Consider the following 72,089-nt stretch of genomic DNA (forward strand, 5'->3'; position numbering starts at 1 on the left):
TTTTCATCGGCTACCCACAGAGATCATTTGGTTACCTCTTCTACAGACCCATTGATAATGTGGTCTTCGTAGCAAGAAGAGGAGTCTTTCGTGAGAGAGAATTCATAAGCCAAGGAGACAGTGGGAGGCAAATTGACCTTGAAGAGCTTCAAGAGTCAAGTGGTGAAGGAACCTCAAATACTGTCAGCCAACCCGAGGAGGAAACTCCTGTTGAGCCGATAGACGAGTCTGTACCTCCAAGACGTTCCACTAGGGTGAGGAACATACCTGAATTTTATTATGGTTATCACATCACCACTGAAGGTGATACATTTATGAGTGATAGTACACTGATAGATTTGGATGAACCTAATAATTATAAGGAAGCCATGGCAGGCCCTGAGTTTGCGAAATGGAAAGAGGCTATGGACAGCGAGATTCAGTCCATCTATGACAATCAAGTTTGGAACTTGGTCGACAATGTACCAGGTCGTAAGATAGTTGGGTGCAAATGGATCTTCAAGAAGAAGACCAACATGGATGGGAAAGTACACACTTATAAAGCGCGACTGGTTGCGAAGGGCTTTACTCAAACTCCAGGAGTTGACTATGATGAGACCTTCTCACCAGTAGCTAAGATTAAGTCTATTAGAGTGTTGTTAGCCATAACTGCATTTCATGACTATGAAATATGACAAATGGATGTCAAAACCGCTTTCCTTAATGGGAAGCTAGCTGAGGATGTTTACATAGATTAGCCAGAGGGTTTTGTCAATCCAAAATACCCTAATAGAGTGTGTAAGCTTGAAAAATCCATTTATGGATTGAAACAAGCATCTCGCAGGTGGAATCTTTGCTTTGATGAGAAAGTCAAAGAGTTTGGCTTTTCTAGGAGTGAGGATGAGTCTTGTGTATATGTCAGGGCTAGTGGGAGCATAGTTAGCTTCTTGGTGTTGTATGTGGATGACATACTTCTCATAGGAAACGAAATCCCAACTTTGCAGGAGGTTAAGGCCTAGCTTGGGAAGTGTTTTGCTATGAAGGACCTTGGGGAAGCTGCCTATATCCTAGGGATAAGGATATTGAGAGATAGTAGTAAGAGACTAATTAGACTTAGTCAAAGTACTTATGTGGATAAGGTACCGAAGAGGTTCAGTATGCAAGATTCCAAGAAAGGAGAGTTACCAATCCAGAGTAATGCCAAGCTAAGTAAGACTCAGAATCCGAGCACAGAGGTTGAGATAGCTGAAATGAGTCAGATACCATATGCTTCTGCTGTAGGCTCGATCATGTATGCTATGACTTGTACTTGCCCTGATGTGGCCTTTGCTTTGATCATGGTCAGTAGATATCAAGGGAACCCTGGCAAGGCACACTGGACAGCGGTAAAGAACATTCTCAAGTATTTGCGGAGGACTAAAGACTGGGTCCTTACCCTCGGAGGCAGTGATGACTTGAGAGTGGAAGGATATAGTGATGCTAGCTTTCAAACTGATAGGGATAATTTTCGCTCTCAGTCAGGCTAGGTCTTTATCCTAAATGGAGGAGCCATTACTTGGAAAAGTTCCAAGCAGGAGACAGTAGCTGATTCGACTTATGAATCAGAGTACATAGCAGCAAGCGAGACAGCAAAAGAGGCGATATGGCTAAAGAACTTCATCGGAGACCTTGGAGTTGTACCAGCTATAAAGGAGCCAATGGAAATTTTCCGTGACAGTGAAAGTGCGGTTGCTTTGGCGAAGGAACCAAGAGATCACAGGAGATCTAGGCACATTGACAGAAAATACCATTTCATCAGACATAGAATAGAAGAAGGACTCCTCGTGGAAAAGAGGGTATCATCAGATGAGAACCCGGCAGATCCCTTCACAAAGGGACTGAGCAGGGTTAAGCATTTAAAGCTTGCAAGGCGCATTAGGCAGAAAGATGATATTAGTTTCAATAATTAGAATCCCGAAACATATAAAATGTAATTGACATTTGTTGATAAATAAAGTTGTTATTTATTTATGAGTAAGGTGTTACTATCTTGTGTTAATTGGTTACTATGTTTCAATTTTGCATGTTTTTACTTCCAGAATAATTATGTTATGGTATATATCATATTATTCAAACCATCCACAGTCAGTCAAACTTTGGAAGCAAGTATTGATTTAAGACTGTCATGAATTTGGCTTGTACGATTTGTCTAAAGTGCTTTGGACAATGCAATGGTTGCTACAACATTCATGAGTACTCATAAGGGCTGAGTATTGGATTCAACCCACGCTCACTTGTATCACTTCATGGAATTTATCTTGAGTGATCGTGAGACGGTAATATCATATAAATCTTCAAACCTAGATATATGAGTTGTTGACTATGAGTTGGTTATTCATTTATTGTATGAAAACGCATTGGTAACTCGATGTTATAAAACGTGCCTTTGTGAGTAATTCAACAAGTAGTTAGTACAAGCATATCAGTTGAAGTTTATCTGTTCCTTCTAGAAATAGAAGCGATATATGGGCCCCTCAATGATTTGGTTTTGACCTATGTACCGGGTCCGATCAGAACCTAATTGATGTGTTCAATTCAGTTCTATGTCGAAACAAATCGGAGATCGAGAAACAAGTGCTGGACAATAAGCAAAACCATGTTCCATGTGTTTCACCGGCTGATATCATGAGAGCAGAGGATTATATGATCACTTATCTTAAATAGCCTATCATCATCATCTAAGTTCCGAGAGACTTTGAAAGAGCTATGATTGCTAGTCGGATTTTGAAGTCATATTTGCAAATATAGTTATTAGACTTATCCAAGTGGGAAACTGTTGGATATAGTGTCTAAGTCCATAACTTTTTTTGGTATGTATTTGATCCGACCCGGCATGGTCCATTTGGGTTGCATGACATTGCAATACTTGGATAGACTAAATGAGAGAATAAGGCACTTATGATTATTAATATATTATACGTTCTAATATATTAATAATAGTATTATTTAATTAGTATTTGATCAAGTATTAATCTAGTATTAATTTGGTGATCAAAGTGAGACTAATTAAATATATAAGGGTTGATTATGACAATCATCAATTCTTTTATGGTGGATTAATGATCCATGGTTTATGGGTTATGGATGTAACCATTTGGAGCTCCATGGATAGTCCATGGGAGTTACAAACCCATGGGTCATGAGAAATGAAGAGTCATGACAATTATGGGTCTTCTTAATGAAACTCTAATTGTGACACCACTATAAAAGGAACCCTTTGGCTAGTAAAATCGGACCTAGGAAGGTTACTAGAGAGGGCGTAACCGATTTTGAGTGCAGAAGTATGCTCTTAACTTATTCCAAGTTTTTGGTGTTGTGTGAAGCATTTGAGGCACAACATTTGGGGTGCTAGTCTCACAAAGTCTTGAAGGAATCCAAGCAACAACAAGGTATGTATTTCTACTAGTTTTTGTGTTTCATATATTCCCCATGCCATGCTAGTTAGGAAATAACCTTGAAAAAGAAATTTGAATGTATATGGAGAAAACATAGATATGTTATTAGGGTTGCATGTACAATTAGGAAGTGTTAGAATGCTCAAAACCCATCAAGGATATCATATGTAATTAGATCGTTTAGGTCTAGAGAAAATAAGAACCGAGAGACATGATGTGATAATAGATGAGAGTAGAATTGAGATGGGAAGAAGATAAATTAGAAGGTAGGAGATGTAATAAGATGAGATTATGATGTGAAAGAGAAGAATATGAGAAAAGGTGAAGATAGAGTATGAAAAGTGTAAGAACATGAAATTTAGAGAAAGTTAACTACTAGTAAAACATTGACCAAAATTGCAAAATGGTTAATATTGTGAAAAATATTTTTTTTTTGTGACTTCATCACAATGGCCAAGACAACTTTAATTGACGTAGAATAGTTTAGATGAGTTGGTTTAAGAGAAAGAATGCTAGAGAGGATTCATTTCGGCCAAAAGAGTAAAATCAGAAAATTTATGTTTTTAGGCCAGCTTTGTGACATAATAGATTAAGACTTGTATTAAGTGAGTGAGATATGACTCAACAAAGATATAAAGTATGTTCCCACCTTCGTATGAGATATAAAGAACAAAGAAAATAGGGAAAAAAACATATAAGTTATGAAGGTTAGAAGTTGGGAAATAAATGTCCTAAAGTTGGAATGGAATCCGCACAAGGTGTTGTTGTCAAACTGGAAACGAAGCATGGTGGTTAGGTGATCATGATGCAGTTATTGTTCGTCGTAAGAAGGATAGGCAATGTACTTTGCCCCGCAGCATGGTGTATGTGCACCACAACACATTAGCTAAAGTAGAATGCCCTTGAGAAAGAATACCATGGTGTGGCAAGTAAATGATTGTCCTGGGCCTTAAATCAAATATTTATCATGGCATGGTGAAAATGTAACTGCGGCATGAATATGCATCAGAATTAAAGGTTTCTTCATTTCATTCTTGTCATAAGCAGCCACAAACAACCCTATAGAGGAGCTACATTGATTTAAAGGATTAAGAAGGGTCAAGTGGTTGTTATGGGTACTTATGGCTAGGATTAGAAATCAAAAGGTTGAGATAATCATCTCCTTCATCTTTAAGATTTTACATCTTTAATGTTGATTTTGGGAATTGATTTAGATATGAATGATTACCCTTAAAAAGCTTGTTAGTTGATGTCATTGGTTGCATTTAGAAGCTTTGAACAAGCTTAATTTGTAATTTCAATAGTAAAATCACTATATATGAATTTAAGGTTTGAAACCCTAACCTAGAAATTAATTCAATTGATGTATTAGATGTTAGTGAAATCACTATATTACAACTTCATTTTAATACCACCACATCAAAACCTCGCATGCCAACATTACACAGTACAATTCGAGTTGAATCCACTAATTATGCCTCACCTCAATGTACATATTTGTGTCTAATTCTTAAATATTTCCCACATCCTAAATACTCACAATCCTCATAAATGTTCCCTACTTACTTTGAACAACATTCATTTATGCATCCCTCTAAATACATCCTAAAAATTTATTTATCTCAAGGTATTTTTGTTAAGTTCCAAAGCATACATACAATAAAATAACCTAGAAAGAAAAACTTCAAGATGACTATGAAGCCCTTGGCTTTTGGCAATTTGATGTATTTCTTCACTTCTTCAAGCTATTTATACTTTGATAGCTTTTATTCACTCAACAACTTTTAAAACCTTTCTTTTTTATATTTTTTCTTTTTTCAGGATTTTTTTCAATGACTCACATTTTTCTCTCAAAGTAAAACTTAAATGAAAACATATGCTTAAGCAAGGGAATTTAATCAGAACCTTTATTGGTTAAAATGTATTAGAATAAAGTGCATTGACTTCACAAATTTTTCATGTATATATGTCTAATACAATACAATAACATATTGGTTCAACTAAATCTTAGATTTCTCTTCAAGTTATCAAAACAAAAAGTTTAAAATTTCTGAGATTTTCTATTTTAGAACATTTTTCAAGACTATATTTTTTATTTTAAATCTATCGTATATATTTTTTAAATTCTAGCATGCTTGTTGTCATTTTTTTCAATCCCTATACCCTACACTTAATTATACAATGTCTTCATTGTATATTATAAAAATTTAAGCATATAAAATAAAAGAGAGAGAAAAAGAATGAACTCATATTGCGTATGTAGTCGTGATAAAAAAAATTGATTGTAGTGGGTTGTTTTCAAATGTACACTAGAATGACGACTCTTCGGATTTTACTAGAGATTAACACTGGAACTTATTAACTTTTTTGCTCATGTCGAGGCTTGGTGTGTGAAACCATTGGCAAAAACATCATATAAACGATCAATGTGTGAAATTTGGGAACTTGCGAGGCCACAAAGCACTTTATGGTAGACTATGGCACAGTTTCATATTTCCAGGAAATCTTGTTGCAAAAAAAGTTGTCGCATCGCGGTGGTGAACAGACCATGGGATAGAAACATCAAAGTAAAAATTATTGCGACCAAAAATGAACTCGAGTTGTGTCGGCCAAACACTCGGCTCATCTCTCGTAAATAGTCTTCCCACTAGTAAAGGCATTTAATAAATCATCGATCTCACTCTTAAGTATTTCATTGACCTCACACTTATATCATGAAAAGACTTTCGTAAAGTATCTCTCATGACAAAACTGCAATCAATCCTAATTCTTGAAATTATTGAAAGCATCAGAAGGGAAATATAATTTTGCAAAGATCTAAAGCATTAAGGGCATCAACAAGGAGAACAAATTAAACAAAATAATAATAATAAATAAAATAAAAACACTCTAAAATAACTCAAATATAAAATTAGCAAACCAAAATAACTAAATAGGATATCCCGGTAATTAGTCTTCGTCGAAATGGTATTACAATTTTTATTAGATCTCTTACATGCAAAAAGTGTTTTTGAAAAAAAAAACTTTTGGGACCCGTTAGGCTATTTCATTTGCTTTTTTTGTATCGTTAGCTAATAAGTAGGACAAGAGTGACCCAACTAGTCAAAAATAACATGAGTTCGGTCTTCTGCTTTACCACCTTAATACGACTTGCTATACTACACCTCGAAGATTGAGTTGGATAAATCACCAAAGTAATAGATTAAAGAAGTCAAGAATTTACTAATTGCTTGCAATTTAGAAACCCATGCAAAATGAAAAACCAAGCAATTCATATCATCACAAATTCCTGCACATAAATCAAAGAAATCTTCCAAACAAGTGATAAATTATCCATGAAAAATAAAAATAAAGCTAAAAATGAGAAAACAAATAACGAATAATGAAATAAACTAAAAACTACAAATTGTTCCCGCACAACAACGTCAAGAACTTGATGTGTTTATTATGTACTAATTTTTCATTTATAATTCCTAGGCTCACATCTAAACTAACACACTACAGACACTAAACTTAATCGAGTGTAGTATAATTTTGATAAACAAGGGTGTCAAACTCAAAAGAACAGTAGTAAACTAACATTAGAATATTTGATTATAGGTTATAATAAATAAAGAAAGAAGTAAAAGGGGGTTTTAATATTAAATCTCAAATAATTAATAACTAAATTAACTAGATAAACTTAATTGAAACTAATCACTGCAGCTACTTTGCTTCAAATTGGATTACTTCTCAAAATCATGGTTAAACTCATTACTAGTGTAATGTACTTGTTATTTGGTTTCCGAACTCTAAGGGCAATAGTTATCTTGATCAAATTTCCTAATATTAATAATTAATAAGGAACTAACAAAATTATCATTTAATTAGGTAACACATAAATAATTTAATGTATATTTGGAGTATGAAATATATGATCTAGTGATGTCTCATCAATGGTCATGACAATCAATCTAACACAATCAAAGTTAATGATTAATATCATCTAACCATAAATTTTCATAAATCTGTAGTCCTAACAGTTTATAATTTTAAAACAATTAAGATTCAAGTCAATGTAATTAGACCGGTCATCCAAACTACACATAAGTCAGCTATAGGTAATGCAAATCATAAATTTTACATTATAGGTGATGGATCAATTAAACACAATTAAAAACCAAACTCACAAAATCCAAAATATTGTACTCAATGCATAATATAGAGGTCCATTTACGCTAAACGAAATAATTTTTTTAACACTAATTAAGAAAGTAAAAATACGAATAGAAACAAATGAAATGATAAACATAGTCAGAACAAAAAATCGAATGAGTCATGTCATGATCTAACTCTCAACTTCTTTAGATGTTTGATAGGTATCAGCTTAATGGCCCCCTGGCCACATTCTAAACTGTTAAAAACATAGCTTGGGGGTTACATTTTCAAAAACCAAATTACATTTGAATATATGCCATTTAGGTTATTTTTCTGCTTAATTTATAGGTTGCGATATCGCCACACCAAGGAAAAAGACATGCCATATCATGGGAACTGGAATCCTTAACATACATCAATTTTTGATTCACCATGTTGTGTTAATGGATTTTCTTTGGTATGGGAACTAACAATCTAAATTTGGAACAAACACAAAAGTCGTCGGATATGTTGTCTAGTTTTTAGAACAACTTGAATCTCTTCATTCAGATTTATGAGTCGTTACATATGGCTAAAACACTGAAGAGAAGTGAATCTGTTCAACAACATCCTTTTTGCATCTTTTGAGCTTCGTTCTCCTCATTTTGCAACACAACTCTGATATTAACTGTAATTGAACATTTCAAAGCTTATTAAGTATCATATATCTTAAAATATAACATTTTTACTCAAATGTATTAGGTTAAAGTAAATAGTTCAATAAGATCATATCAATGCCTAAGAGAGTTCACATAATGATATAGAATAATTATATGTAGTATAATTACATTGTAGGTATCGATTTCTTGACATCATGGTATTGTGTAGAATTCCTATATGCTACTTGACATAGCTAAAGGCTAAGTACTTAATGAGTTAAGTACTAGAAGTGTAATAGAATATCTCTTGTTGACATAAAGAGGTAAATTGTATGTGGGACAAAAATTACATAACGAGTCACACAATAGCGATAAATATGTTTAGAAAGATGATTCCACCAGGAGAGAGGTAGATGTTCTTTTGGGGACAAGATTGTTATTCCTTTAGGAATGAGATAAAGGTTCCTTCGTGGAGAAGAGTATGATTCCTTCGGGAATGAGATGATTGTTCCTGAGGGAACATAGATAGATGATCCCATTGGAAATATAGATAAATGATTTCTACATAAATTCAAGATTATATACTATTTGAAAGGATAGAGAAAAGGTTCCATGAGTGGAACAAGATAATGGATTTCTATTAAGAACTTAGAAGTAATCCATAAGGGATTAAGAGTAAGACATCCCTGAGGGATTCAAGAGAAGAAATATAGTATCAAGGAATCCGTAAGGTGTCGAGATAAGAAGTTTGAGATGAAGGAAGAAGAAAAACACAAGAGTATGCATGGAGCATAGAAAATAGTACATGAAAGATGAGATGATACAAAGTATAAAAGGATATATAAATATCAAGAAAAGAGTAGCGAAGAGCTAGAGGAAGTGGAGGAGATAGAAAATATGTGTTATTAAAGAAGAATAATAAAGGATATAGTACGAGTACAAGAGGTTAGTATGTTGAGGCATGATGATAGATAGAAAAATAAAGATAGATCTGATGAGATAACGAAATACTGACAATCTATTCCACAAGACAAAGAATCTAAGATGTAGAACATGAGATAGAAGAGTATAAGAAAGATTAAACTATGAAAGACATAAAGACCATATTAACATGAAAATATTACGTATATAACTCAAAGTGGATTTCTCCATGAAATACTCCCCCTCGATAAATGACAAAAATTAGAACCTTTAAAACTGGAAAACACAAAAAATATGTCAATTCTTCAAAAACATGACTTTCCAAACTGCCTTTGACTTCAAAATGAACAAAATATGTTCATATTATAGGAAAATGTTTTGTAGAAATTACAACTTTGATATAGCGAGAAAAAATCTCGAAAATTTGCACAAGATTTTAGTTTATGGGGTATAAACTGTCATTAAGTAGATAGTTGGAAGATTGAATTGGTAAAATCTGTTTGCTTCTTCCGTAAATCTGTTCAGTTGCAAAATAGTGAAGCATCAGATGAAAATTTAGCGTTGTTACAGAAAACTCTGACAAATCCCTATTAAATCCCCAAAGTATTTAGATGGAAAATCCAATTCGATACAGAACTTCAGCATACTGATAAACCTAAGATGGTGGTGTTTTCTCTGTGGTGTTAAAGTGCTCATCAACAGGATGAAACATATAAACTAGGTCCCTTTCGTCTCCTTTATTAATCTTGCATGTAGAATTTAATCGATGACTATTTATCAGGATTGGTAGTAAACTATCTAATGAGAGTGAATAGAAACCTAATCAGTGGGATGTGAAGAACCTCTTTGGAAATTTTCATAACAAATTTTCATAATTACATGGTAGACAAGGGATGCCGAATGTCACTGAAGACTATAGTAGGATATTTGATGTTTATATTGCACATAATATTGAAAATATTGAAAAGAAGCTTGCATTTATTTATATTTTTTTTGAATGTTATTGATGAGAAATATTTGAAAAATAGCCTTGCGTCAACTTGGTTGGGGAGTTACCACATATTTTTTTCCACCACAAGGTTTAAAATAGACCAACATGTTAATACTCAACATGGGGGTAGGGTGAACAAGAATGTAAGTGATCGATGGGAAGTTCTTTTCATAGATAGAACAAATACATGCATGGAATTAAACATTAAAACATGATGAAAGGTACTAATAAGGAAGAGATAAAGGTGAACATGAGAAAAGGTAAGAAGATAGTGCTTGGTGCTGGTGATTTCCATACAATTAGGAACCAAACAAGGTTATACTTGGAAAAGTGAATATGCCAAAAACAAATCCAGACTTGTATCTATTGTGTCAATATAAGGGATTTTCTGAAGCAGAGATCAAGTATGTTTGAGAGAGGTGGATGTGGTTTGACTTCATGTCGACAAAAGCGTCTATCCCATTCGAATAAAGTGATCAAGGCATATTTTCAAGGAGCTTTTTTTGGTTATCAATAATGTTCTTGTAAAGGAGCGAGTAACATGAATTGATATACATAGATTATCATTATATAAGTGGTCGTAAGAAGCAAATAGGTTGTTGGTTTGTGTAAAAGTGTCATATTTTTCGATGATGATTTGTATGAAAAACTATGTAATGGTAAGATTTGTGTAAGTTCTTCCAGTACTGGATTCATTAGCGATAATATAGTGCTTTCCATTAAAGGGAAGGACTACATGGTCCATTTGCACCAGATTGATTCTTGATGTCAAGATTAAAGATAGTGTGGAATATGTGATGGGTTTTCTAGGTTACAAGATCAAGCAAATCTACATAGCAAAAAGCATAACACAATTTATGGATACATGCAACCTAGAGATCTATGGCATATCTCATTGTAGCAACACAGTATGAAACTTTGAATCTAATCTACTTGTTGCAATAAAAAAATCATATTAGTAATATACCTAACACTATAATAGAATATAATGATCTTGGATCTTCAATTCTTCCTTGGAAAAGAAACACCAATACTGTGGATTCCTCTAATGTATCACACCTTATACACTCAAACAATAGGAATGAAATAGGAGAGAGAGGAAGGAAGCGAGAATCCAAATTATTGCATTGACAAAGTAGGGATCAGATTTTGCTAGGCCAATGGTGTAGCATCCTAAAAATCATAGTACAAAAATTTCCTTTTTAAAACCCTTTAATAATAAACAAACATATAAAAATTGTTTTCATGAACATAGTTAAAATCAGAATATCCTAAAATCATTAATAAAGAAAATATCCAAGGATAATGTGCACAATCACACATTCTCCTTTCCCAAATTATCTTGTAATATCCCATGTTTTGTCATTTGTAGTCCATGGGGATGGAAGGTTAAATCCATTAAGAGCCTAAGTGATAGATTTTTTAGGACCAGGAAGATTACGATGCGCATACATGAGGGTACACTGTGCGTACTAGGACGTGTGACATCCCCAAAATCACGGCCAGAAAAGACCGGTTTTGTTTATACTTTATTTCAAAATCAGAGTAACCTTTTAATAAAAGAGTTGCGGAATTTGTCCCAAAATAATAATATGATAAAGAGTTATCAAAAGGATTTCCTTAGAAATGTATTTCATTAAAAGACTCGGGATGTTATGTTCGATACAGTACAAAAGTATAAACAATACAATATAAGCCTTACTACATTATTGCATATCTACAGGTGTATATCCGTAATCCCTCATCCCAACACATCCTAACTATGCTCGAGCGCCACTACTTGTAATACATAAAACTGAGTGACTCAGGTTTGGGAGCCTGGTGAGCACATAGGGGTTTCAACCCACAATAAATAAGTTTGTTAATTTCATCGACCAACAATAACCCGATTACCCGTTCCTGTTATCCTCACATTACGTCCCTGAAAACCTATCATAAGGGACCTATCCTAAGGATCATCATCGGGATGGACACTACTGCTATGGGGTACCTCAACAATAAATGTCCTAAAGGCAACCATGAGGGGGATGGAGTACACCGGTGAACACATCGTTCACAAACACCTACAGGTTGCGAGCCTTCCAGCGTTCCACTGGACTACCTAGAAAAGTCTGTGGCATCATCTATACTCCGCTAGATGACTAGATCAACAACAACAACATCGAGGCCTCTCATCATTTTATCACACATCATCTTATTAAATCTACCCATGTTTTACCCCAACATTTTTGTAGATATAAAATACATATACAATTTAAATCATTTAGAACATGTATAAAAACACTCATCCAGCATAGATAGGAAGTATATAGATAATATGCATACATAGCACGTAATATATAAAATACTTCATACCTATGTGTAAGATGAAAGTAACTATGCACTCACTTGAAAAGGTGGTGATTCGGTACTCGGACAACGCTTCATTTACTTTAAAATAATTTCCTTCGACGAAACCTAGTATTATTAACACTAGATTTTAGTCTAATATTTACCGTGACTGACTATTAGTCTTATTGTTATTATTATTATATAAGCGTTTAAACAATACTTTCCAACCACTATGTACATATAGTGGCCAGACATAAAACATCGGAGGGCAGGACCATTTTGGCGTATAGCACTTCTGAAATCCAACAACCCTATGCAGCCCTTTAAACCAGATTCCCCATACCGCGAGTAGTTAAAAAAATATTATAACGACACTTATATAAATCATAATAATAGCTCAAATATTTATTATAAGTTCATAATAACAATATTAATTTTAAATATAAGCTATATTAAAATAGGGTAAGCATAACATACTTACAAGGGGATTTTGGCTATGAGTCGGGCTCTGTAGGGGCAGAACTTTGTCGCTGAATCTTTCTAAGAAAGATTCGTGCAGCGCTTCAGCGCTCACCTTACTCTACTAAAAACTACAGAAAAGGAAGTCGAATCACAAGGGACCAAAATGCTCGGGGATAAGGAGAGAAAGACTTTTGAATCAAGAGAATGGTGCAAGAAATATAAACAACTAAACACCCCTCTATAATATTATTTTAAATGGATTTAATGATATTTGTACTAAACTAATGTCGAAAGAACTCAACATTAGTCTTATAATGACCGCATCGTCGATACCTTTCTAATGATATATGCATATGTATATATATGTGTACGTATATATGATTTATATTTTATTTTAATACGTAAATATGCTATTTTAATTTGTAACTCGTTCATACGAACTCCATTTTTGATGTTCATTATATCCACGCGTAGGTGGAGACGTACTCTACAACTTTCGTTTAGACTCCGTTGGCTAATTTTGACTTTATTTTTAAAGTTATATTTTTAACAGGCCGGGACAGGATTGGTCCGTTAAAATCTCATAACTTCTTTATATGAAGTCAGATTTGGGCGTTCTTTTTATGGACACTCGCAGTTTAACGTATTCTACGACTTTGTTTAGATTTCTAAGGCTAAAAGTCGCTTTATCATAAGTTCACTATTTATGCTTCCCGGTTCCATCGTGAAACTTCGACGGGTCATAACTTCTTTTTTATAACTCGGATTTCGGTGTTCTTTATATATCTCTGGAATCCTTGTTTCGACCACTACAACTTTATGTAGAGATATCGGGCTTATTTCACACTTTAATTTTGACACTAATTTTTATTCTTTATTAATTATACATTTATAATTAAATAATAAGCACATAAATACACATAATTTACATAATACTCAAATATTTCATCTTTATTACTTCAAAAAGAGTTACAATAGTTGAACTAGACTATTACATTATCAAAAATGCTTAGCCTCGAAACCCGAGCATTACAATTCTCTCCCCCTTAGGATGATTCCATCCCAGAATCATGCATCAGCAAACAGATGTGGATAGCGACTCATCATGTCATCCTATGTTTCCGAAGTGAGATTCGGCCCATTGGAATATTTCCATCGGACTAGCACTAAGTCGACCATCTTGCATCGCAACTTCTTAGTCTTACGGTCAACAATTGCCTCAGGCTCTTCGATCAGCCTCTTATTCTCATTCATCTTTAATTCTGAGATTGGAATTATGTTGGGAACTTCTCCAGTGAATTTCCTCAGATAACACACGTGGAAGGTGTTATGAATACCATCGAGTTCTTCAGGCAATTCTAGCTTGTAAGCTTGGTTCCCAATCTTCTGAAGAACTTTGAATGGTCAAATAAACTTGGGACTCAGCTTCCCTCGTTTCTCGAACCTTATAAGTCCCTTCCACGGTGAGACTTTAAGCAAAACTGAATCCCAAACTTTGAAGGTCATCGGTCTCCTTTTCTTATCAGCGTAGCTCTTTTGACGATCCTGAGCTACTAACATTCTTTCTCTGATCACCTTTAACTTTTCAGCAGTCTCATGGACTATCTTGGGGCCCATAAACTGCCTTTCTCCAGCTTCAAGCCAACAAGATGGCATACGATACTTATGTCCGTACAATGCTTGATAAGGGGCCATCTTGATGCTCGAGTGGAAACTGTTGTTGTAGGAAAATTCTACCAAAGGTAAGTGCTCATCCCAGCTACCTTGGAAATCAAGGGTACACGCTCTCATCATATCCTCAAGTGTTTGAATCGTTCTTTCGCTCTGACCATCAGTATGCGAATGGTAAGCTGCACTTAAACACAATTTTGTACCTAATTCCTCCTATACACTTCTCCAGAATCTTGACATGAAACGACTGTCACGATTTGAAAATTGTTAGAGGAACACCATGAAGTCTTACAATTTCCTTCAAGTAAGCATTTGCGAGCTTATCCATAGACCACTTCTTGTTAGCTGCTATGAAGTGTGCATTCTTGGTGAAATGATCCGTGACCACCCAAATCATGTCGTGACCATTCTTCATCCTGGGTAGTTTAGACACAAAATCCATCGTGATGTCTTCCCATTTACCCATGGGTACATGTAAAAGGTTCTAAACTCCCATACGGTTTCTGATTTTGTGCCTTAACTCTCGCACAAGTAAAACACTCGGCCACATACTTCGCAACATCGATTTTCATCATCGGCCACCAGTAGTAGGGTTTTAGGTCCCTATACATTTTAGTGCTACCGGGATGAATCGAGTACATGGTATTGTGTGCTTCTTCCATCAGAAGATTTCTTATTCCTCCCGTCTTAGGTACCCAAATTCAATCTTGGAATACCTTCAACCCTTGGTTATTTGTACCGAACTCCAACGTTTTCCCCAAACGTTCCTCCCTTCGGTCATTCTTCTTAAAAGCTTCCTCTTGAGCTTTCTTTATACTTTCCACAATGGTCAAGACAACTTCAATTCTCAACGCTCTTGGCCTTTTCCTTTCAAGATTAACTTTCCGACTGAGAGCATCAGGAACAACATTGGCTTTTACTAGGGTGGTAAAGTATCTCACAGTCGTAATCCTTGAGTAACTCCAGCTAACATCGTTGTATCATGTTCCACTCCTTCTGATTAAAGAGATACTAGAGACTCTTATGATCAGTGAACAGCTTGCACTTCGTGCCGTAGAGGTAATGCCTCCATATCTTTAGAGCAAATACTACCACTGCCAACTCCAAATCATGAGTGGGGTAGTTCTTTTCGTGCTCTTTCAATTGTCGAGATGCATATGCTATCACCTTTTCTCTTTGCATAAGAACACAACCCAACCCGACTCCAGATGCGTCACTATAGACCGCGAAGTATTCAACTCTATCAGGTAGAGAAAGTATCGGTGCTTCACGTAGCTTCTTCTTCGGCTTCTCGAATGCTTCTTCATGCTTCTCATTCCACGTATATGTAGCTCCTTTATGGGTCAAAGCTGTCCATGGAGATGATATCGAAGAAAAGCCTTGGATAAATCATCGGTAATATCCAGCTAATCCTAGAAAAGCTCCGAATCTCTGTGGGACTTTTTGGTCATTCCCACTTCATTACAGCTTCGATCTTTGCTCGGTCAACCATTATTCCTTCTTGGTTAACCACATGACCCAATAATTGGACTTCTCGAATCCAAAAATCACACTTGGAAAACTTAGCATAAAGCTTCTCCTTGTTTAACACTTCCAACACTTCCCGTAGATGCTTGACATGCTCCTCTTGGCTCTTCGATTAGATTAGAATGTTGTCGATGAACACTATCACTAATTTATCGAGGAATGGTTTACAAAACCTGTTCATCAAATCCATGAATGCTGCAGGAGTATTGGTTAGTCCAAATGACATAACCAAGAACTTGTAGTGTCCATATTGAGTTCTGAATGCAGTCTTCTCAATATCATGCTCTCTCACCTTCAGCTGATGATATCCTGATCTAAGATCGATCTTTGAAAAGTAGCTCGAACCTTGCAGCTGATCAAATAGGTTGTCAATCCTCGGCAATGGATACTTGTTCTTCATCGTTTCCTTATTCAGCTCTCGGTAGTCTATACACATTCTCATGCTTCTGTCCTTTTTCTTCACGAATAACACTGGAGCTCCCCAGGGTGATGAATTAGGTCGAATGAAACCATTGTCCAACAACTCTTGAAGTTGCATCATAAGCTCCTTCATCTCCGTCGGTGCTAATCGATATGGTGCTTTTGCTATTGGTGTCTCCCCTGGTAACAAGTCTATTCGGAACTCTACTTGTCTATCAGGTGGTAATCCGGGAAGATCTTTAGGAAAAACGTCTGGAAAATCACACACGACTGGTATATTCTGCACCTCCTTCTTTTCCTTCTTAGCATCAATTACGAATACCAAGTATGATGCACATCCCTTGGATAAACATTTTCTATCTTTCATCAGGGAGATGATTCCAGAATTTACTCAGCATTTGTCCCCGTATACCATAAAAGAATCTTTTACGGGTGGGTTTACCCTTACTATCTTCTTCCTGCAAAGAATCCCAGCATCGTTGGTGCTAATCCAATCCATACCAAAAAACGATATCGAAACCGTTTAACTCTATGGGTAACAACTCCTCGTGGAATTCGTTTTTGTTCAGGTCGATGATGATGTTCCTAATACGGTTACTAACAGATATGAACTTTCCACTGGCAACTTCCACAATTAGGGCATCATCAAGTTTTTTCTATAGGCAATGCTAATATTCCACCAAATTTATGCGACACAAAGGAGTAGTTGGCTCCGGAATCAAATAGTATATTTGCAGGCAAACCATTTACAAGAAAGGTACCTAAAGTGACATCTGCTACCTCCTTCGCAGCCTTGAGCATCATTTGGAATGCTCTCGCCTTCGGCTTCAGTGGTTTGTTGGGTCTCCCTTCCTCCTTCTTCTTCGAGCAGTCCTTCAAAATGTGCCCCTCCTCATTACGACCGTAACATGCCTTCTGGTTGAGGGTACATTCGTTGGCATAGTGCCTTGGTTTTCCACACTTGTAACAAGTGACTCCTTCATCACATTTCCCAGTGTGCTTCTTCTTGCACTTGTCACACCACTTCGATCCTGATCCTCCTCTCGAACCAGACTTTGACAATCTACTCTTCTTATTCGACTTTGAGGATCCATCAAACTTTCGTTTTTCACCAACCTAACCCTTTCCAGACCCCTTTCTTTTTGTTGCGTCTCCACATTTTTAGCTGCTCGAACAGCTGAGTTTAGTGTAGTTGCCATCTTGACTGTTGGGCCAAAGTCAGCGGGCAATCTGTTCACGAATCTCTGAATTTTGGAGAGTTCGGTTAGCACTAGGTACGAAAACAGCTTCATCTTCTCCAAGAATGCAGTAGCGTAGTCATCAACGCTCAATCTTCCCTTCCTAAAGTTTTGGAACTCATTGTTCAGGTCGATCAGATCTATCTCTGAACAATATTACATCTTAATCTTTTCCAAGAACTCATCCCATGACATTTTCAGAGTTTCTCCTCGTAGCATTGTATCCGCCAATAGTTTCCACCAGCTCAAGACTCCAGTTTTCAGTTGTCTTACAGCGAAGACGGTTTTCTGCTTCTGGCTGCAGTCGCAGCTTTCAAACACCATCTCCATCTCTGAGATCCAATCCATTATCTCCACTGGCTTAGGGCTTCCTGAGAGACTTGGTGGTTTTGCGCCCATGAAATTCTTGTACATCCACCCATCCTTGTTGTTTCTCCTCTCCGGGCCATCCCTTTGCTCACCTTGAGTCCATACTTGACTCCCTTGGCGGCTGTAGTTCCCTTCCTCAGATTGCTCCGGAATTGGCTCGGTCGGCTCAACGTTTATGGTAGGTTCGTCCCTATTTTTGTGGAACATCTGTCTTATTTCTTCCATTTGTTCAGCTAGCATAGCCCGAATCATGGCTAGAACTCCAGCCATGGTGACTGGCTCAGGTGCAGCTCCTACTACAACGGTTATTTGCTGAATCACTGGGGGTTGATTCCTATTCCCATTCGTATTCCCAGCTCCACTGCAGGTTCTTGTCATTTTGATCTATACACCGAATAAGGTGAATTTAGATCTTTATTTAGGATAGACGTTTAAATCATCGTTATCACTCCAAAACGTTTATATGCTAGTTCTAATATCGTAGTCATATGTTTCGAATCCTAAACACATAAGGTTTCCAAATCCAGTCGGCAACAGACCATAGATCTGAAAAAATAACAGCATATCAAGCACAAAGCATTTAGCACATGAAAGCATTTTAGGCACAACTCCTAAGTTTAAGTCTACAGGCCTATATCCGTAATCCCTCATCCCAACACATCACAACTATGCTCGAGCGCCACTACCTGTAATACATAAAACTGAGTGGGTTAGGCTTGGGAGCATGGTGAGCACATAGGGTTTTCAACCCAAAATAAATAAGTTTATTAATTTCATTGATCAACAAAACCCGATTACCCGTTCCCGTTATCCTCACATTACGTCCCTAAACACCTATTAGAAGGGACCTATCCTAACGATCATCATCAGGATGGACATTACTGCTAAGGGGTTCCTCAGCAATAAATGCCCTAAAGGCAACCATAAGGGGGATGGAGTATACCGGTGAACACATCATTCACAAACACCTACAGGTTGCGAGCCTGCCAGCGTTCCACTGGACTGTCTAGAAGAGTCCGTGGTCGTCATCTATACTCCGCTAGATGACTGGATCAACAACAACATCGAGGCCTCTCATCAATTTTATCACACATCGTCTTATTACATCTACCCATGTTTTACCCCAACATTTTTGTAGATATAAAATACAAATACATTTTAAATCATTTAAAACTTGTATAAAAACATTCATCCAGCATAGATAACAAGTATACATATAATATGCACACATAGAACGTAATATATAAAATACTTCATATTTATGTGTAAGATGAAAGTAACTATGCACTCACTTGAAAAAGGTAGTGACTCGGTACTCGGATAACGCTTCGTTTACTTTAAAATAATTTCCTTCGACGAAACCTAGTATTATTAATACTAGATTTTAGTCTAATATTTACCGTGAGTAAGTATTAGTCTTATTGTTATTATTATTATATAAGAGTTTAAACAATACTTTCCAACACTATGTACAGACAGGGGCCAGACATAAAACACCGGAGGGCAGGACCATTTTGGCGTATAGCACTTCTGAAATCCAACAACCCTATGCGGACCTTTAAACCAGATTCTCCATACTGCGAGTAGTTAAAAATATATTATAACTACACTTATATAAGTCATAATAATAGCTCAAATATTTATTATAAGTTTATAATAACAATATTAATTTTAAATATAAGTTATATTAAAATAGGGTAAGCATAACATACTTACAAGGGGATTTTGGCTATGAGTCGGGCTCTGTAGGGGCAGAACTTCATCGCTGAATCTTTCTAAGAAAGATTTGTGCAGCGCTTCAACGCTCACCTTACTATACTAAAAACTACAGAAAGAGAAGTCGAATCACGAGGGACCAAAATGCTCGGGGGATAAGGAGAGAAAGACTCTTGGATCAAGAGAATGGTGCAAGAAATATGAGATGTTTTGAAAACCTTTTTGGTAGGAAAAAGATTTAGGATATGGGTGGTAGTCTCTAAGGCATAACCCCATAATGATATAGGAAGCGAAGCATGAATCATCATGGAATGTACCATGTCTAGAAAGATTGATTGCTCCTCTCAGCCACAATATTCAGTTGTTGTGTCGTAAAAGTGGTCAAATGTGAAACTATTCCACATTTTTGAGATAGTCTTTAACACGATACTAACTTATTCTCCACCCCTATCAGATCATAACATCTTTATCTTCTTGCCCAATTGATTCTTGCCTTCGTGCTTAAAGTATTTGATCTTTTCAAAAGTTTTTTTTATTTATGTTTAATCAAGTATACATGACCATATCTACTGAAATCATATGTAAATTTCATATAGTAGTAGTTAGCATCCCTTGTGGTGGATCTGAAGGATCCACACACATCAATGTGAATAAGTTCAAACAATCCATCACCTCTTTCACAAGTCACTATGAAATGAAACTTAGTTATCTTCCTTAATAAACAAGATTTGCATTCATTATCTGAACTTAAGTCAAATGATTCTAACACTCCATCCTTTTTTTATTTAGGCGATGTGTTTCTTGTTTATATGCCCAAGAAGACATTGACATAAGCATGATTTGTCTAAAACATTAGAAGAATCAATATTAAATAAAACATTTCTCATATCATTCAAATACACACAATTGTTTCATACTCGCCATCATAAGTATAAAATTTGAAAATAAAGACACGATTCTTATAAACCAAAATTGCACCATTATCATTATCAAATGCATAACAAAATCCTAGTCTAAATAAACCATGAAATGAAATTATGTTTATTTCCATATCATACAAATAATAATAGTTAATCAAATCTATCCTAGCACCTTGTGACAGGCACAATATGTTTATTTCCCATGAACATGTTCACATCTCCATGCTCGAGTTTCATACTTTTCCTTAGTCCATGCATACAAGAACAAATGTGAAAACCATATCCTGTATCAACGGGCTAAGAATTATAAATTTATGTGTTATTGATTTTGATCATGTATATACATGATGAAGAACAATACACTTTTCGTTTTTGTTCTTTCACTTCTTGGAGTTAATTCATTCAGCTTCTCTCACAATGTCCGTTTTGGCTATAGTGAAAGCAAACGTCCTCATTTGGATCATTGACATGTGGAACTTCATAGGTTGATTTCCAATTTTAACCACTTCTTGCTTTCTTTTGAAAGATTTCACCATGTTCCAAGTTCATTTAATATCACCAAAAGTCTTCATAAGACTTTTGTAGTTCTAGCGACATAGTGGCTATCATGATACAAGCAACCTGTGTAACATCATGAACATGTTTAGCATTAGCATTAATTTTAGCAGACACAATAGTTTCCATGTCAATTTTAGGAATTGGGTAATCGATAACATACTCTTTGCTTGCATAGTGCTTCAGATTCTGCATCTAGTCCATGTAGTTTGGATAAATAATGTTTCCTTTTACATAAGTGGCAGAAGAATGAAGTTTTACCTTTAAGGCGTGGGAAGATGAGGGGGAAGATCACCACTTCCATATATATATATATATATATATATATATATATATATATATATATATATATATATATATATATATATATATATATTGATGTGTGTAAAATGCACTTGTTTTATCCCTACTTTTTATTAATAAATTTAGCACACAAAGGCAGTGAACTTGTCTTTTAGTGGTATAGTTTAGTAAGTAAGGTGTCAAACTCAGAGAATGGAAAATTAAACTAATAACTAATTTTAACTAAAACAATTAACAAAAGTAAAAGGGTTTTCTTCTAGTTTTGCAAGACTAGAAACTTAAGCACACTTAATTAACTAAATAACTAAAGCAAACAACTAATTCACCAAATTTGATAAAGATGTTTCTATTTAGGTTCAACCAATTCACTCCTGGTTATTTGTATTTATGATAGATTAATTGTTATTGGTTACCAATTATAGTGGTTAGGTTTATGTTCATTACTCCTAACCCTTAGACAATTAACTAATTTAAGCGGTGATCAACTGTTTAAACTAATTAATTCCCTAGATTAATAATTTGGATTAAATAAGATTTGTAGTAGTCAATTAAGTTACTAATTCAATTAACTTATTGTTTGATGGTTTCTCAAACAAGCTCACACATTAATCTTCCTATTGTCTTATTAATCTTAGTTTCATAATCATTACTCCTAAGCATATGGTTAGGTGTTCACATAGACATATGAGGTTAACAACTAAGAGATGTTCATGCAGTCTAATTGCCTTCCAATTAACAGAAAATAGTAGTGATTAATGCATAAGGTTATTTAACAAACTTAATTTAATAGATCAACAATAAACAATCAAACAAAAAACTAAGAATTAAATCATAGGAGTTCCTTGGTATTCCCCAAACAGAAACAAAAACGTATTTAGCTCATAGTTGCAGTAAAAACGAACACAAAAACAAGTTTAACTAGATTAAACATATTCAATTCCTAAATCTAACTTGTAGGATTAACCTAGTTACTTAAATTCTTTAAGAGATTGAAGATTAGAATTCCTCAGCATCTTCTAGGGTTCTTAATCGCAACTTGACCTTCAAAAATCGCCAGGAAAGTTGTCCCATTGGATAAAGACTCGGTTTTTATAGATATCTCAAAACAGGGTGTAATCGGCGAGTAGCAGACCCAACTCGCCGAGTAGGTGCATAGTTATCCGTCTTAAATCAGGAGTCTTGGCTATCTTCTGGAATATTCTGATGAACTCTCCGTGTAGGCTCGTGTACTCACCGAGTAGATGGGCTTTTGTCCCTCAATCTTCATTCTTTGGTCTTCAATTTCTTTCCCTTGTTCCTTTTCGTTCCCAAGCATGTCTTCTGGACTGCAAACAAAATTCAAACAGTTTTAAGTACCTTTTGTCCACATTATTCACATAATTAGTTAAAAATGATTAAAAATATATACTAAATAACTAACTAATTATGCACATATCAAAATACCCCACACTTGACTTTTGCTTGCCCCCAAGCAAAACTAAATTTTAAGCATATTAGAATCACATATGAAAACTCCAATCTAACCCAGCCATTATGTCAAGACCGCAACGCATGCATTTGTGTCTAAATTTTTTCCTAAGGACCCCCCATACTCCAAATACTCACAATCCTCATAAACATTCGTCCACTCACCCCGAACTATGCTCATTTTATGCAACCCTCCAAATCCATCCTCAGAAACCTCTTACCCTCAAGGTATTTTTAGTTGAGCAACCCAAGCATACATAATCTAGAATTACAACTTATGATACCACATTGGAGCTCTTTTGAATTCTTCACTTCCCTTATAATTTGATCTTTGATTTCTTTGAATTCACCACCTTTATTGTTTGATTTTTGGTATCTTCAACTTTTTGACTTTCTTGGAATTTTGATCTTTAGATCTTCACTTTATTTGCTCCAAGGTTCTTACAACTTTTCTTGTAATTCTCTCTCTTTTTTTTAACATATATTCCTCACTTTTTTCACTCATAACCCTACATGCTTAAGCAGGGGCACTCAACCTCAACCTTTATTGGCTAACGATAACAATTTTCCTGGATACATTTCAGGTTTAGGCTGCTAAACGTATTGCATCCCTCAAGCCAAGCGAGGTTGTGTTTTTGTCTCATGAGTTCACTGGAATAAGGAAGCCACAAATGCACTAGAACGTTTATAGGCTCAACTAAACATTTGGGTTTTCATGCAATTATCAACACAATTCTAACATGGAATCCTAATTTGCTTTTACAAAAATTTTCTAAATTAAATCCCTAAGTAATATTTTTTTAAAATTAGTCTAAATTAAGATTCTAAATTGTCTAATATGTAACCAACCCCCTACCCCACACTTATTTTAAGCAATGCCCTCATTGCATATTATGCAAATAAAAATGCAAATATAGAGAGAGAATTGGCACAAACTCCCCTAGGGTAGCAGTCGATATGTTGATACTCTCTTCTTCAGCTCCCTCTTTTCTTGACTTTAGCCATGGGAACAGCTCATCCATGGATCGGGTGTCATGCATCTCGTGTGGTGGACAGCTCGAAAATTTCACGGAACAAGTTCGTTAGAAAAGCTCCAGTGGCAATTTCTCACAAAAAGTAGATAAATGTTGTAGTGAAAGTGCTCAAAGCAGTTCTGGAAATCGAAAATTGACAGTCTACTCGATGAGTAGTAGCGTGGACTCGGCGAGTAGCTCTTGAATTAGAACGATATCGTGTGACATCTCAGGTACTCGCCAGGTAGAGTTTGTGCACTCGGCGAGTAAGTGTTGTTTTTCAAAAACTGATCTAACTGATGCTTCTTTTGACTCTGGTTTTGAAATCGGAAATGCAAACTGACCCTCACTCTAATTCCTTCAGCAGCAACCCTCCCTATTACTCTCGACTCTCACGGACTCAATCCTAAGGACAAAACTCCATTTTTATTGAAAATCTCTCATTCCTTTCTTGACCCTCACAAATTAATATGCTTCCTTATCTTCTACCCTTGATAAATAAACAACTAAAAGTGACAATAATAACCAACCTGAAATAAAAATCATCCAAGTGTTTGACAATTGTTCAAAACATAACAAAACATCATAAACATAAAAACATTAAAAAACAAATTCTTCATTCTTCATCCTCCATGTCAGCTCCTCCCGCACCACTTCCTCCTTCTCCATCTCTTCTCCTCATTCTCTCTTCCCAATTCATGATATATGGATAGCCGGGTCCGGGTCTCAGGGCAATGTGCATCTGTTGAAAGAGGTATTTAAAAGATTGATTAGTGTAATTCACCCCTTGACCAATGTCATCCAAGTAGTATCGGTACTCCAATTGGTTCCATCCATCATTCTCCTCCTCCACCGGAATAACCGGTGGGTCTTCCCGCACCAACTTACTACGTTGTCAGACCCGCCTTCCCGGCTCCTCGGGAACTGTCGGCTCATCATCATGTGGAATAGTGAATGAGTCGCCAAACTTCTCGACTATCCGAGCCCTCCGATATAGTGCAGTGTTGAATGGTGGATGGTGGATAACCGTGAGTGCCCGAGCTTGTGGCAAATCTAGGACCCCAAATGACTTGGCTAACCGAGTGATAAACATGCCTCCATTTATTTTTGAATTTTTTTTTTGACTGCCCCTTCAGCAAGGAATTTCGCAATGCAGTAGGGAAGGTTGCAAAAAGCGTTGGGAGTAATGATACTCCATAGGTAGAAGAAGTCAAGGGTTGAGACCTTGTCCCAAACCTTCCGCATGTTTATAGTACTAGCCACAAATCGGTGAATGAGTCGGTGGATTGGTGAGCAAATGTGGCCCTCTTGAGCGGTGGAAGGGATATAAACTCGGTTAGCGATTGTGTTCCACCATGTAGAAGCTACCACTTCCCCGGGAAGTTCCTTATGACAGTTTTCCAAGAAAGCTTCAAAGTAGTCTGTCATCATCATGTCTTGATCATAAATTCCTAACCTCCAAGAGAACTCAACCATGCTGCATTATCGCAGCTCCCCACCCAAAGAAAAAGAGATTATGTTGGGATTATAATACTCACTACCACCTCGAAATGAGATGGTAGCGAAAAATTCCCAGCACAACTCGGCATATACAGGCTCTTGAATCTTGAATAATTGTAACCACCCATCACATGTGATGGTGGCATACCCCAGATTGCAGTCCTTCACCAAGTAAGGTGTAAGTTCCTCTTCCAATCCCACATTTCCCAACCACCCCCAGTCAACTGCGTTTGGTAGATGAATTTCCTTTTGTTTGAGTGCCTCCAGTCTGTTTATGGCCCTTGTTTTTGATGAATTAGAAGTGATTTGTTGAAAAGAAATCCATGGAATATCAATTTGGCTTCCCCCACGAGAAGGCTGTCCTCTTCTGGCCGTGATACCTGCATACAAATATCAAAAAAACACACAAACAAACTATACCTAGTAATTAAAAACAAATAAATTGGGTCTGTATAGTCATCTACTCGCCGAGTACACGACCTACTCGGCGAGTAGGATGAACATCGGGACTGTTTGGATGCCGGATCTATATAGATTGTCCAATTATCCAAATTTTTCACAGGGTTTTGTTGCAATGACGTATCTAACCATAAATCCTGAAGAAATTCCTCCTAATATTACCTAATTCATGACTAAATCAAAACCCTAGAATTTGAGGAAACCCCAAATCCGAAATCAAACAAAATCGAGGCAAATCCATGATAAAGATCGAACCTTTCATTAGTTTATAGTGTAAGATGTTACCTTTTTCCTTGAATGATGAAGATTGAGTGGAATATTTGAAGAAAATCGCACAAAATCACTGGATGCTTGAGAAGTTGCTGTGTACGGCGAGTATGGAGTTGAAATGGTGAAAAACGTCTTTTTTATAGATTTATATTTCACCCTTGTAAATTGGCTACTCGCCGAGTAGAAATGCCATTTTGCGTTATATCAGACTAAACGGGCAGGTATTCGCCGAGTATACGTGCCTACTCGGCGAGTAAACCTTACAGATTGAAAAAATTGTGTAAATTTTGAAAAATTAATGTATTCTCTCATGTTTCTCATGTTTTTAAGCCATCCACCCCACACTCTAGGCATTGCTTGTCCTCAAGCAGTTATGTTCTTAAAAGTAGATGAAGAAAAAGGAAAAATAATGAAAATAAAGAAAAGGAAAGAAAATGCAAACTTGAGACTCGGGTTGCCTCCCGAGAAGCGCTTCTTTTTAGGGAGTCATTATTTGGACTCCTCCCCTTCTACGTGGTTGCAATCCCTTCCAGCAGCAGCAACTCTTCCATTCCTTCATTTCGGGGGACTCCTTCTTCATACTTTTTGACCCTATGACCATTGACCTTGAAAGGCGTGCGATCTCTTGATAATAGATCTATAGAACCATGTGGAAACACCGTCTTCACCAAAAAAGGACCATCCCACCTTGACTTGAGTTTCCCCGAGAAAAGCTTTAGCCGTGAATTGAAGAGCAAAACTTTTTGGCCTTCATGAATTTCTTTATCTTTAATCCTTTTGTCATGCCACATCTTGGTCTTCTCTTTATATAGCCATGAACTAGAGTATGCATCATTCCTTAGCTCTTCAAGAGCGTTCATTTGCATCAACCGGTTGCTCTTTAGTTCCTCCATGTTGAGGTTACACCTATTTAAAGCCCAAAACGCCTTATGCTCTAGCTCTACCGGTAAATGGCATTGCTTTCCATAAACTAACCTATATGGTGTAGTACCAATAGGTGTTTTGAAAGCTGTACGAAAATCCCATAGTGCATCATCTATCTTATCCGACCATTACTTGCGGTTGCTCCCCACCGATTTCTCCAAAATTCGCTTTAAAGCTCGATTTGTCACCTCGGTTTGTCCACTAGTTTGTGGATGGTATGATGTGGAAAACTTATGGGTGACCCCATATTTCTTTAACACCTTTTCCAATTGGTCATTGGCAAAATGTGTGCCTCGGTCACTTATAAGGGCTTTCGGGACTCCAAAACGTGAAAATAATTTCTTCAAAAACCGCACCACTACCCGACCATCATTTGTTGGTAACGCTTGTGCCCCCGCCGATTTGGATACATAATCAACCGCCACTAATATATATTTGTTTCCTTTGGACATGGGAAATGGTCCCATGAAGTCAATTCCCCACACATCAAACACCTCGCACACTTGGATACTATGTTGTGGCATTTCATTTCTAGATGAAATGTTTCCCACTCTTTGACAAGCATCACATTCTTTGACAAATTGGGCTGCATCTTTAAAAATTGTGGGCCAATAGAACCCAATGTCAAATATCTTCTTTGCAATGTAGTGTGCTCCATGATGTCCACCCGTGGGCCCGCTATGACAATGCTCTAATATTTTCCAGCTTTCCTTCCCGAATATGCTTCTTCGTATGATTCCATCCGCACAGCTCCGGAAGAGGTATGAGTCGTCCCAAAAGCAATATTTTAATTCAACAAAGAATTTCTTCTTTTGTTGACTGTTAAAATCTTCTGGGATGTATTTTGTAGCTAAATAATTAGTTATGTCTGCGAACCATGGCTCTTCTCCCACTATCACCATAATGTATTCGTCCGGGAAGTCGTCTCCAACTTTATCTTCTTGCAATTGCGGGTTCTCAAGCCTTGACAAGTGGTCAACTACTACATTCTCCATTCCCTTCTTGTCTCTTATCTCTACGTCGAATTCTTGAAGAAGTAGCACCCATCGTATCAGTCTTGGCTTAGCATCCTGTTTAAAAAACAAATACTTGATAACCAAGTGGTCAATAAAAACAGTAGTTTTAGATAAAACCAAGTAAGGGCGGAATTTGTCAAAGGCATACACCGCAACTAATAACTCTTTTGTCAGTGGTGGTGTAATTTTCTTGGGCTGGGTTTAGAGTCTTGCTAGCATAATGTATGGGTTGAAAGTGCTTATCAACCCTTTGACCAAGGACAGCTCCTAATGCATAGTCACTAGCATCACACATAATCTCAAAGGGTAAGTTCCAATTTGGTGCAATAATGATTGGGGCATTAGTTAATTTTTCCTTTAAAAATTCAAATGCCTCTAAACACTCTTTAGTGAAATTAAATGGTGCATATTTTAGTAGTAATTGTGTTTGAGGTCTAGTTATTTTAGAAAAATCTTTTATGAAACGCCGATAAAAACCCGCGTGTCCTAGAAAACTTCTAATGCCCTTCACATTAGTTGGTGGGGGTAATTTAGCAATGGTATCAATCTTTGCCCGATCCACTTCAATTCCCTTTTTGGAAACCTTGTGGCCCAAAACTATACCCTCCTTGACCATAAAGTGACATTTTTACCAATTGAGGACCAAGTCGGTTTTTTCACACCTAGCAAGCATTAAGTCAAGATTTGTGAGACAATCATGGAAAGAAGATCCAAAAATGGAAAAGTCATCCATAAAAACTTCCATAAAATTTTCCACCATATCGTGGAATATGGCTGTCATACACCTTTGAAAAGTCGCAGGTGCATTGCATTACCCAAAAGGCATGCGTCTATAGGCAAAAGTCCCACTTGGAAAAGTGAATGTGGTCTCTTCTTGGTCCATTGGGTCTATGGGTATTTGAAAATAACCTAAGAATCTATCTAGAAAGCAATAATAGCTATGGCCCGATAGTCTTTCTAACATTTGATCAATAAAAGGTCAGGGAAAATGGTCTTTGTGAGTGGCATCATTTAGCTTTTGATAATCGATGCACACTCTCCAACCAGTTACCGTTCGTGTCAGAATTAGCTCGTTCTTTTTCGTTGGTTATGACCGTCATCCCTCCTTTCTTGGGCACCACTTGGACCGGACTCACCCATGGACTCTCGGAAATGGAATAAATAATTCCTGCATCTAAGAGTTTGACCACTTCCTTCTTGACTACTTCTTGCATGTTCGGGTTTAACCTTCTTTGGTGTTGTACAACTGGCTTTGCTCCTTCTTCCCGATTGATCTTGTGGGAGCAATAGGATGGGATTATTCCCTTGATGTCGGTGATGCTCCATGCTATGGCCCGTCTCCGCTTCTTTAACACTTGCACGAGCTCTTCCTTTTCAGACTTGGACAGGTCAGAGGCTATGATTACTGGCTTTTGGTTTCCTTCTTCAAGGAAAGAATATTCCAAATGTTCTAGTAAAGTTTAGAGCTCCGTTTTTTGGTTCTGACTATTGGACTCGCCGAGTGCAGGTAGGGTACTCGGCGAGTTTGTGGCTGTATTCACGACTTCTGACTTTTCTCCAGAGGAACTCGGCGAGTAGATTGGTCCTACTTGGTGAGTAGGACTGTCAGTTTGTTTCACAAATTCTTCATACTCTGCTTCTTCCAACAGTCTTTCACTTTCCATTAAGTCTTTTTCTGCATCAAATGCTTCATCATAAGCTGTAAACTTGCTGGAATCTTCACTTATATCTTCCTCCAATAATTCGTCAAGCATATCGATTGAGAATGCCGTGTCGTCACTGCTCTTGGAATACTTCATAGCTTGGTCTACCCCGAATGTGACTGAATCTTCTCCTACCCGCAAGGTGAGCTTTGAGCCCCTCATGTCTACTATAGCTCTTGCCGTGTTGAGGAAGGGCCTTCCAAGGATGATTGGAACTTGTGGATCCGCCTCCATGTCTAGAATGATGAAATCAACAGGAAAGAAGAATTTGTCCACCTTCACTAGTATGTCTTAGCATATGCCTCTTGGGAAGGTGACTATCTTGTTTGCCAAGTGTATTGCCATGCGAATTTGCCTTGGCTCTGGGAGATCCATCTTCTTAAACAATGAGTATGGCATGAGGTTCACACTTGCTCCCGAATCAGCTAAGGCATGAATAGCAGCCAAGTTGCCGAATTGGCAAGGTAAAGTCAAACTCCCCGGATCACCGTTCTTCTTTGGTAGCTTATTTAGCATAGCAACAGAGCAGTTTTCATTGAGTACTACCTTCTTCACTTCCTCCATCTTCCTTCTATTGGTGAGAAGTTCCTTAAGGAACTTTGCATATTTGGGCATTTGCATGACGGCTTCAATGAAGGGTATGTTGATTTGAAGAGTCTTGATATGATCTAGGAACTTCTGATACTCCTCTTCCTGCTTCTCCATCTTAGCTCGGGCTGGGTATGGCAATGGAGGCTGGTAAAGCTTTTCAGGGACCTACTCGTTGGTATTTAATGGTGTACTCGCCGAGTCCATATGAGGTACTCAGCTAGTAGGACTGTCAAATTGTATATTTTGGTTTTCTGCTTGCTTTTCTGCCTCCTCCTTCATGAATCCTTGGATGCTTCAGTCCGAATACGTGCCAGGGGAGTGATTATCTTCCCACCTCTTGTTGTGACTATGTTTATGTGCGCGCCTTGTGGGTTATTTTCAGTTTTGCTAGGAAGTTCGTCCGGTGACCTTTGGTTAATTTGTTGAGCAAGTTGCCCAAGCTGTGTTTCTATATTGTGGATAGATGCTTGCTGGTTCCTAAGCATGGTTCTTGTTTCTTGAATTGCAGCATCATGATCGCTATGTCTTTTTCCTGAGGCAGCTACAAATTTGGTGAGCATTTCTTCCAAGCTTGGCTTCCTTTCTTGCACCGGCTCCTCCTTTTGGTAGAACCCTCTCCCTTTTTGCCTATAACTAACCTCCTTGGCTTTCTTGTACTCTTCATAAGGGAGCCATTCTTTCTTTTGTTTGTGCCAGTCTTCATCATATCGGTCTCCACTTGAGTAACACACTTGCGCCTTCTTGTTGCCATTCTCATGTAAATCGGAGTCTCTAGTGAGGTGAGGCCCATTGCAGTTTTCACAACCCACCCGAATAGCATGGATCGTTTGATCCATTTTATCCATTCTCCTATCCATAGTTTTTAGCATAGCTATGACCGCGGATAAGTCTTTAGTAGCAGCATAAGCGGCTCCCCTAGTGACATCATGTCTAGGGTTGTGGTATTCTCTAGAGTTTTTAGAGAATTCTTCAATCAATTCTTTGATCACCGGGTGCGCCTTCTTTGTGAGCGGGCCTTGCGAATACAGTAACTGCCTGGTTGTGACATTGACTCCATCATAGAAGATAGATACTTCTTGCTGGCTGTTTAGGTTACGGTGTGGGCAGTTTCTTAGTAAGCTCTTGTACCTCTCCCATGCTTCATATAGCGACTCTCCAGCTTGTTGTTTAAAGTTAGCAATGGCCTTCTTCGACTTGGCTATCTTGGAAGGTGGGAATAAGTGATCAATGAATTCTTCTTTCATCTTGGCCCAAGTGGTGACTGATCCGGAGGGAACTGACTTGAGCCAGTCTTTTTCAGCACCCTTGAATGTCACCGGAAGCATACGAAGTAGTTGAGTCTCGCGGGGCACATCTGGAATATTGAAGTAATCATCTACATCATTGACTTCATCCAAATGCTTGTAGGCATCTTCATGGTCTTTTCCATAAAAAGGTATTTCTTTAAGTGAAGCTAGGATATGACCCTTTAGCTCGAAGATAGCAGTCGCGGGAATTGCGGGTTGCACAAGTCCCGGGCCAGTGTCGTCGTGCATCCTCTTCTTCCATTCTCCCATGGGGATTTCATCAATGTTAGCCATTGTGAAAGCTAACTCTTCCTCGGGCTTGGTTCCGTGCTCGTATGTAGGCTCCTCTTCTTCCTTGGTCTTGTACTCGATATCTTCTTGAATTGGATCTTCGATTATCAAAGAGGCACTGGATGCTCTTGATTTGCTGCTCTTCTTTTTCCCAAAAACAGTCTTCAAATTGGACAAAGGTGACTTCTTTGGTGTACTTGAGCTCTCCACGTCCTTTCCTTTGTTCCTTTTCAATGCAGATTCGGGATCTTCAAACGGGGGTACCAGTGGGGTGTTTGATTCTCTGGTCATGAAATCCTGAAATAAATAGAATAAAAACGTAAAAAGAACAAAAAAAAATGGACTAAAAAAATCAAAAATTAACTACTAAATAAGCTGGTACTCGCCGAGTAGGTGCGACTGCACTCGGCGAGTATCAGTGTGATTTTGAAAAAATTTAAACTTAATATTAAAACTAAAACAGATGCTAAAACCTAATTACTAAATACTAAATTGCAATAAATGAACTCTATGCAAGTAAACTCACACAAAGGATCGAAAAAATTAGGAATTAGATTAATTATTTAGAACCGTTCCCCGGCAACGGCGCCAAAAGCTTGATGTGTGTAAAATGCACTTGTTTTGTCCCTATTTTTAATTAATAAATTTAGCACACAAAGGCAGTGAACCTGTCTTTTAGTGGTATAGTTTAGTAAGTAAGGTGTCGAACTCAGGGAATGGAAAATTAAACTAATAACTAATTTTAACTAAAACAATTAATAAAAGTAAAAGGGTTTTCTTCTAGTTTTGCAAGACTAGAAACTTAAGCACACTTAATTAACTAAATAACTCAAGGAAACAACTAATTCACCAAATTTGATAAAGATGTTTCTATTTAGGTTCAACCAATTCACTCCTATGGTTATTTGTATTTATGATAGATTAATTGTTATTGGCTACCAATTATAGTGGTTAGGTTCATGTTCATTATTCCTAACCCGTAGGCAATTAACTAATTTAAGTGGTGATCAACTGTTTAAACTAATTAATTCCCTAGATTAATAATTTGGATTAAATAAGATTTGTAGTGGTCAATTAACTTACTAATTCAATTAACTTCTTGTTTGATGGTTTCTCAAACAAGCTCACACATTAATCTTCCTATTGTCTTATTAATCTTAGTTTCATAATCATTACTCCTAAGCATATGGTTAAGTGTTCACATAGACATATGAGGTTAACAACTAAGAGATGTTCATGCAGCCTAATTGTCTTCCAATTAACAGAAAATAGTAGTGATTAATGCATAAGGTTTTTTAACAAACTTAATTTAATATATCACCGATAAACAATCAAACAAAAAACTAAGAATTAAACCATAGGAGTTCCTTGGTATTCCCCAAACAGAAACAAAAACGTATCTAGCTCATAGTTGCAGTAAAAGCAAACACAAAAACAAGTTTAACTAGATTAAACATATTCAATTCCTAAATCTAAGTGGTAGGATTAACCTAGTTGCTTGAATTCTTCAAGAGATTGAAGATTAGAATTCCTCAGCGTCTTCTAGGGTTCTTAATCGCAGCTTGACCTTCAAAAATCTCCAGGAAAGTTGTCCCATTGGATAAAGACTCGGTTTTTATAGATATCTCAAAACAGGGTGTACTCGGCGAGTAGTAGACCCAACTCGCCGAGTAGGTGCATAGTTATCCGTCTTAAATCAGGAGTCTTGGCTATCTTCTGGAATATTCTGATGAACTCGCCGAGTAGGCTCGTGTACTCGCCAAGTAGATGGGATTTTGTCCCTCAATCTTCATTCTTTGGTCTTCAATTGCTTTCCCTTGTTCCCTTTCACTCCCAAGCATGTCTTCTAGACTGAAAACAAAATTCAAACAGTTTTAAGTACCTTTTGTCCACATTATTCACATAATTAGTTAAAAATGATTAAAAATATATACTAAATAACTAACTAATTATGCAAATATCAATATATATATATATATATATATATATATATATATGATAAATATTTAATTAGTTGATTTCAATCTTTATTATATGTTAACCCAAAGTTTTATATACTTAAGCCTAGGATGTTGGATTAGGTTTCTACGCCAACAACTAAATTAGTATAATCTTGAATTATTAGCAAAGTCCTTTTAGGTTGCCCTCAAATCTATTAATTGAATCAGATGCCTTTTAGAGGGAGAGTCTGATTTATTAATTTATTATATGATTAATAAATTAATTAGAAATCAAAATGAATTTATTAATATGTTATGAAAATAATATATTAATCATAAATCATATTTTTTTAATTAATAGTTAATCAAAAATAAATTAGAATTAATTTTGGGATTAATTGGATTAATTAAAAGTACATGGACTCTTTGGTTATTTATTAAAAGTTGAAGCAGGAACGCTCTAAAACCCCATGGGATGGGGTGGATCGAAATTGGCTATGAAGAGCCTAGAAGTGTCATCTGAGGGTGCTTGGATAAGAAGATAGTGCAGCTTGATTATTATATTAATTAATCTAGACCTTATCCTAAATACCTAACTTTTGCACCAAGCTTCCATCAGCTATATAAAGACTTCCCTAGCCTCATATTTTAATCCGCTCCTTTCCAAGAAGTCAAGGCTAAAATTTTCTGCTCCCATACCCTCTCTCTTTAAGCCTCCTTGTTATTAGTGTTGGGTGTTAACCATCAGAGACACGAGATTTCTAGTGCTAGCTTCCAAGTAATTTCACGAAGGGTTTTGATTTGTTTATCTACTAGAATAATCAAAAGGTATGTTTTCAATACCTTTTCATGAATTTCAAAAATTGTGGGTTTCTTCTAGGGTTCTTGATATTCAAATTTATTATTGAATTCGATAGTGAAGACCTAGAATCTTATGGTGTATACAAATTTACGTTTTATTTTTCGGCTGAAAATATGTTTTTGTTATCTATAAAACCTATCAGTAGTATCAGAGTGTATATTTTTCAATCGAAATGAATAATAGTTGAATATATCAAGATTAGGGTTTATAGAAATTAAACCCTAAGGGACTAAAACTTCGATTTGGGCTAGGGTTTTTTGTTGGAGCATGAAAATGCTCTACAATGTTGAGTGTTTATTAGGTTAGAATATTCCCTTGTATGAAAAGCATATTCCCTCCACTAGTATATAAAGTGGAGGTGATGGTCATTTTTAGTATTAGTGCACTATGTAGACTTTGTAGATTAGAGAGAGTGTGGTGGGATCTCTCCCACCAAGGGAGAGTTATCTCTCCCAACCATGAGTGTTCTTGTAATATTTGATATCTCTCTATTTATCTACTATAGTTTTTACTCACATATTATGTTCTTTATGCTCATACACAATTATCTTCTTGGTAATATCTTCCGCATCGATCCAATCGATAAAATGGGCACCTACAAGTGGTATCAAAGCGAGACATTGGAGATCTTACGATTATTTCAAGGGAACGATCCCGATTGGTTTATTATCTTGAAGATTTTTGACATATCTACTGTGAGTTATTTATTGTTTTATTAGTGATGTTGTTAGAAAAATAAGAAATTTTGCTGCTACTGTTCATACACTTTTGTTGCTGTTGAATTTGAGTTTATGAAAAGAAAATATGCTTGCTAAAGAAGATGAAGTTCTTTTAAAAAATGTGGTGTTTGATCTTATTATCCCATGCATGTTTAGAAAAAGACAAAAATATGATTTTGGGGTAAGAGGTTGAAGAGCTGGTCATTTGTTAGGAGTATATGATTTTTTTAAAGATGAAAATAAGTTGTGGATAAGTTTGTCCGAAATTACAAGCTCATTTACTGTTGGTACAAGTCTGGATTACGCTGGTAAATTTTGTGGATGAGAAACAAGTAATTGTTGATTAAATTGGTCGCATGTGTGTATCCAGTTTTTGTGTGTCCTTGGGAAACAATAGGATGCATTATTCTCTTCATTAGCGTGTGGGGTATACGCATCATCTAAATGCTTTACACTTCATGCATAATCTGGTCCAACCTTATTTGGTGATGTTCACGTACAAGCCTTATTTGTATTTTGTGAATCAAATGAAACAACATATCCATATCCACATGAAGTGCTACTGACAAAAGCAAAACCCCACCAATTGAAGAAAAGTCAAACAAGGCACATGATACACTCTTTTGTCCAACAGTCGCATTTGAGTTTAGCTGCCGCCAAACGCCTCATCACTTGTCCACTCATTCCTCTGCAGCCGGGTCCCACATTAAAGGTTTTCACCTTTTTTTGTGGCATGTGCCATTTGATTATGTCCCACATATTCCAAAACCATCCCACCCATTTCTTCAGTTAATTGAGTTTTCTTATGTCCGAACCTAAACAACAATTCTAGACTCAAAAAAAATTCCGAGACCCAATGCATTCCGAACCTTATTTCCACTTAGCACCCACTTACTCTTTTTAGTTCCGAACTCAAATCTTTATTCCGGACCCTTTTTTTTCACTTACAAACCCACCCATTTCCTTAATCAGTAATAAAAAATAAAAAAAATAAAAAAAATAAAAAAACAAAAAAAAAACCGGATCTTAACCTTTTTTTTATTGGTGACTCTATTTTTGCACTCCTGAATCTCTACTTCTAACCTTTTCCATTCCTAACCTTTTTTAACTCCGCTTTTTTTTTCTAATTCCTTTTAAGTTTTTTTTTGTTAAAACCAATTTCTATTTTTTATAACCAATTTATTCCTTTATTTTTTTTTAAACTAATTAATTTTTTTTAACACCAATTATTTTTCTACAACCCATTTTTTAATAGCCAATTTTTTTATTAAAGCCAATTATTTTTTAACACCAATTTTAGCCTCACGGTTCAAGAGTTCATCTTCTTGCTGATTATGAGTGACGACACAGTTGATTCAAAGATTATTATTTTGGTGTCTCACTTCCACCGAGCTACTTGCATTTTTACTCCATTCACACTATTTATATATGGTCTCAGACCATCATTTGGGAGTTCGGATTTGCATTTCGGTTATCGGCATTACTTCGGTTCAGCATTATGATTTTTCAGTAATGGGTTTATCATGTATATTCTATAGTGTTTGTTCAGTTCAGCGATAGATCACCATGTCTACCTATAACCAAAAAATAATATCCTCGTTTCTACGGGTAGATGCTCACATCAAGGGGGAGTGTGCGATGCTTCATTTTATCCGGCATATTCTCTTGCCCGGTTTTATGATTATTTTTGATCTTATTGCATGGTCGATCAAAAATAAGGGGAGAATCATGAGCATCCATTCTGGTTACTATTGGAGTTTTGACGTTAGAGACATTTGAAGACGAAGATTCATTTTGTAGTGTGATGTGGCACTGATTTTTGGTCTTTACAGATCGAATTTTTGGCATTACTTGATGTTCTTCGGATTATGATAATTTATCTTCAGGCTCTACACTTTGGGATGTCTCATTTGTGTTTGGATCCCGTTCCGGTCTTATGATTGCTAGCGTTTGGATTTGCGATATTTTGAAGACGGTGATTATTTTAGCGATGCGGCGTGAAACTTATTTTTGATCTTCTAATCAAATTTTTGGCATTGCTAGACCATGTCTTCGGATTCACATTATTTATCATTCGGACTTTATTTTTGGATGCTTCACATGTTCAGCGGGTTATTCTTCATAGATTATTTGGTGCATTATCATTCGATTTTGGAATATTGAAGACGTTGTGTGATTCGAGATTGTGCTCTTCGGTTCTACAGTCGAGGGGGAGACTGTGAACATGATTAGTTTTTGTGGACTGATCACATTCGAAGATTGGATTTTATACTTTTATTCAGAGATTGGGGTTTCTCTGTTTGTTCTTTGATGCTAGAGATTCCGTTGCCAGATTCTGAGATCACGACTACTTCAGCATTTCCGAGACACTTCAGCACCAGACCTTTCGAACCTGCCTGTCGGATGTTTTGCCTTTTATCACTGCTTTACCCTCACCATTTTCGAGCATTTAGGGGGAGATTGTTGGAGCATGAAAATGCTCTACAATGTTGAGTATTTATTAGGTTAGAATATTCCCTTGTATGAAAAGCATATTCCCTCCACTTGTATATAAAGTGGAGGTGAGGGTCATTTTTAGTATTAGTGTACTATGTTGACTTTGTAGATTAGAGAGAGTGTGGTGGGATCTTTCCCACCAAGGGAGAGTTATCTCTCCCAAGTATGAGTGTTCTTATAATATTTGATATCTCTTTATTTATCTACTACAGTTTTTACTCACATATTATGTTCTTCATATTCATACACGATTATCTTCTTGGTAATATCTTCCGCACCGATCCAATCGATAAAATGGGCACCTACATTTTTGAAACACCAGCCTACACCCTAATTTTTGAAATTTCTAGGGTTTCCTAGAGTTTCCTTAACTGATAGTTATTCCTTTTAAATTGTTTAAAATAGGATAATTAAATAAATTTAGATAACCCTTATCCCTTGAATTTTAGAAATACCTAGATGGGAAGGTGTTAGGGTCAAACTTAAATTATTTAATAAATTGTTAATAATAAATAATTATTTAATTCTTATAAGATTCAAATTAATTTAATTAATTGTTAATTAAAAGATAAATATTAAATCTTATTAGTTTATTTTCAATTAAATTATTTTTTTATTTAAAATTTTTAATTAATTTTTAATCTCGAAAAAATAAATTAATTTGAATCTAGTACTTTGAATTTTTTTTTTTTTAAAATACACCTTATACTATATATAATTAAAAGTTTAATATATACTATATGTATAAGACAAATTCAGTCAAATCGCTAGTACGCCTAATTTACGAAGTCATACTATAAGGGGAGTTTAATGAAGTGTGTTATAAAAAGACCGCTATTAGGTATTCATTCTAACCCAACGCTCTCTTGTATGCTGGAGGGTCATTAGATGAACGGATTTGATAGGACATAAACTCATTAATAAGTATAATGCTACAAAAGTAACAAAATCTTTTATAAAATTCCATTCCTAATTACTTTAATGAAGATGTGAAAAGTATGTTAATCCATAAAATTACACTTTATATTTTATAGTAGTTAGTGGAGCATGTCTGGTTAATCGACACACTAATAGTGACTATAAAGACTAATAATGGACATCTCAAACATTATCATTGATTAATGGAGTGTGTGTGGTTAACCGACACACTAATATGAGATGATAAATGACATCGAGAGTTCTTAGGAAATTTATCTAGTTATTCACATCTTCTTTGTGATCATCAGTATCCTAATCACAAATAGAAGAGCATAATATGAGATTAAACATGACATTGATAGATTTAATGATTCTTAAATGATCTAGGAATTTCATAATTCAAAATTGTTAAACTGCTTTTACCTACCTTCATAAATGCACAATAAGATTACGAAATCCCGCTTCTTATTTGTGAATTGTTATTGTGGATCCTAGCCTTAATCATTTAATATGGGTTAAATATTAAGGATATTTGTCATCTAAATAAAACTATTCTCTTTCTCTTTAGATTTCTACTCCTGTTGATACTTCTACTCCATCGTCATCTACCCATCGCTCGGGTTTCTCCCTACTCTCCATCGTATCTAAACTATCCTTTGATTCTAGGGAAAATTATATGTCCTTGAATAAAAACTCATTGAAGTTGATGAAGTCATTTCTTTACATGAACAACTAGCCTCATACAGGAAACGCTACGATGATGCAACAAAAGTTCCTTGCAACATGGTTGCTACAATGACTCCTGAATTGCAGAGGTTCTATGTCGTCTACTGACAATTTTATATGAACAATGACCTTGTGGAAAAGTACCACAAGAGAGCTTTCCAATAATAAATTGAAGTGGTCAAGTCCCTCGAGGCTTTCAAGATGAAGGAGGGGGAGTCTGTATATAACCATGTACAAAAATGCAAAGATATGTGGATCGCCTTGTTAAGCTCAATGTGCATTTTGATATGGATTTGGATATTTACATGGTCTTAAACTCCTTTCCAAGTTGTTATGATCATTTTATGTTAGCTTATCATTTGAACAACATAAACCACATTGGCCCAACTCCACAACTAGTTACAAATTGCTGATTCGGGATTGAAGGGAAAGATTTCGACCCCTTATACTGATGTTCATGTTCTCTCCATTGAAAAGAAAAAAGGGAAGAAAAGGAAGGCTACTTCAAAAGCTAACTAGAAGAAGAAAGCACATGCACGTTCATCAAGCAATGGACAAAAGGTGAGGCCCAAATCATACATTCCGGCTATTAGTGACCCCAAAGTGGTTACATTTTACTATATGAATGATAAGGTCCATTGGAAGAAGAGCTGCCCCCAAATACGTAAAAGACATCAATGATGGCAAGGTGAAGCCATCATCAAAAGGTATATACACTATTCAAACAAATAACTCAGCATCTACTCGTTCCTGGGTCTTTGATACATGATGTGGCTTTCACATTAGTTCTGAAGTGTAGGGGCTAAGACAAAGTGAAGAGGTAGAGCATAAGAAGATAAATCTAATCATGAGCAATTGACAATTTTCTCCTGTGACAAAGATTGGGACTTATCAAATTATGCGTACTAGTGAAGTTAGTTTAGATTTGATAAATTTATGCTATTTGTCAGAAATGACATGAAACATAATTTCATTTCATGCATTATTTATACAAGGTTTTCGTTACTCGTTTAATGATTTGAACGATTCAATTATTGTTTATAAAAATGGTGTTTTTATATTTGAAGCTTTACCTTGTAATGGTGTGTATTAAATTGTGACTTGCATTGATAGCTTAGTCAATAGTGTATTTGTCACACCCCCGAACCATAAAAACAACGGTGGAAACATCTGGAGGTGGATGATGTCATGTGTAGTATCACAATAATTGCATCATAGTAATCAAAGTAAACACAACCATTACATTGCATACGAATATTTACATTTGTTTGAGAAGCATAGTTTGTATACATTAATATATGACAAAAGTAAAAGACGAGACTCCAAAATGCTCTGTCTTCTCCAAAAGCTGGCAAGAGTATGTGTCTATTGTTGTCCTGAGAATACAAGCAATTTTGAAAACATATCAGCAAAAAGCTGGTGAGTTCATAAGAATGTTTTTGTAATGGAGACTAGTCATTAAATTTGTATAAAATGTTATCGGCTATGAAGAGTAAGTATGATTCGTTTTGAAACCCCTGGCTACTACCAGTATGTAAAGTAAGTTTTGTTTGAAAACTATGGTTACTACAAGTTATGAAAAGTACTGAGGTTTAACCTAGAAAATCCCTTATTTTCCCTTATGTGTGAGTTGCTGCTTTAATGTTTCTGAAATGGTAAGGCATAAATATAATCCATATTCATGTGATTAAAGCAATGGTTTGTAAGAGGTGTATTATTACATAAATGCTTTGTACTATTGGCGAGTTTTTTCAACATACTTAAACTTGATACGACGTGAAACAGACGCTGATATCCTTTATGACATTTGTCACCCGTACACCTGCTGGTCCGACTGTACCTACCAGCCAGGTGCGCGATAGTCAGTGTTGTATAGATCTATACACAAAAGCCACGCTTTCCCTCCAGGAAACTCTGGTTCATAACGGTAGTCCTCCACTTAGTTAACATTGTAAGTGTCCAAGGATATGTTTCCCACATATGTTAACGAAATTACGAGTAATAATATGAAAAACATAATGTTCTTTTGTATTTGAACTCGAGATATGTCTTGTAGAGTAAAAATAATTATACTTAAATAATTATTAACTATTGTACTCTTGTAATGTGTCTTAAACTAAATCTGTCATAGTTTATGTGATCAACCATGTAAATAGTTCGTATTTAAAATGGGTAAAGAAGTTCCCAAACTATACCAATTATAGTTTGACTGAAAAGTTATGTTCGTGGTATGTTCTAAAAACTATGCAATTATGATTAGATAGTGACCCTCATGCTCTGCATATTACAAGAGGGATACAATATCTAAATGATTTATGAAAATCCATTAAACTGTGTCAGTTACATAAGTTTTACTTGTTGAAAACATTATGTTTTAGTTCACAAAAATCCTTGTGCTTGGCTTGTATTCTCCCCCCCTCCCCAAATGAAAACATTTTAAAACATTAAAACTGTAGCAGTATGAACTCACTGTTTGACGTAGAATTCGAATGTAAGGATTTGTCGAGTATAAACTGAAGGTTCGAATGCAAATGGATCCAATTAACATATATTAACACATATATGTATTAGATTAGGGTATTTCATGACTAAACATGATGGCAAACCACTCTAAGGACCTGGAAATGCTTAAACTAATTGTCGGAACCATATATGATCGAATGAGAAAGTTATACGGCCACCCTCTGTGTATGTACGGCCGTGGGTGTACGGCCCATGAGTGTACGGTCGTACACTTATGATAAGGAGTGTTTTTGAGGTGTTTCCAAGGTTCTACTAGCATCCAAAGAGTGTTCTAGGTCCCATACTTAGTGGTTATGCAAGTTTAAGGCAAAATATGAACATCAAAGTGGGTGTACGACCCTAAAGGTGTGTGTGCGGCCGTACACTCTCCATGTTCATGACCAAGATGTCGATTTTGAGGTGTATCAAGGCTAATACCAAGTCCAACTTGAAGATATGGGCCAAACTCTCACCTTGGAGAGCCTTTAAGGTGTGTATGGTCATCCTTATGAAGGTGTGCGGCTGTACACCTTCAAGGATGAAGCACAAGGCTAAAACATGAATCTCATTCATTTAAAATAATCATTTAAAATAATCATTTTATTCTTAGAAACGCTTGTTAAAAATCTCATTCATAGTCGAATTACAAAACATAACTCCATTTGCACTTGCATAGAAAACCAGGATCCTCCAAAATATGACTCTTTCTCTGGTGTGTACAATCAAGCCGGTGCCGTCCCGTGATACTGAAAGAAACCTGAAAAACATCACACAAAACACTGTAAGCACGAAGCTTAGTGAGTTCCCCAAAATACCACACATAACACATATTAGCCACTCGAGGCTATAACTCTATGGGTCCGTGCACCCAGACTCTGTGAACCCTCAGGTTCTAACTCTGGGAACCTTCTGGTTCCAACTCTATAAACATGCACAGCATAAATCACATAGATGTAATGCAGTACAACACATCACGTACATATAGCATACAAATACTCTGATCACATAACTCTGGTTACCTACTCGAGGTAAAGTATAGTGAGAAGACTCACCTGGCAAGCAAAAAGCAGACATCCCCACACTTAAATCTCGAACTCGCCACCGCCTAACACGTAAGGCAAATACTCTCATGAATATCACTCTCGAGACTAGAATCAATCCTCTGATGGCACCCTCTTAAGGGTAAAAGACTATTTTACCCCTCGCTTGGCCCAAAGGCCACATCGCTGACCAAACCCTAAAAGTCAACGGCCAACCCTTGGTCAAAATCAAAGTCCTTAGTCAAAGTCAACCCCTGACTGACCCTACTCGCCGAGTCAACCCTGTGGCTCGTCGAGTTCCCATAATCAGAACTTCACTCAATCCGCGACCTAACTCGTCGAGTCACCCCGAGACTCGCCGAGTCCAACAAATCTGAGTCCACTCGCACACAACTCACCAAGTCATCCCTCGACTCACCGATTCTCGAATCAACCAGAGAATATCGGGACCCTTCGACAAGACTCGCCGAGTCTAAGGCTATCATCAACCTACTCGCCGAGTTGTTCTTCCAATTCGCCGAGTCCCAGCTCATCTTCAAGCAACTCGTCGAGTACACCCATGTGACTCGCCGAGTACCACCGGTCTGAATCCATTCAGAAGCATTCCAGGCCATGCAACTGCTCCAAAACATAGGTCTAGCCTCCTACCACTCATCCATCACGTAAAGTGGCAAACTTTACGTGAATCCAAAGAGATCTAGGCCGTTTGCACATTGGGCTAGGGTTTGGGACATGTAAGCTTCACTAAACACTCCAACACAGGGACTTTCATGCTCTCTGATTCTTCTCCCTTCCAGATCTGAGGTAGAAACCTCAGATCTAACCTCTAGACTTCCTATTTCATCCATAGACAAATTCCCACAAACCCCAAAATGAAGAAACAACATAACAACAGCCCAATAACGAGATATTACCTCTAAGAGATGCCCCAACTGCAATGTAATTCGAATCCAAGAAAAGCCCCTTGCTCCAAGCCTTCAATCTCCCAAAATTCCTTCAACAATTACTTCTCCAAGCTCCAATCCACTCAACAATGGTGCTTCTCCGCGATTTAGGGTTTTCTGGGGCTCAAGGGGTGATAAAGAGGCTGGGAGGAAAACATAATGATCTTTATATAAGGCTCAACCCCGAGAATTAGGGTTTTCTCCACTCAGCGCCTACTCGCCGAGTCCATCTCACTGACTCGCCGAGTCGGCTACTTAACACGCGACCAAGTCGCGACTCTACTCGCCGAGTCCATCCATGGACTCGCCGAGTCACTCTTTCACAACTTACTCTTTTAGCCCCTTCAACTCTACTCTTGATATTTCGGGATGTTACAATTCTCCCCCACTTAAATTAGGCTTCGTCCTTGAAGCCTACAATAACTCAACTCCATAAATACTCCCACAACGTGCCACCTGGCCTTAATCGGACCAGGTCTCACAAGGCATACCCATCGAAACTCGAACACACTTTCCCTTTCCTTACGGTGTCTTGACCACTGTCTCGAACCGGGCACCGGATGTACCCTCTGATAACCACACTCAAGGATCCGAGAATTACCCATGAAGTATCACTGCCCCAAATCTCAAAAATCACTCGACCCATAAGGGTTAGAAGCCATGAACCATCGGATCCCCGATCCGAATCCCACTCTATCCAATCCGTGACGACGGAAAGACCCACTCTTCAATCCCAGAGCAACTCCCGTGAGTCCTCTTCTTGTAATCACACACCCATGTTGTACCAACCTTCGCACTCTCGGGTTAGGAAAACCCATCACACTGACGACATCTCTAATATCCCCAGGAGAAACCACCACTACGTACACAACCCTTGATCAGAATCAAGCTGGGAGTCCCAAACTCCATCCCAGCATCCATCCTGAGACTCTTGGCTCTACACCTGTGGAATCCCTTCCGCGTCCTCAGCAGACATCCCATCATGATGTCATTCCATACCACTGTCATAGACACAGTGTTCGACCACTATACTCCAAATCATCCATTCTCACTACAACTTCCATTTCCGCGAATCAACACTTTCCCCAGCAAATGAGGGTCCGACACTTCCTCCCATACAACAGCTTAAAGGGTGGCATACCAATGCACTAATGATGGCTGTTGATATAGGATAACTCAACCAAGGATAAATACGTGCCGCAACTCCCTCCGAAATCTAATACACATGCCCGAAGCATGTCTTTGAGCGTCTGAATTGTTCGCTCCCTATGAGGTGTTCTCAGACATCATCATGATAAGCTCTAGCTCATTTCTCATATCCCTCTTCGAGACTGAGCACCAGGTCAGCTTTTGACTCCACAGCTGAGCCTCCAAAGGTCACCCATATCATGATCCAAATATCCCACTAACTTGCTCCCCGTGACCACTATCCCGGCCCCGTGACACGCAAGTCACGAAATTCTCTTTTCCTTATGCGAGAAAATACAATCCAACCGAGGATCATCTCAACTCTGATCTCTGGTTTCTGCTGCGCATATCCCTTGCGCATCTCACCACATTTCCCGACAGAGATGGGGACCCCAGTCTCGCCCCCGGTCCAACATCCAGGCTCCAAAAACTCAATACTAGGGCTACTCAAGCCCAAAACTCTTCCACATCATACACTGATCGGAGAACATTCCATCATCACACTCTCTTGCCATCTAGTGAGTACTACGGCTCCCTGCGGTATCACAACACCCTCTGACTAGTGAGTACTATGGCTCCCCGCAGTATCACAACACCCTCTGACTAGTGAGTACTATGGCTCCGCGCAGTATCACAACACCCTCTGACTAGTGAGTACTACGGATCCCCGCAGTATCACAACACCCTCTGACTAGTGAGTACTACGGCTCCCCGCAGTATCACAACACCCTCTGACTAGTGAGTACTACGGCTCCCTGCAGTATCACAACACCCTTTGACCCCACTAGCTCGTGCTCCGTAGACTATCATAGGCGGCTACCCATACTCGTCTCGAATATTCATCACAGACTCTGGAGGCTATTGACATAACAGATGCCCACCCTTGCGAAGATCCACTCTCTCAAATAATCTCCCTGGATGCCCATACTCGAAGGGCTCTCACTAGATCCATAGATACCTGATATACCACAAGTCGTCTCAACTCAAGATTCGCGAGTAACTCCGAAATAAAGATTATCTTACCCGGATACCTCGGAATACCCCAGCAGAACATCACAAGATCCTGCCACAACCACTAATCTCCTGCCCCAAGCATCATATAGACACAATAATACGTTTCCTCTGAACCCCAGAAATAGATCGACATTTTTTTCCACATTGCAACTTTGGTGCATCCAATTTCTCAATTGGAATACGAGAAAATGCTAACGCTACGAAATACACTGATAATTCTCCGAAACCCTTTTTCCCGCTGCTCAAAATCCAAACAAGGATATGTTGGATTAGGTGTCTAAGCCCATAACTATAATTGGTATGTACTTGAATTGATAGCAGCACAGTCCTTTTGGGTTGCCCTTAAACCTAGCAACCGGACAAGGAAATTATGAAAGGAGAGATATTAATTTATTATAAGATTAATAAATTAATATAAATGAATTAATATGTTAAAAGATTAATATATTAATAAGAAATCATTTGGTTTAATTAGTTGTTAGCCAGAAATTAATTAGAATTAATTTCGGGGTTAAAAGAATTAATTATAAGGTGCTGGGACTAGTTTGCAATTATCTAATAGTTGAGTGGAAGGCTCTAGAACCCCCTTGGATAAGGGTGGACGAAATCTTTAGGGGAAACCCTAATAATTTCGTCCATAGGGGCTTGGATAAGGCCCTTGGGTTTGCCTAGGCCCTAAGCAAAGGATAACTAGGGTTTTCCTAAACCCTAGATCCCTCAGCTATATAAGGAGCCTCCTGGTTCATGTTTTGGTCACTCTTTTCTTTGGAAGAAACCCTAAGGGCCGAAATTTTGCATACTCCCTCTTCCCTCTCTCCTCTAATTTCTTCTTGCTAGTTTGGGTGTGATTCCATTAGAGGCATTACACTTGTGGTGCTAAGCTTCCAAAAAGATCAAGATCAAGATCAAGGGAATCATCAATTGTTTACTATAACAATTGAAAGGTATGTAATTACTAAACCCTAGTTTGTAGATTTCGATTATAGCCTCTCTCCTCTAGGGTTCTTGTTTTGCAATTCAAAGTTGTATGTTCAATAGATAAAACATAGATCCAAAGTAGGTTGCATGGGAACTTAGGAATTGTTTTTCTAGTTTATTTGTTTTACCTAAAACCCATCAGTGGTATCAGAGCCTTTGTTTGTTTTAAATTGAATTGTTATAATTGTTGAATTGCAAACTAGGGTTTATAACTATTAAACCCTAAAGGCCATTTTTTCAACTTTAGGGTTGTGGATCAAAGGATTTTTGAAAACCCTAGCCTCCAAAGAACCCTAATCGAAATTAGGGTTAGGGTTTTGAAAACCCTAGCCTACTCCCTTGGAAATTTCGAAATATGCTATAAAGATTAGGGTTTCTTTGTTTTGGATAATAGTTGCCTTATTGGATAATTGAGAAAAATAAGGAAATTATCCTATCCCCATATTTTCGAAATCTAGAAGGGATATGGATTAGGATTAAATTAATTGTTTAATTTAATTAGATAATCCTTACAAGATTTAATAAATTAATTAAAAGTTAATTAATAGATAAATATTAAATCTAATTAATTGGTTTATTTAAATTTAAAATTTAATAGTTTAAATTTCGAAAAAAAATTTATATAAACCCTTGAGTTTTAAAATGTTTTAAAACACATCTTATATATATTATAATTAAAAGTTAAATATTATATATATATATATATATATATATATATATATATATATATATATATATATATATATATATATATAAGAATATGGTCAGTCAAATCGCTAGTATGCCTCATTCACGAAGCTAGTCTATAAGGGGGGTATAAGGAAATTGCCTATAAAATGGTAGTTGAATGGGTGTCCACTCTCACCCACCGCTTCCTTGATTAGTGGAGGGTCGTTAGCAGAACGGATTTGATAGGACAACTACTCCTCATTAAAAGTATAATGCTATTAAAGAAAGTACTAGAACACTATTTTTCAAAATCCCAACTCTAGTTACTTTAGGAAAAATGTGAAAAGTATGCCAATCCATGAAATTGCACATTATGCTTTATTGGTCGTTAGTGGAGCGTGTGTGGTTAACCGGCACACTAAAACGCACTAATAAAGATTAGTAATGGGTATCTTATAATTATCATTTTGATGGAGCGTGTGTGGTTTCCCGGCACATCAATAGTTAATGATAAAGACAATAAGGTTACCAAGCACATTTGCATGGTTATTCACATCTAGTTTGTGATCCTCGGTATCCCAGTCACAAATAGTAGAGCATAATCCGAGATTAAAACATGCCATTAAATCGTTTTAATGTATCTCAAAAGAATTAGGAATTTCACTTCGTTTATTTTGTCTAATGGTGAAATTGGTGAATCGTCATTCACCTACCTTTATGAGATTTGAACTTGGATCTCGGCATCCCATTTCTAAGTTGTAAATCATCATAGTTGGGTCCTAACCTTGATATGATATCTTTGGGTTATTATATTGAGGTGTCTTGGAATCTAACTAAAACTATCTTTCTTTTCAGATGTCTACTCCTGGAAACACTTCTGCTTCATCATTCTCCAACCACAACTTCTCTCTACTAAACATCTGCTCCAAAGTCGTTATGGATGGCTCCAACTATAACGATTGGATGCGTAACATCAAGATGGCGCTTAGATTTGAGGACAAAGAGTATGTCCTTGAAAAGGAGCTCAAAGAACTTGATGAGTCAAAAGCCACTCCCGAAGAGTATGCTGCCTACAAGAAACACTATGATGATGCTACCAAAGTGGCATGCATCATGGTTGCAACCATGTCCCCAGAATTGCAGAGGTACTATGAGGACTACTGGCCTTTTGAGATGAACAAGGACCTTATGGAAAAGTACCATAAGTGAGCTCGTCAAGAAAAGTTTGAGGTAGTCAAGTCACTCATGGCTTGCAAGATGAAAGAGGGGGAATCAGTTGTATCTCATGTGCAAAGAATGCAACGCTACATAGAGCGTTTGGTCAAGCTCAACATTCACTTCGATGAGGAATTGGCCATTGACATGGTCTTGAACTCGTTGCCTGATTGTTATGGTCAGTTTATCTTAACTTACCATTTGAACAACACTGAGCAGACTTTGGCCCAATTGCACAACTTGTTGCAGACAGCTGAGGTAGGGATGAAGGGTAAAAGTATACCCTCCACACCTACAATTGCCCCTGTCTTGGCCATTGGACAGGGTAAGGGGAAGAAGAGGAAAGGCCCTCCCAAGAAAAACTGGATGAGCAAGGCTCAAGCTGTGTCATCTAGTAATGGCCCGAAGGCTAAGCCCAATGGTTCCACTCCCCATGTTTCTGATCCAAAAGAGGCCACTTTCTTTTACTGCAATCAAAAGGGGCATTGGAAGAGATCTTGCCCACAATATCTGCAAGATATCAAGGATGGCAAAGTGAAGCCATCCTCGGCAGGTATTTACACTATTTATGCCAATAACTCATTATCTTCTCGTTCATGGGTCCTTGATACAGGATGTGGTTTTCATATCTGTTCTGATTTGCAAGGGCTAAAGGAAAGTGAGGAGATAGAGCATGGGAGGATAAACTTGATCATGGGGAACAGAAAGTCTTCACCAGTGACCAAGATCAGAGTTTATCAATTATTGCTTAGTAATGATGTTAGATTAGACTTAATAAATTGTTGCTATTCGTCCGAGATGACGAGAAACATTATTTCATTTCATGCACTATTCACACAAGGTTTTAAATATTCTTTTAATGATTTGAATGGTTCAATTTCTGTTTATAAGAATGGTGTTTTTGTGTTTGAAGCTTTACCTTGTGATGGTGTGTATGAAACAGTGACTTGTGTTGATAGCTTAGGAAATAGTGTACTTAATATTGACTTGTCTAATAGTGTAGACAAGGCATGCTTGTGGCATTGTCGTCTTGGACACATTAACAAGAAACGCATAGCCCAACTCCAAAAGGATGGAGTGTTGGAATCATTTGACCTAAAATCAGATGATATGTGTGAATCTTGTCTTTTGGGAAAGATGACAAAATCACCATTCACAGGGTCTTGTGAAAGAGATGAAGGTTTGTTGGATCTCATACACACAGATGTGTGTGGGCCCTTCAGATCAACCACAAGGGATGCTAATCGATTTTATGTGACTTTCACTGACGATTATAGCAGATATGGTTACATCTACTTGATCAAACATAAGTCAGAAACCTTTGAAAAGTTCAAAGAGTTTAAGCATGAAGTCGAAAATCAATTGGGCAGAAAGATCAAGATACTTAGATCCGATAGAGGCGGGGAGTATCTTAGTACCGAGTTCAACGACTATCTGAAAGAATGTGGGATAGTCTCACAATTGACTCCTCCTAGGACACCACAGTTAAATGGTGTAGCTGAGAGGCGTAATCGAACCTTGTTAGACATGGTTCGTTCTATGATGAGTCGTGCCTCACTTCATATTCACTTCTGGGGGTATGCCTTAGAGACAGCCGCCCACATCCTCAATCTTGTCCCTACAAAGAAGTTTACCAAAACACCTCACGAAATGTGGACATGGAAAGTTCCCTCGTTAGCACATATTAAAGTCTGGGGTTGTGAAGCTTTCGTAAGATGAGAGACTCACAACAAGCTAGCAGCTAGAAGTGAGAAATGTGTTTTCATTGGTTACCCAAAGTAGTCTTTTGGATTTTGTTCTACAGACCTAGTGAAAACGTGGTGTTTGTAGCTCGAAGAGGAGTCTTTTTGGAAAGAGAGCTCATATTCAAAGAGAACAGTGGGAGTACCATTAACCTTGAAGAGATTCAAGAATCAGCCAATGAAGGAACCTTAGATGACACTAGCACTCAACCAGAGGAAACAGTCCCTGTTGAACCGGTTGATAAATCATTACCGCTTCGAAGATCCACTAGGGTGAGTGTGCCACCTGAGTTGTATGGTTTTCGTATTACTTCAGATGGTGACACATTCATAAGTGACAGAACACTGGTAAACTTAGATGAACCAGTCACTTATAAGGAAGCAATGGCAGGCCCAGAGGCTTCCAAGTGGAAAGAAGCAATGGACAGCGAGATTAAGTCCATGTATGACAACCAAGTTTGGAATTTGGTTGATAGTGCACCAGGTCGGAAGATAGTTGGGTGCAAATGGATCTTCAAGAAGAAGACAGACATGGATGGGAATGTGCATACGTTCAAGGCTCGACTGGTTGCAAAAGGTTTCACTCAAACCCCAGGGGTTGACTATGATGAGACTTTTTCACCGGTGGCTAAGATTAAGTCTATTAGGATATTGCTCGCCATAGCTGCCTTTCATGACTATGAAATTTGGCAGATGGATGTCAAGACTGCCTTCCTTAACGGGAAGTTGGCTGAGGATGTTTACATGAGTCAGCCAGAGGGTTTTGTTGATGCAAAGTTTCCCAATAGGGTATGCAAGCTTGAGAAATCCATTTATGGATTGAAACAAGCATCTCGCAGTTGGAATCTTTGCTTCCATGAGAAAGTCAAAGAGTTTGGTTTCTCTAGAAGTGAAGATGAGTTTTATGTGTATATCAAGGCTAGTGGGAGTATAGTAACTTTTCTGGTGTTATATGTCGATGACATATTACTCATTGGTAACGACGTTCCAACCTTGAATGAAGTTAAGTCTTGGCTTGGAAAGTGTTTTGCCATGAAAGACCTAGGAGAAGCCGCCTATATTCTGGGGATTAGAATATTGAGAGATAGAAAGAAGAGACTAATTGGACTTAGTCAGAGCACATACTTGGATAAGGTACTAAAGTGGTTTAGTATGGAAAATTCCAAGAAGGGAGAGCTACCTATCCAGAGCAATACCAAATTGAGTAAGACTCAATGCCCGAGTACAGATGAGGAAATAGATGACATGAGTCGTGTACCTTATGCTTCCGCTGTCGGATCGATCATGTACGCTATGACATGTACTCGTCCTGATGTGGCATTTGCTTTGAGCATGGTCAGTCGCTATCAGGGAAACCCAGGTAGAGCTCATTGGATAGCCGTGAAGAATATACTCAAATATTTGCGAAGAACGAAGGACTGGGTCCTTGTACTTGGCGGCAATGATACTTTGAGAGTAGATGGTTACAGTGATGCCAGCTTTCAGACGGATAGAGATAACTTCCGTTCTCAGTCAGGCTAGGTATTCTTATTAAATGGAGGAGCAGTTACTTGGAAGAGTTCCAAGCAAGATACGATGGCTGATTCTACTTGTGAATCAGAGTACATAGCAGCAAGTGAAGCATCGAAAGAAGCAGCTTGGTTGAGGAACTTCATCGAGGATCTCGGAGTTGTTCCAACCATCCAGGAGCCTATGGAACTATTTTGCGATAATGAAGGAGTGGTTGCCTTGACAAAGGAACCGAGAGATCATGGTAAAACCAGACATATCGACAGAAAGTACCATTTCATCAGACATAGAGTAGAAGAAGGCCATCTTATAGTGAAGAGGGTATCATCTGAAGATAACCCAGCTGATCCCCTCACAAAGGGTCTAAGTAGGGCTAAGCATATTCAGCATGCTCGGAGCATAGGACTGAAAGATGATATTAGTTTTAGTAGTTAGATTAGTTTTGTTCTGAAACTTGTAACAAAGTAAATGTAATTGACTTTTGGTGATTAAATAATAAAGTATTATTTATAAGTTTGGGTTCTACCTTTTGTCAATTGTTTATTATTGTGTTTCGTTATTTGCATGTTTTACTTCCCGAATAATAAGATTATTCAAACTCCACAGTCGCTCGTACTTTTGGAAGTAAGTAGTGAATCAAGATTGTCATGAACTGGATTGTAGATTGTCTAAGGATAGACATGGCAATAGATTTTGCTGCAACGTTCATGAGTACTCAGAAATTGAGATTTGAGTATTGGATAAACCCTCGCTCAGAGTATTACTTCATGGAATTCATCACGAGTAATACTGAGACGATAATATCTTATAATCTTGAAACAGAGATATATGAGTTGTAATTTGCAAGTCGGTTATGCATTGGTAATACGAAAACGCATCAGTAACTTGGTGTTATAAAACGTATTATCATGTATGATTTGATGAGTAAAAGATACAAGCATATGAGTCAATGTTTATTTGTTCCTTTTTCCTTAATGGGAAAAAGCAATATCTGTGGGCCCCTCGATGATTTGGTGTTGACTTATGTGCTGGGCCCAGCCAGGACTAAATTGATGTGTTCAATTAGAAGTCCTACATCATCACTAATCAGGAATCAGGAAACATAGATTCTGGACAAAGAGGTTGATTGCATTCCATGTCTTTTGTCTAGGGATATCTAACAGAACAAAGGATTATATGATCACTTATCTTAGGACACGTAACTGACTGGGTCAGAGTTCGGCAGCAGCTTTTTGGAAGCTACAATTTGCTGGTCAAATTTAGAAGGCATACTAGCAATTATAGTTATAGACTTATCCAAGTGGGAGACTGTTGGATTAGGTGTCTAAGCCCATAACTATAATTGGTATGTACTTGAATTGATAGCAGCACAGTCCTTTTGGGTTGCCCTAAAACCTAGCAACCGGACAAGGAAATTATGAAAGGAGAGATATTAATTTATTATAAGATTAATAAATTAATATAAATGAATTAATATGTTAAAAGATTAATATATTAATAAGAAATCATTTGGTTTAATTAGTTGTTAGCCAGAAATTAATTAGAATTAATTTCGGGGTTAAAAGAATTAATTATAAGGTGCAGGGACTAGTTTGCAATTATCTAATAGTTGAGTGGAAGGCTCTAGAACCCCCTTGGATAAGGGTGGACGAAATCTTTAGGGGAAACCCTAATAATTTCGTCCATAGGGGCTTGGATAAGGCCCTTGGGTTTGCTTAGGCCCTAAGCAAAGGATAACTAGGGTTTTCCTAAACCCTAGATCCCTCAGCTATATAAGGAGCCTCCTGGTTCATGTTTTGGTCACTCTTTTCTTTGGAAGAAACCCTACGGGCCGATATTTTGCATACTCCCTCTTCCCTCTCTCCTCTAATTTCTTCTTGCTAGTTTGGGTGTGATTCCATTAGAGGCATTACACTTGTGGTGCTAAGCTTCCAAGAAGATCAAGATCAAGATCAAGGGAATCATCAATTGTTTACTATAACAATTGAAAGGTATGTAATTACTAAACCCTAGTTTGTAGATTTCGATTATACCCTCTCTCCTCTAGGGTTCTTGTTTTGCAATTCAAAGTTGTATGTTCAATAGATAAAACATAGATCCAAAGTAGGTTGCATGTGAACTTAGGAATTGTTTTTCTAGTTTATTTGTTTTACCTAAAACCCATCAGGATACGCATACCGACCCGGGAGTTGGCTGCCCAATCATTCTCTATCTACTTGCCCCAACACTGACCAATACCAGATTCCTGGCCAATAAACACCTATCGTGGAGACATTCATCCTTCTCAAACAAGTACTTCCCGCATTAACTCACTCTGACCCCCTTTCCTCGATCACCGACATCTCTGGTCTCATGATTTCTTACCGCATATCTCTATACTCCACTTATAACTGCTCTTGACAAATCTCTGCTTTCTTACATACGGCACCCGGTTCTCCCCCACTTAGGGTTCGTACCATCACCAAATAGCACACAACCAACCCATAACTATTTTCTCCAGCAAAATCGCACCTGCCCCTGGAAAGTGCTACACAACGCCCGATAATCCCCCTTAAGGAAATGAATCGACCTCATATACTCTGAACCTCTGATGAACTCCTCAAGAACTTCTCGTCACGTCTACCTCTAGTTGTTCCAAATCTCATACCAATCTAGTACCAAACAACTCAACTGCTCAATAACATCCGTGGCTCATAGACTAAACCATAAAATCATCGTACCCCTCACCTCAACTTATCAACCAACGCTCCAACACTGGGATCATCCCAAGAATAGGGACCCACCCCCATATTCAACACCCCATGGATAGAAAACTCTCTGCACCACTGAACTCGACTGAACTCCCCACTGATACCACTACAATACATCCTACTATACTGAAATAAGTGTAGTGTGGTCCTCGACTATCTCAGTCCCAACTGACTATCTGCTCATGATAAATCACTGCCTCGCGGCACACATGCTACCTGATACTCTGGTAGGAAATCATCATCAATGACGACCTGCATGGTTTACCCCTAAACCCAAAACTAAAACATCATGCTTCTCATATTTTTCACACGAACATAATCAGTACCTCCCAGATCATAGGAGGTGACATCTCCTTTATCGACTGATCGCTCAACTCAGATCGAAATTCTAACTTCTCACCGACTCCTTACTAAAATACTCTGAGGGGCTCTCGATCTCCCTCTCAAGGGACGCCTCTTCGAACTTACTCATGACCGGATAACCGGAGAACCACAAACATCATTCACTACGAACCATGGTACTCATTCCATGACATCTCTTCTCAATATGCCCTGGTGTATGGTACCCTAACCATAACATCACTCCCCAATCCGCTCCGATGTATGGTACTCGGACCATAACATCACTCCTCAATCCGCTCCGATGTATGGTACTCGAACCATAACATCACTCCTCAATCCGCTCCGATGTATGGTACTCGAACCATAACATCACTCCTCAATCCGCTCCGATGTATGGTACTCGAACCATAACATCACTCCTCAGTCCGCTCCTTAGAACCTTCAGAATACTCCCTGTATCAATTATGGGTCCTCTGCTTTCAGTAGTACGGGCCCATACTACCTGCCACATCTACCCATACTTTCCACAGAGACCATCCCAGAGCTTCTAAGTAGCTGCTCGACCTGCTTTTTCACCAATCCCATCGCGCGTGCTCGCTCCCCAGCGAAATTCTCTACTCTACAAGTGCACTCATCTGGCTAGGGTTACTCCCTAGGCTCTTCCGTTTTCCTCCCACTTCTTTGCTATCAGCTGCTGAAGAGCTCCTAATGATGCCAACCATCTACCTCCTGAATATCATCATATTCACTTGGTAGCCGACTCCCATCATCGAGAGTTCCACAAAGCACAAAACAAGCAGCATTCAAGCATCGAAGAATACATAGGACTCCCTCTCTGTGATAACTCCACCTTCTCTGCTCATCCTCGAAAGTACCACCGAAATCTGTAACATAACTTGTTTAAAATCTCATTCATAGTCGAATTACAAAACATAACTCCATTTTCACTTGCATAGAAAACCAGGATCCTCCAAAATATGACTCTTTCTCTGGTGTGTACAATCAAGCCGGTGCCGTCCCGTGATACTGAAAGAAACCTGAAAAACATCACACAAAACACTGTAAGCACGAAGCTTAGTGAGTTCCCCAAAATACCACACATAACACATATTAGCCACTCGAGGCTATAACTCTATGGGTCCGTGCACCCAAACTCTGTGAACCCTCAGGTTCTAACTCTGGGAACCTTCTGGTTCCAACTCTATAAACATGCACAGCATATATCACATAGAAGTAATGCAGTACAACACATCACGTACATATAGCATACAAATACTCTGGTTACCTACTCGAGGTAAAGTATAGTGAGAAGACTCACCTGGCAAGTAGAAAGCAGATATCCCCACACTTAAATCTCGAACTCGCCACCGCCTAACACGTAAGGCAAATACTCTCATGAATATAACTCTCGAGACTATAATCAATCCTCTCATGGCACCCTCTTAAGGGTAAAAGACTATTTTACGCCTCTCTTGGCCCAAAGGACACATCGCTGATCAAACCCTAAAAGTCAACGACCAACCCTTGGTCAAAATCAAAGTCCTCAGTCAAAGTCAACCCCTGACTGACCCTACTTGCCGAGTCAACCCTGTGGCTCGTCGAGTTCCCATAATCAGAACTTCACTCAATCCGCGACCTAACTCGTCGAGTCACCCCGAGACTCGCCGAGTCCAACAACTCTGAGTCCACTCGCACACAACTCACCAAGTCATCCCTCGACTCACCGATTCTCGAATCAACCAGAGAATATCGGGACCCTTCGACAAGACTCGCCGAGTCTAAGGCTATCATCAACCTACTTGCCGAGTTGTTCTTCCAACTCGCCGAGTCCCAGCTCATCTTCAAGCAACTCATCGAGTACACCCATGTGACTCGCCGAGTACCACCGGTCTGAATCCATTCAAAAGCATTCCAGGCCATGCAACTGCTCCAAAACATAGGTTTAGCCTCCTACCACTCATCCATCACGTAAAGTGGCAAACTTTACGTGAATCCAAAGAGATCTAGGCCGTTTGCACATTGGGCTAGGGTTTGGGACATGTAAGCTTCACTAAACACTCCAACACAGGGACTTTCATGCTCTCTGATTCTTCTCCCTTCCAGATCTGAGGTAGCAACCTCAGATCTAACCTCTAGACTTCCCATTTTATCCATAGACAAATTCCCACAAACCTCAAAATGAAGAAACAACATAACAACAGCCCAATAGCGAGATATTACCTCTAAGAGATGTCCCAACTGCAATGTAATTCGAATCCAAGAAAAGCCCCTTGCTCCAAGCCTTCAATCTCCCAAAATTCCTTCAACAATTACTTCTCCAAGCTCCAATCCACTCAACAATGGTGCTTCTCCGTGATTTAGGGTTTTCTGGGGCTCAAGGGGTGATAAAGAGGCTGGGAGGAAAACATAATGATCTTTATATAAGGCTCAACCCCGAGAATTAGGGTTTTCTCCACTCAGCGCCTACTCGCCGAGTCGGCTACTTAACACGCGACCAAGTCGCGACTCTACTCGCCAAGTCCATCCATGGACTCGCCGAGTCACTCTTTCACAACTTACTCTTTTAGCCCCTTCAACTCTATTCTTTATATTTCGGGATTTTACACATCCTGATATTTCTGATCCATTCATTGAAGTTGGATCCATCAAAAGTGATTTTCCCACACAAATTCATAAGGGTAAAGGAGCCATTAGGATTAGAGCCAGAAGCAGCGTTGTTTGAACACATCTGAGTAAGAAGAAAGACAAGATTAGTTTAGATATTAATTTAGTCCTTAATAAAACACCCAAATGTATTATTAAGGCTAGGATCCAATCACAATATATTATTCTTAGAAGAGGTATGTCGTAATCTAAGTAAGAACATATTTGAAAGGTAGGTGAATGACAATTCACCAATTTCCACCAAAAATGAAATATTAATATATTAAGTTTTTAAGTTGGTTCTTAGAAATTCCTAGATTCTTTTGATATTCAATGAACTTTTCAAAGGCATGTTTCAATCTCGAGTGTGCCCTCCAAGTTTTGTGACTGTGATACCGAGGATAACAAAATGAGGTGTGAAGTAACCATGCAAATCACTTGGTACCCTCAATGATTATTACTCAATCGATGTGTCGGTTAACCACACGCACTCCACCGACCTATAATAAACTTTAAGTCACACTTTACCTACCTTGTTAAGTTCAAGTTAGTGTATCGGTTAACCACACACACTCCACTAACGACATAAACAAAGTGGAAAGTGTAATTTCACGGATTAGGACCTTATTCACATTTTCCTAAAGTAACTAAGATTAGGAATTTAATTAAAGCATTTAGTTACTTTATAATTATCACTATACTTTTAATGAGAATTTATAAGTCCTTGTCCTTCCCCTTCGGCTAACAACCCTCCACTGATCAAGAAAGCGGTGGGTGAGAGTGGACACCCATTAAGTTGTCATCTTATAGGCAACAACCTTATACCTCCCTTATAGATTGGCTTCGTGAATGAGGCGTACTAGCGGTAAGACGACTTGATCTTATATATATATATATATATATATATATATATATATATATATATATATATATATATATATATATATATATATGTGTGTGTGTGTGTGTGTGTGTGTGTGTATGTGTGTGTGTGTATATATATATATATATATATATATATATATATATATATATATATATATATATTCTTAACTTATAATATTATAAATTATAAGGGTTGAATTTTAACTTTTAAAATTCTAAGGGTTGGAACTAAAGTTTTAATCATTACTTTACTTGCTCCAAAACTTGAGGGCAAGTTTTGTAAACTTTCAAAACTTTTCATTTCTTATAATTTATGAATTAATTTAGTATTAAAAATGAAGACTCTTCATTTTTATAACCCTTGAGTCTTCATTTTTATAACCCTTGTGTTCTTTTAATGGTTTTTATTAAAGTGTGACATTTGGTTTTCCATAACTTGCAGACAAGTTATGGAATCCATTAAAACACATAGTGGTCATGAATTAAACTACTAAGTAGGTTACAAACAATTCCTATGATCATCTAATCTTCATAAGTTCAAGAACATGAATATGAACATTTCAAGAATCATAAATTACTCATAAAACTTGTAATTTTTGATAATTGTCATTGTAAATGGATTAGAATACACATTACACCATCTAAAACAAGCTTTAAAACACCACAACAGTTTAGGGTAATGTTTCTAGTCCATTTCCAACAACAAAAGTTGAAAATCTGCTGTTAGGGCCTCCTACTCGTCAAGTGCATGAACCTACTCGACGAGTAGGATGAATTTTTACTTGGACTTGTTGAGTCCCCCCATGGACTCATCGAGCCCCTCCATGGACTTGGCGAGCCCACTGCTAAGACAGCAAGCAACTTCAATTTTTAACACATTTTTGCACAAATAACAAACAAACAAGCCTAGTCTCTGATACCACTGATGGGTTTTGAGCATTCTAACACTTCCTAAGTGTACATGCAACCTTAATAAACCTTGGATCAATGTTTGTCTTGTTGTTGATTTTGATTCCTTAAAACCTTGTGACCCTAGCACCCCAAGTGTGATGCCTCAAATGCTTCACACAACACCAAATGCTATGGAGTAAAATTGGAGAGAAAGTATAACACTTAAAAATCGGCTCTAGCCTTCTTGTTCTACTTAGTGTAACCGATTTTGGGAGATGTCACATGGTTATATAGTTTTTTGCATTAGGTAAACCCTAATGTAACATGACTCTTCATTTCCATGATACATGGATTAACTCCATGGAGCATCTTATGGGTGGAACCCAACTTGATAATCCATGGAGCCTCTTAGCCCACTATTTAAGTTATGGATGATTTACATAATCAACCCATATATTTAATTAGTTATCTTTTGATCACTCAATTAATTCTAAATCAATTCTTGATCAAACTAATTAAATAATATTATTAATATATCAAAATTTATAATATATTAATAAACCATAAGTGTTATTTCTCTTATTTATTTTATCCAGTGCATGGTGTCATGCAACAAAAAGAGACCATACCGGGTCGGGTCAAGTACATACCAAAAATAATTATGGACTTAGACACCATACACAACAAAAATATAGGTCACCAGTCAATATGGTATAGTGTCATGGTAATGCCTACAGAAGACATATGGGTCATGGGTGTGATTGTAATAGCTATGGATGACATTTGAGTCATGGTGTGCTTATATTTTTCATGGGTCATTGTGGTTTTTGCTTATAATAGTGTCATGGTAAAACTCATGGATGACATATAAGTCATTAGTCAATATGGTAGTTGCTTATAGTGTCATGGTAAGACTCATGGATGACATATGTGTCATGGGTGTGATCATAATACCCATGCATGATATTTAGGTCATAGGTAAATGTGGTAGTTGGTTATAGTGTGATGGTATCACCCATGGATGATATATGCGTCATGGGTTGCTTATACGGTTCATGGGTCAACATGGTAGTTAATTGTAGTAGGGTCATGGTAACATGCATTGATGCCATCTTAGTCATTGGTCAATATGGTATAGTGTCATGGTAACACCCATGGACGACAAAGGAATCATGGGTGTGATGGTAATACCTATGGATGACATTTAGGTCGCATGTCCATTTGTTAGTTGGTTATGGTCTGAGGGTAACACCCATGAATTACATATGGATCATGGGTTGTTTATATGAGTCATGGTTCAATGTGGTAGTTGCTTAAAATTGTTCCATGGTAATGCTTATGGATGACATATAGGTCATTGGTCAATATGGTAGTTTCTTGTAGTGTCATGGTAGCACCCATGGACGACATATGGGTCATGGATGTGATGGAAATACCCATGGATGACATTTGGATTGTAGGTCCATGTGCTAGTTCGTTATAGTGTGATGGTAACATCCATGAATTACATATAGGCCATGCACTTCTTATATGGGTCATGGATCAATGTGGTAGTCGCTTATAATAATGTCATGCTAATACTTATGAATGGCATATGGCTCATTGTTCAATACGGTAGTTGCTTATCGTGTCACGGGAACACCCATGGACAACATATGGGTCATAGGTGTGATGGTAATACCCATGAATGACATTTGGGTCTTAGGTCTATGTGGCAGTTTTTTATAGTGTAATGGTAACACCTATGGATGACATAGGGGTCATGGGCTGCTTGTATGGGTCATTAGTCAACGTGGTAGTTGTTTATAATAGTATCATGGTAATACTCATGGATAAGATATAGGTCATTGGTCAATATGGTATACTATAATGGTAACACCCATGAACGACATATGGGTCGTGGGTGTGATGGCAATACCCATCGATGCCATTTTAGATTATAGGTCTATGTGCTAGTTGGTTATAGTGTGAGGGTAACACCCATAGATGAAATATGGGTCATGGGCTTCTTATATGGGTCATGGAGCAATGTGGTAGTTTCTTATAATAGGGTCATGGTAATACTCGTGGATAACATGTGGGTCATTGGTCAATATCATATAGGGTCATAGAAAATGGAGCATAGGTTTGATGGTAATACCCATGGAAAACATTTGGGTCGTAGGTCCATGTTGTAGTTAGTTATAGTGTTAGGGTAACACCTATGGATGACATATGGGTCATGGGTTGCTTATATCGGTCACGGGTAAATGCAATATTTGCTTATAACAGTCTCATTGTATTACTCATGGATGACATATAGGTCATTGTTCAATATGGTAGTTTCTTATAGTGTCATGGTAACACCCATGGATGACATATGATTAATGGGTGTGATGGTAATACCCATTGATGATATTTGGGCCGTAGATCAATGTGCTAGTTGGTTATAGTGTTAGGGTAACACCCATGGATGACATATGAGTCTCGTGTTGCATATATGGGTCATAGATTAATGTGGAAGTTGCTTATAATAGTGCCATGTTAATACTCATGGATGACATATGGGGCATTAGTCAATATGGTATGTGCTTGTAGTTTATTCGTAACACCCATGCTTGTAGTCAATATGGTATGGGTTTGATGGTAATACTCGTGGATAACATTTGGGTCAAAGGCCCATGTAGTAATTAGTTATAGTCTTATGGTAAAAACCATGGATCACATATGGGTCATGGTCTGCTTATATGGGTCATGGGTCAACATGGTAGTTGCTTATAATAGTCGCATGCTAATACTCATGGTTGACGTATGGGTCATTGGTCGATATGGTATGTTGTCATGGTAACACCCATGGATGACATACGGGTCATGGGTGTGATGGTAATACCCATGGAGGACATTTGGGTCATATTTCCATGTGGTAATTTGTTATAGTGCGAGCGTAACACCGATGGATGACATATGGGTCATGGGTTAATGTGGTAGTTGCTTATAACAGTGTCATGATAATACTCATGGATGACATATTGGTAATTGGTTACTAGGATATAGTGTCATGGTAAAACCCATGGACGACATATGGGTTATAAGTGTGATAGTAATAACCATGGATGACATTTGGGTCACAGGTCCATGTGGTAGTTGGTTATAGTGTGTGCTTAACACCCATGGATAACCTATAGGACATGGGCTGCTTATTTAGGTCATTGGTCAATGTGGTAGTTGCTTATAATAGTGTCATGGTATTAATCATGGATGACATATAGGTCAATGTTCAATATGGTAGTCGCTCATAGTGTCATGGTAATAGCCATGGACGACATATGGGTCATGGATGTGATTGTAATACCTATGGATGACATTTCGGTTGTAGGTCCATGTGGTAGTTGTTTATGGTGTGATGGTAATACCCATGTATGACATATGGGTCATGCGCTGCTTATATGGGTCATGGGTCAATGTGGTAGTTGCTTATAATAGTGGCATGTTAATACTCATGTATGACATATAGGTCATTGGTCAACATGGTAGTTGCTTATAATGTCATCGTGACACCCATGGACGACATATGGGTCATGGGTGTGATCGTAATACCCATTAATGACATTTGGGTTATAGGTCCATGTGCCAGTTGGTTATACCCTGAGGGTAACACCCATGGATGACATTATGGGTCATGGGCTACTTATATGGGCCATTGGTCAAGGTCGCAGTTGCTTATAATTGTGTTATGATAATACTCATGGATGACATATGTGTTGGATTAGGTGTCTAAGCCCAGAACTATGATTGGTACGTACTTGACCCGAGAGTAGCATGGTCCATTTGGGTTGCATATCTGTAGGACAATTTGATAGGATGGACTTTTGAGAAGAGTTTATTTATGATTTGTTAGTATATTATAAGTTCTAATATATTGATATGAAATCATATAATTTAATTAGTACTGGTCAAGAAATAATTTGGAATTAATTAAGCGATCAAAAGAGACTAATTAAATGTAAGGGGGTTGATTTAGTAAATCAATCATTCTTTTGTTGTGGGCTTATTGTTATATAGGATGGGCTAAACCAATATGGTAGTCCATGGATAGTCTATGGAGGTTTAACCCATGGATCCTAGGTAATATGAAGAGTCATGGGCATCAGGGTTTACATGGTGCTAACGTTAATCCTAGCCACACTATATAAGAAGCTCCTTAGCATCTAAAATCGTGCACTAGATGTTAGAAGATTTCATGAGCCGATTTGAGTGTATGAATATTCTTTCAAAAGTCATTCTTTGTCCAATGGTGTGTTGTGATTCCATTTGAGGTGCAAAACTTAGGGCACTAAGTTCTTAAGGCCAAACACAACAAGTTCTACAAGCCACAACCAAGAGGTAACTCCATAACTCAATTTTATGTTGTTTATATCATTTTGTAGGATAGTTGTAGGCTTAATGATTTGGAAAAAATATTGCATGTTTAATTAGAGAAAACATAGATGCAAAGCTTTTAGGGTTGTATGTTCACCTTAGGATCTTGTAGTATACCAAAACCATCAGTGGTATTAGAGCCTAGGATTCTTTTTCTATTATACTTGATGTTTTATTGGTTTTCAAATTGAAAAAATAGAATTTTCTTCCTTCTGCCCTGTGAACTCGCTGAGTCCCCTCATAAAATGGCCAACTCAACGAGTCCAGTTCATGTACTCGCCGAGTTGGTGCTCCAGTTGGCAGATGTTCGACTTTTGGCCAGAAATTGGATTAGGATCATAACCCAAACTGTTTTTTGAACCATGAAATGTGTTTTTTCATAAGGTAATTCTCATGCTTGTCCAATTAAAAGATAATTTTCATAGTTTCAGGATTTTTATTGGTTTATATGATAAACTAAATTCTTGTAAATAGTTGATGTGAATTATCTTGACTTATGAGTTTAATCTAGATCATAGAAAAATTATTGATTATTGTGTTAATTTTTATATATTTTATCTAAATGCCTTTTATTAATTCTATAACTTGTCCTCAAGTTATGGAAAATGAAAACTTTTTCATAAATGGTTTTATGAACTCCATAACTTGTCCTCAAGTTATGGAATTTCAAGAGTCTCATTTTAAAAGTCATCTTAAATGGTTTTAAAGTCTTCCATCACTTGTCCTCAAGTTATGGAACTTGAAACGTTTATTCATAAAACCTCATTAAACTCATAAGTTAGAGAAATGAAAAGTTTTGACAAGTTTCAAAACTTGCCCTCAAGTTTTGGAATTTGTAAAGTTTCGCTTTCGAATACTTTAGTTCCATACCCTAGAGTTTTAAAAGTTAAAATTCTACCCTTATACTTTTTATTATTATAAGTTTAATAATTATATATATGTATAAGAAAAGTCAGTCTTACCGTTAGTAGGCCTCATTCACGAAGCTAGACTAAGGGGGTATAAGGTTATTGCCTATTAAATTTAATATCCAATGGGTCTCTCTCTCTCTCTCTCTCTCTCTCTCTCTCTCTCTCTGTCTGTGTCTACCCCATTTAAATGAGTTATGCATTGGTGAAGAAGACTAAGAACAACCACTACTACTACAATCCATCGTTCCTATAGAAATTCAAACAAAGAAGATGAGGTCGGTTTGGGATGGGGCAGAATAGCATCACAATTTAACCTAGATCCACTGAAAGAAGTGCAAACAGTAACATTGCATATCTGATGCACCACATGAAGCAAGGCCCATGATTTTTTTTTGGACATTCGTTAACAACCTAAGAAAGAACCCATAAAACTTTTCGAAAACCTTATCTTTACTTGAAGTTGAATCATTAACATACCTTTTATTTTCAATAACACCCCCACTTTTTATAAAGTTCAATACTGTCTTGAAGCCTTCATTTGATGTTGATTTCTGAAAACTACCATGGGGTTTGGGTTTGTAATCAAAGCTTAGTTTTGGGTTTAGTTTGCTGATCAATCACATTTGCCTCCGTTGTCGAACAAGAAAAAAAAAGAGCACGTACTAAACTTGAATAAGAAAATAAAACAAGAACAAGTGAACAAGAAGAAAACTTTTACAACCAAACACCACTCATCCGCTATACCTAGAGTTAAAGCCACTTAATATGCAGAAATCGTGCCATCCATTTGCAAGCAATAGATCTTACCTAAATCTACAATCGGAATCCTTACCTTTTCTCTCAAATTTGATGTTGCAAATCTATCATTTCAGGGTCAGATTTGGTATTGTAGATGTAGACAATGGACCTTGATTTGAGATTTGTGTGTAAGAATGGTCACCGGTGGTAGTGGGTATGAAGGTGGTTGTCGGTGGTGCTAGATATGGCTTTCGTCGGAGGTGGTGTGTAAGAAGTCAATCACAAAATGTAGGCTATGATGGTTGATTCAAGGCTTTTCAGTTTCCGCATACTTGGAGAGAGAGAGAGAGAGAGAGAGAGAGTGAGTAAGTTAGTGTGTGTGTGTGTGAGAGAGTGAGAGTGAGAGTGAGAGTGAGAGAGATCTTTTATATATTTAATTATGTTTAATTTTTTTTCTTTTTTTTAAATATGAGAAAACATCATAAATGGTCCCTATGGTGGTGAAATGACGAAAATACCCTTCAGTTAACGAACAAACTTAACAGAGTTAGCAAAAAGGACCAAACATCAAAAGTTTTGAAAACATAGGGACCATCTATGAGGTTTTTAAACCACGGGGACTAAACTTCAGATTTTGGGTAACCACAGGGACCATTTATGATGTTTTTTCATTTAAATATAAAATCATTATTATGAACCTATATGTAACATTCGGTTTTCCATGTATATTAATTAAAGTATTTATTTTAAGGATTTTGGGTTGACTCGACGAGTTGGTGACTCAACTCGTCGAGTGGGATTGCGACTTAGTGACATGTTTAATGAATGGACTCGACGAGTCGGGTATACAACTCGCCGAGTCAGTGCTGCTGAGGGAAACCCTAATTGCTCGGGTTTGTGGCCTATTTAAAGGCTCTTATGGCCTCCATGTGCGGCCACACTTTCTGTTGAAAGTCCCTAATTGATCCATAGAGCTTAGAAAGAGAGAGCGGGAGAGAGAGAGAGAGAAAGACAGAGAGAAAGACAGAGAGAGAGAGAGAGGGAGAGAGAGAGAGAGAGAGAGAGAGAGAGAGAGAGAGAGAGAGAGATGGAGAGAGAGAGAGAGAGAGAGACAGAGAGATAAAGAGCTAATTTCTTCATTTTGGTGCACTCTTGCAAGGAAGAAGGAGAGGTGTCAAGCTTATCTGTCTTGAGGGGCTCAGATCTTTCACTATTTTGTTTCGTATGTCTAGTAGATCTCTTGAAGTTAGGGTTTCTTTACCCTCTTTTAAGTTAAGTTATGAAATATGTGAAGTCCCTTTGAGGCTTAGACATCTAATATGGACCTTGAGAGGTCCATAGAGCCCCAAGAACCCAGCTTTATGCAATCACATAAGAATATTGAGCCTAAGAAACCATTATGAGGGCTATTTTGTCAAATAGAGCTAGATGAGTGATGCATGGATGTAAAGGTTGAACCTTTACGTGATTAATGAGCCTTGAGTACATAGATCCGAAGTTTGGGAAAGTATCTTGCGCTAAATCAACTGAATGCAAAAGAGTCTAGTTAGACTTGCCGAGTCGAGCCGCTTACTCGGCGAGTAGCCCAGGGTTTTATCCCGATGAACTGAGTTAGATGGTGACCTGTTGAGTTCGGGGTTAGCTCGTCAAGTTGGAGCTTCTTGCGATTGCCATGAATCGACTAGACTCGGTGAGTCTCCCGAGTGCACTCGACAAGTCTGGCCAAAGTTGGACCGTTGACTGGAGTTGACTTATGTTTACTTTAGGGTTTGGTCAAAATGATTGAAAGAGGTCGGGGAGGGGTAGAATGGTCCTCTACCCACTTTTCAGAGATAAGAGTAGAAAATTAATTAGAAATATTAACTTGTGATAGGTGGAGGCTAGACCGAGGATTTCGAGCACGAGATTTTTACTAGCTATCTTACGAGGTGAGTCTTCCCACTATACTTTACCTAAAGTGGTAACTATATGTGACCGGAGGGTCTAACGAACTATGAAGCCGGAGGGTTCTCAATCAGACCAGACCAGAGGGTCAAACGAGCTATGGGACTGGAGGATCCCATTGAGACACATGGACTGGAGGGTCTTGCAGAGTATATCCTCGAGTGGCGAATTTGTTGTATGTGGTATTTTGGGGAACTCACTAAGCATTGCTTACTATGTTATGTGTTATGTGTTTCAGGTACCTCCGGAGATAGCGGGAAGACGCCAATATCATTGTACACATACACGCAGTCGAGATGGAACATGTTGGAGGATACTCGATTTGAATACTTGTTTTGAAAACTTGTTGTTTGTTTTTTAGAATTAATGATAAGACATATGTTTTATGAATTTTAAAATTGAAAATTTCGTTTTGAAAAATTATGTCGTTACAAGTTGGTATCAGAGCCTTGGTTTGCGAGATTCGGATACACCTACGGGCATATCTGGACTCAAACTGAGGATTTTAGAAAGTTTTCAAAAAGAAACAATTTTTTTAAAAAGAGTAAAAGTTTCTAGAAAAAGCGGAAAAGAGCAGTGTGTACAATCAGCCAGCGCCCGAACGGTGATTTCCCAAAATACCCTTACATTATGTGTTATAAGATTTGTTATGCATGCTAGAGTAGGCTAGGTATTCATATTTAGGACTAGAGTGGCCTCATTTGTGATGCCTTAGCCTAGGGGTTATTGCTACTGTGAATTTCTTCGAGTGTAAGTAAGTAGCAGAGAGGAGCTTATGAGAGGTCTAATGGGTGGTAGCCTGCGCTCAGCAAGATATAGAGTACTCATGATCTAGGATCCTAGGAGGAGGACTTGGGGTGAATACTGATGTGGTGTGGAAAGTAATATAGGGCCCGTACTACTGGAAGCACTGGATCAATGAGCAACCCAAGTAAGAATCCGTGGGGTACTAAGGAACTAGTAGGGTTGAGTGATTGAGTGCGAGAATACTCGAGTGAGTCTCTGATTTCATTTGTGTTGTGTTTCAGAGACATTATGGTGGGTATGCCCCACAACCCAGAGAGCAATGGTGTTGTTTTGCCCTGAGCACGTGTCTTCTGAGCAGGCACGTATGAGCCGATATCTGAGCACTCTTAGGAGATACATTCGTGAGTTCGTGGTGAACTTGACATACCGGACATTTAACGAGCTCCAGGAAAATGCTCGGAAGAGGTTGATTAAGCTAGAGAATTGGGCCAGGGAGGAGGCGGAGTCTCGGAGGAGGGATAGGCGGTCGACACAGTCTCAGCTGGCGGCCAAGCGGGAAAAGCCCACTGATTCGAGATCGGGAGGTCAGAAGAGCCGCACTTTTGGGAAGTGCAGCAAGAGCCATGATGGGGTGTGCAAATCAAGTGTTTGTTACAAATGTGTAAAGGATGGGCATATCGCGAGGCATTACCCCAAGCGATTTTATGTTTGATTCCACTGCAACCAGACTGGCCAAAGGAAGGCCGAGTTTCCGTAGTTACTTCAGGGATCAATGCAGGGATCTGCACCTTCTGCTGCTCGAGCTTCAGAGGGTCGGTCAGTGAAGGCTGAGGCACCGAAGGCTCGTGGTAGAGCCTTCCAGTTGACAGTGGAGGAGGTCCGCACAGCACCAGACATTGTGGCCGGAATTTTCTTTTACTTATTCTATTATTGAGATATGTTATGCTTATATTGTGATATGAATTGGTACTTTTCTTGTGAATTCTATGCTTGCTTTGGTGTTATTTGACTCGGGTGCGAGTCGATCTTTCGTATCCCTAGCATTTAGTCATCACATCAGTATCTGACGTGAGGCATTTTGTCGACCTTTGAGAGTCTCTATAGCTGATGAGCATGTTTTTTTTGTGACTGATGTGATCCGGGGATGTGTGCTTGAGATTTTTGGAGTCGAGTTTCCGATAGATTTGTTACATATCGCGATGGGGGCTGTCTATGTCATCGTGAGCATCGACTGGTTGAGCCAATTTAGAGCCATGATCGACTGTGAGCATCAGCTGGTGACCATCTGAAACCCTAGTGGAGGAGCACTTACAGTAATCGACGAGGGTACCCGATTGGGTTTAGCATTTTGTTCGGCTGATCGAGCGAGATAGAGCTTGCAGCAGGCTTGCATTGGTTTTCTAGCGTATGTGTCAGATATGCAAGATGTTATTGAGAGATCAAGTACTATCGCCGAGGTTCCGGTGGTGAGCGATTTTTCGGACGTTTTCCCCGAGGAGTTACCAGGTGTGCCTCCCGAGAGGCAGGTGGAGTTGCGTATTGATTTACTTCAGGGGGCGACACCTATCGCCAAGGCACCCTATCGCCTTACACTGCCAAAGATGCAGGAGTTATTCTTGCAGCTTTAGGAGCTCTTGAGGAAGGGATTCATCCGGCCGAGCAGCTCGTCGTGGGGATCACCGATCCTTTTTTTTCAAGAAAAAGGATGGCCCACACCGTATGTGCATTGATTACCAGGAGTTAAACAAGCTGATGGCCAAGAACCGTTATCCACTCCCGAGGATCTACGATCTGTTCGATCAGTTGTAGGATGCATCTTGGTTTTCCAAGATCGATTTGAGCTCTGATTATCACCAGATGAGCGTTCGTGATGAGGATATTCAGAAGACAGCATTTAGAACTCGTTATGGGCATTACAAGTTCGTGGTGATGCCTTTCGGACCGACCAATACAGCGGGAACGTTCATGGATCTCATGAACCGGGTATGCAGTCCTATGTTAGATCGTTTGGGGATCGTGTTCATTGACGATATCTTGGTATATTAGAGGTCTAGAGAACAACATGAGGAGCATTTAAGAGAAGTCCTCAGAGTATTGAGATCGGAGAGGCTTTATGTCAAATTCTCCAAGTGTGATTTCTAGTTACGAGAGGTCGAGTTCTTGGGACACCTTGTTAATTTGAATAGGATTTTGGTCGACCCGGCCAAGATTGAGGCGATTATGAGTTAGGAGGTGCCGAGATCCCCCACCGAGATCAAGAGTTTTCTAGGGTTGGCTGGCTACTATCGAAGATCTATTAGAGATTTCTCCAAGATCATTGTTCCTCTCACTAGGTTGACCAGGAAGGGCGTTGCTTTTACTTGGGATCCCGAGCAACAGACCTCGTTCGAGACTCTTCGCAAGAGATTGTACGAAGCTATGGTGTTAGCACTTCCTGAGGGAATGGAGGACTTTGTGGTTTATTGTGATGCATCTATATCGGGGTTAGGAGCGGTGGTTATGCAGATAGGGCACATAATAACATATGCATCGAGGCAGCTGAAGCCTCATGAGACGAGGTATCCCACCCACGATTTAGATTTGAGGGCAATAGTGTTCGTCCTCAAGATTTGGCGCCATTATTTGTACGGGGTTCCATGTACCATATACATGGACCACAAGAGCTTGAAGTATATGATGGATCAGCCCAACCTGAACATGCGCCAGAGAAGGTGGTTGGACGTGGTAAAGGATTACAATTGTGAGATTCAGTATCACCCTGGCAAGGCTAACATGGTAGCTGATTCCCTGAGTCGCAAGATGGAGAGTGCCCCGATTCGGGATATATGCATGAGGATGACAGTGATGACTCTTTTATTGGATACCATTCGAGAGGCCTAGGGGAAGGCCATGAGACCAGAAAAGTGCAAGAGGGAGTTGGTAATCGGGCAAGTATCCAAGTTCGTGATGGATGGCCGAGGGCTTATGACCTTCCAAGGTTGGGTTTGGGTGCCGTTTTTAGGCGGGGCACATAGCATACTGATGGAGGAGGTGCATAGATCTAGATTATCGATCCATCCCGGGGCCACTAAGATGTATTTTGATCTGAAGAGAGACTATTGGTGGCCCTGTATGAAGAGGGATGTTGCTTGCGTGGTCGAGAAGTGCTTGATCTTTCGTCGGGTCAAGGCAGAGCACCAACGCCCTCATGGTCCATTGCGGCCTTTGGAGATTCCCCAGTGGAAGTGGGAGCAGATCTCAATGGAC

The 72,089-nt window shown here is 38.1% G+C and overlaps 1 non-coding gene across 1 annotated transcript; it reads left to right on the plus strand.

The window, feature by feature from the left end:
* The first annotated feature begins 31,644 nt into the window (after window positions 1-31,644).
* On the plus strand, window positions 31,645-31,751 carry LOC145003627 (small nucleolar RNA R71). Its single transcript, XR_013662080.1, has one exon. It is a non-coding gene; the product is annotated as a small nucleolar RNA R71 (small nucleolar RNA).
* The last annotated feature ends 40,338 nt before the right edge of the window (window positions 31,752-72,089 follow it).

Source organism: Lactuca saligna, chromosome 6 (assembly GCF_052625555.1).
Source record: "Lactuca saligna cultivar CGN05327 chromosome 6, ASM5262555v1, whole genome shotgun sequence".
NCBI classification, from domain to species: domain Eukaryota; kingdom Viridiplantae; phylum Streptophyta; class Magnoliopsida; order Asterales; family Asteraceae; genus Lactuca; species Lactuca saligna.